We start from the raw sequence: 66,235 nt of genomic DNA, 5'->3' as shown, positions 1-66,235 counted from the left end.
ATGGTCCAGTAGTTTTGGAGAAAATAGGCTGTGACAGATGGACAGACAGACGCACGAGTGATCCTATAAGGGTTCCGTTTTTTCCTTTTGAGGTACGGAACCCTAAAAGTATACAAACTTGGTTTCTTTTGACATCAGTCGCTTTGGCCTCCAGCTTACCCTTTAATGATATTCAAACATCAAACATCTATTCAGCAAGTAGGCCACCAGGGACACTTTTACATCTCAAATTTTTACAATCAATAAAAATAACCAAAAATTACAAAATACATTTACAAATATGGAATCCATGAAATATTAGATAAGTACTTTGTAAGAGATGTATCCAGTCTCTACATGTCGAATAAAAAAAAACTATAATAAAAAACCGGCCAAGTGAGAGTCGGACTCGCGCACCAATACGTACGATTACGCTCAACAACGGCAAAAAAATCATGATTGTTGTATGGGAGCCCCACTTAAATATTTATTTTATTCTGTTTTTAGTATTTGTTGTTATAGCGGCAACAGAAATACATCATCTGCGAAAATTTCAGCTGTCTTAGCTATCACGGTTCATGAGATACATCCTGGTGACGTCTGTCAGACAGACAGACAGACAGCGGATTCTTAGTAATAGGGTCCCGTTTTTACCCTTTGGATACGGAACCCTAAAAAATATACAAACAGACAAATACTAAAATTGTTTAGAGCGGTCCTCTAGATAGTCAGAGACAAAAAACGATCATCAAATTATCCTTAGAGATGTAAAGGGTCTCCAAGACTTGAATTGTTATATTAGTAATTCATTGAATTGTTATATTGTTATTGCGTCTAGTGTCTAATTCGTATGTTGAACCTTGGAGATCTAGAGAAGAGAGAGATATATTAGTAATCATTTATATTATTTTCCTTTTAGCAATAAACATTTGTTTTTACAGACCCCACACAACATATCTACCAGTTTGACAGCGTAAAATCACAGGTTGCATATTGATATTGCATTTGGATTGAAGCCGGCTCGCCCGTGAAAAATGTTAAATAAAATGTTGAATGTTTGTTGTGGTTACAGGATTAAGTTAAATATTGATGAAATCACACGAATGAAATACGGCGCTATCAATATATTGATAAACACGGACTAGGAGTACATCGTTTTTCTATTTGTGTAAATGAAAATTGACAAGAACTTTTGACAGCTGAAATGGGCAATTTTTTATTTGAGTTTTTAATTTTCGTCGTATTTTGATAAAATTGGGTAAGTTTAAAGAATTCCTCATTCTGGCGGAATAAATACGAAATCGTTAAAACGTATGGTAGTTTCGTTATATAAAAATAAAAACGTATTTTTATAAATATGGGTATTTTGGGTTTTGGGCGTCGCGTCGCCCATTATCGATAAATGAAATACATTGCTACCGATTGAATCACTAAATGTTTCACCACACTACCGAGAGGAAAATATTTACTGTAAAACATAACAAATCAAAGTCAAATAAACGTTATTAAATATCTATGATTCAAAATCATCATGAGGAAACATCGCAAAATTTGCATCAGATTACTATCACTCTTTTGGATAAAATGCAACTTTCTCATCCGTTTTTAAAAGTGTAAAGAGAGCCTTTACGAGCTAGTGTAGTAAAAATATTTTCCTAACTGTAATAGATAATTTACGATCTCGCGAACATGATGTTACTACCCGGGCAGGTACTAACATTAAGGGTGAGCTTCCGCTAGCTGGCACGGGTGCTCGGAGCAGGCGTACGCGCGCGGGTAAGTACCACTGTAGGTAGAATCCGCCACACGCATCCGCTCACCCGCTCCGTGCACCCGCGCAAGCTAACCCTACACCCTAAAACAGTTTTAGCAACACGCGACAACCATAAGCCTAATAGCAGCAAGTTTGTAGGCTCGCAATTAGCACCCTAATAATCCCTGTAATGGCCTGAACATCTGTCAGTTCTTTGTGACGCGCGAAGTGACGCGAAATTGCGTTGTTTCGCAAAGAGACCGAGCACCCACACGAGCGCACGTATGTTGATACAAGTGATGGTGGTGTAAATGTTAAGTATAGGCGTTTTGTTTCCTTTATTTGATAACTTTATTAACCTCTTAACCATTTACCCCCTTATTGATAAAACTTTACGGGCCTAATTTAGTTAAATTATGTTTTATCCCTTTCTTACAAATACATAAGTCAAAATTACAGATTCGATTTATAGCTAATTCAGGCCAGTAACGCGTTTATGAATAACACCATTAGATTTTTTTATCGAACGTGCTCCTGTCGCCGCCGGTACGAAGGTGCACGAACTTTTGTCTTATTTATCAGACTGCGGCAAAATGAGCTGGATATACTAAGGCGGTTAAAAGATTAACAAAGAAAGGAAGGACACAAGTGGTGTACAATAGTTATACTCACTGTTTCTACATTAGTTTTTTATTCTAATGAACGTCCAAGTTTTCAAAAACTATTGGTTACAATCAGGATTTTTGGTCGTTTATCTGTTATTGCTTAGTATCCCACATATTTTCAGAGATGAATACTACAGGTTAGTAAATACACAGACGACCTCCATACAACGCCGCGTACCTCGTTATTCAAAAACATGAATAAATGATTCCAACTATGTACTTAATATTTTTGCATTGACCCGTGTGCTATAAATAAATGTAATCGTAATCGTAAAAAATTAAAACTGTTGCCTTACTGCTTTTCTTTAACTTTTAAAAGGAAAATTAAAGTTGTCTGTCCTTTGTCACATGAGGCGCAGAAATTTAATACATTACACATTACCAACTACTGTAGTATAGATACAATGTTTCCCTCCTACCAAAGGCGGCCCTTCATTTTTCATACCGATTCGTCGCGCGCGCGGGGTTTTTTAAAAATGCCGTGCTGTGTCTAAATTATATTATATTAAGAGGCCGGTGTCGATTTTAGTCGCAAAAATGTAAAATTGATAGATTTAGTCGGTGAAATTGTACACCTTTTGTTACCTAATTGAAATAACAAGTACTGGTTTCTATTAGCACGTCTTCTTATCTTAACTTTTATCAGATCAATTTTTTGAAAACAGACTGACTAAATTAGTAATGTTTGCTTTTCTGATGGAAGTTTAAGTAAACGCGCGTAAAGCACTGATTTTGTCGCTCTTATTTGTAAATTTCGTAAAGTTTGGATGGCTAAACATGGTAATTTTGTATTACACATATCCTGTACTCACGTTTATCAGACTACATTTTTATTATTATGACTTTGAAGTAGTGTAAATGAAAGTTAGACGAAATCAATTTTCTCCAGAAATTACTTCAAAACAAATGACAATTTCTCTGAAAATCGACTTAATTTCAACGTAATTTTGATACTTAAACAATCTACAACATTTGCTGAAACTATTCTTATACATCAATTTGTATAATTTACCACCATAAATTTTTGATGAATTTTTAAAAACTGCCCTTTCTTTTCATATGTTACCGGTGGCGCACGCTCGCGACCTCATTATTAAAAGGCAAGATGAGAACACGTGCTAATACCAATACTTGTTATTTATATATTACGTAACAAAACGTTTATAATTTCAACGACTAAATCTATCAATTTTAAATTTTTGCTCCAAGATCGACTACGGCCTCTTAATTAGTATCTGTTCTTTGTACGTTTATACTAAATCAATTATTTACTGCTCTAATACGCTTCGGCTTTAAACTTGAGGCATACGCCGTCAGTGCACGCTTCCATTACAGCGGAAGGCGCTCGCTGATGCGTCTGTATAATAAATCTTGAATGTAGTTGAAGTGGCAATTTGCTCCCTTCTCAAAAATCATACCATACCATCCTTTTAACCCCTTAATGAAAAAGCTTCAATGGATCCGCTTTCATAAATGAAAAATATATTTCTTTCATATACTTAATACAAGACTGGAGGCTGAAATTTTGTTTTGATTTTTTTGGAGCGCTGTTATTTGGGGTTGTTTTGTTTACTATTTGTTAAATTTTATTATGAAAAATATTAATTAAAAATAAGTCAAGTATTTTTTAATTATATTGTTTAATTAATCACACTGAAATAAAACAAAAATCCTTAATTGAAGATAAATTAATATTCACGTGGCGAAAATAATGACCTTCTCAAAACTTAAGAGCTTATTACACTATCCTAATTTATTTAAAGATTAACAAGAGGGACGCCGCTATACGTAAGAAACGATAGGATGTTCTTATCGCGTCTAACGTATAGCGGCGTCCCTCTTGTCAGTCACTAAATTAGGATAGTGTAATAAGCTTACTTGAATTTTCGACCTACGGAAGTTAAAGTTCGTGACATGGTCATAAGGAAACGAGGTGAACTTAGTACACATAGTCGTAAGCAACGCATTTAAAGTTTAGGTCTTAAATAGAAGTTACTTAAAGGTTAATTCCTACTCCTAAACCTAGGTAAGTATACGTGTTGTTAAACTGTGTTATTAGCTTAGGTCAACTCCTGTTTCGCGTAGGTATAGTTTCTAAGAATTCTCATATCCACGCTAGATATTTGAACATACTTTTCTAGTGCAAATCTTTTGTCGATTAGCATTAGAAATAGTGTTTTGTTTGCTGATTTCGATTTTTCTCCCTTTAGAATTTATATGAATACTCAATCGAGTTTAACATAAATCGCCACACTTGTGTCACATACACTTAAATGACAACTAGCAACGTTTAATAGCCCGATAAATGATGGTAGTTTTCGATTTTACCTACTTATATTTTCTGTGAAAATAGGTACATAGTAATCAAGTCTTGTACTCACTGATTACTTACATCCCAGGAACATGTTACCTGTAATTGAGATCGATTTGTAAATACAGTGGTTAATCTGTAAATGAGTCTGGATGCTCGCAAGAGCCATTGTATACATTCAAGTCTCGCTGTATAAGGACTAAAGACAGTAAACTTACTCCAAGTTATTGGCGTTAACAAGACGACTTTTTCTAAAGTAATTAGTGCTTCTCCCTAATAAGTACTTTTTAGTGCTTTTTGTGCAACTGTAGTAGCTGTAACAGTTTCACGATTAGTTTCACTAGACTTATATCAAAAGGTAATTACGGTGTATATCCCGGCCGATATAAGTCTAGTGTAGTAGATGTGTTTAAAATTTCATATGTGCAAGGGAGATTCAATATAAATTAATTACCTATACCTATATCTATTCATTCAAAAAAGCCGCGAAAATATGACTTAAAGGGTACGAACCCTATAAAAATTGAAATTAAATACAAGCTCATTTAAATATATTTATTTACTTTAATATTATGTGTTGTTTTAAACATAAAACAGACAAATTATTGGTAAAGTTGCTAATAATTAGCAACAACATACATGAGTGAGTAAAAACCATAATTTTAGAACTAGTTCGGTTCGTTTACGTTGAAAACGAACATTCCACGGCAATAACACTCTTATTTAGGATAGCTAGTTCCATAGTACTCGAAGTGTGTCCTGTCACTAATTCTTAGCGCCTGACTAATAATATTTCTTTGAAGATAGACTACTCTATATAAATCTGCTCTGTCACAGTGCAGGCCTTCCGAATTGCCTCGTAAACTCCAGTCCGTTTACGAACTGCCCAATTATTAGGGGTTTCACGTATCGTCTGTTTTATAATTTCCGGCAACGCGATACTTTATTGCCGTACAGTTTTAGGAACCACTTGCAACAATGTGTCATTTCTTTAAATGGATAAGCTACTTGATAAGCGTGGCCTAGTATGATTTTATGGTCTGCAAGAACTTAGTTAATGTACGCCTTATGAGCATTGACCTAAATACATGGCGTGGTCTGAGGTGTTAAAAGCCTATTTATTATTCTGTAAAAGAAATTGCAAACTGCCACGTTACCTGCTAATATGCTCCGAAATATGTATAACCATGCTATGCTATTTAATAATTATTATTATTTAAATTTAAAGCTGAATTCCTGTGGAGATAAATTCGGGTACCTGCAACAAACAGAAGCAGAAAATTTAGAAAAAATACTATTTAAGGTTAAGCAACTTTTTATCGTTGTGTCTAATAAAGCATTGAAAGGTACAAGTACCTACCTTTAAACTATTTTTAACTTTCTACGCTCATATTCACTAGTACGTACGTAAACACATAGACAAAGTAGACCATTTATGTTAATTGTTTACAATTAACATAAATAACCTCATTTTAAATGTATGTAAGCCCAGGCAATGTATTTCCATTTGCTTGGTGCTAATACTAATGCAGTATTTACTTAGTAATGCACATTAGTCAGTGATACCCCTACATTTTGGCGACTAAACAGTTCACATCCCATATTCGCTAGTGTTACTCTGTTTATTAAAATTACATACATACGAGCATAGCATAATTATATTAGCAGCGCTGATTATTTGCGCCTTTATGAAAGCCCATTTAGTTAGAGCGAAAGAGGCGTTGTCGCGTCGGCAGGCGTCGGCCGATGCGAGCCGAGCCGAATGATGACTTTTCGTTCTTATTGCGCAGACATAAAGGTTTTTTCTATCGTCTTTTGCCGATTTCGCGTCGATATATCTGGGAAGACCCTTAGGGTCGGTTATACCAAACCGCCTGTCAACGTCATAAGGTTCGCTAAATTTAATTATATAGGAAATTTCATAGTGACGTTAGTCAGTCCGCTATTGCGGTTCGTGAAACTCGCCCTTATAACGGTCGCTCTGTATTTTAAGCTTTGTTAATAATAGCTCAGAATCTCCGTAAGATGAGTTAATTCAATCTACTCCCACGCAGCACATGTGCCCAATGATCTTAAGGCCCTTATAGTGTCTATTAAGTTAATTTATCACTGGTCAGAGCGTGACGGTGAAAGCGTTGTGAATTTGATCGATCGCTTCGAGATGTGACCCTTAATAGAGACGCTACGCTATGCGCTTAAAGAACAGTATGTGCGTTTTAAAACGCACACAATAGTATACCTAGTTCCCTTTCAGTAGAATATATATTTGAATGAGTTTTTAAATGCAGATACAGCAAAGTTGATTAGTGCGGCAAGTGTGTTTGGGTGAACATACTCGTATTGTTTTAATGCTTTGAATTAAGTACATACTTAATTGATAAATACCAAATAAGTACTAACTAGGGAAAGAAAAAAAATATGCTGAGAAGAAGTGTATCAAGCCTTCTGAATAAGTACATAGTTTGTGAAAATATCATAAAATTCGCAAATATAGAAACTGAACTTAAATTCTCATTACACCCTTGAAAACATGCTTTGCATTTTTATTGAAGTAGGTATTATGTATGTCTTACATAACGGACACCTATGTCATGAATGATTGCAAGACACATAATAATTATATAACAATATATAATGAAATTGGTCATCTTGGACCAATAATGGACACGTAAAATAGGCAAATAAATTTTGAACTATGGTCACATAAAATGCAATACTTCACAATATTGTTAACAATTCGGGCCCACGAATAATATTATGTTTACTGATAACTGATACCTGTACCTACGAGCATGTTCCATACTGTAAGCCTACTTACACTTAGTGAGTGTGAAAAAACATCCAACTACTAAGTAATTCCATGTAAAAGTATTACTAAATAGGTGTATGATAAAAAAATGCTCGATACAATTACTTTAATTCAAGAACAGTTCTTATACTATTTTTAACAAAAGGAATCCTAACCTAAATAGGTACCAAGGTGACACAGAAAAGTACTTATTTTGAAACAAATAATGTAGGTATTGACTGAGTTTTAATCAAACAGTTTAAAATTAATACTGTCTCTATAACGTTCCTTCAAATAAGCTTTACGTCTACAAGAATAATTATTTAACGCTCCACAGTTCGCAATTCTAAAGTGCAGTGCAATCTTACCTTCAGTAGCACCTGCTTTCCCTCCAGTTGTTTAATTAACTAGGTAGGTATAATACAGGGATGGCGAACCAATGGTAAAGGGTAAAATAATGTGGACACGTAATTTTTTTACTCCATTAATCTTCAAGGCAACATCGTTATACGGCACAACGCGACCCCAAATTGCCACTTCATTTTAAATCAAAAGCACTTTTACCTATCAAGGTTTGCCACCCCTGGTATAACACATCCAATGAAATATTTATCAAGCGTTTGTCTTCGACTAGCTTAATTTTAAAGGCGAGTCAACACTACAGGAAAGAGGGCACCTGATTCGTAAATGAAATTCTAAGCTTCGAACCTCTTGTCTCTGTTACTCAATGAAATATCATTTGAGTGTAACAAGGACATGAAGAACAACATGTAGAACTTTCTTGTGAGGAGTCCGGATAGTTTATTTATGTCGCTTTCCATGATGTTAATTGTGTATTTGATGATTAGAAGCGTTTTGCTTTTGTTTGACAGGTATTATATAGTCGATTAGAATTAACTAGATCCAATTGGAGTTTAGGGGGCCAAACTTTTCTTCGAATACATACATACATTTCGGAGCGGGCAATGTTTGTCAATGGATGTTTATCACTATCACTTATCAGATGACAATTGAGTTGGACTTGTGCGAAAAGTGTTTTGAGCATGTAATTTTTAGGGTTCCGTACCCAAAGGGTAAAAACGGGATCCTATTACTAAGACTCCGCTGTCCGTCTGTCTGTCACCAGGCTGTATCTCATGAACCGTGATAGCTAGACAGTTGAAATTTTGACAGATGGTGTATTTCTGTTGCCGCTACAGCAACAAATACTAAAAAGTACGGAACCCTCGGTAGGCGAGTCCGATTCGCATTTGTCCGGTTTTTTGTGTACCTAATTGTTCAGTCAGCCTTTTGTACGCCCAGCTGCAAAAGTGTATGGTCACTTTATGAATAATTTGATGATTTCTATTCATAATGACATTATGAATAGAAATTGCATGGACACATTGTGTCCATGCAATTGTGCAACTCGCTGTATGTCAAGATTTTCTTTTTTACCATAAAAAATAATGGGGTTATTATAAAATACTTATGCCAAGACTCCTGGCAATCACAGTCAAAACTTATTCTTAACGAATATTACACATCAATAAATAAAATAAACAAATATATTATTTTCCCCTCACTAGCTCGGAAAGCCGTCTTTTATCCTTTAAAACAAGCGGGGAAAAACGCATTTTATCCACTAGTGGGGAAAGTAATTTGACCTTGGATGGAGCGTGTTTAAGTAACTTGACAGATAACAAAACGTAAAACGCTCATAATAATGGTTCGTTCGATATAAATTATCATTAAATAAATGGTTTAGGAATCTAATAAAAATACCAAATTTAGCTTTATTTAATAATTTTAAGTCATAAACCTTAAAATTCCATAAGAAACGTTAGATTTTTTATAATGATGTTAAATATAATTCTGAACGCACAAGTTCTTCTTCTTCTTCTTTTAAAATTATGGCTTCAGCCCAGTGGGACTATTTCGCCAGTATCAAGGTATTGAGAGGTTTACAAACGACAAAAATTGTACGGTTGTACAAGACAGTGTACGGTGATTTGTTAGCTCTTGTAAATCGATAGCTAGTCTTTATGGTCCGAGAGCTGGTGGAAATTTGGAGTAGGTCCTTGAGGCAAGCTGAAAATTTACTTGATGCTTCTCCTATCTTACCCTACCTCAGCACTACAAGTCTGGCTGCAGGGTAGCGGGTCTAAACCAACCTATAAATTTTTAAAGAATTTTTTTTTTGGTGCCCAAAAAAGGTTCTTGAGGCAATCTGTAATTTCTTAAAAATTGAATATCTAAATAGTCATAAAAAAATTATGCCAGACGATTTGGCCGGGTCTTTAACCTTGCCAAACGCGTGCAAAATATTTTTTTTTTTATTCAAAAAAGGTTCTTGAGGCAATCTGTAATTTTTACAGGTTAAAGTTAAGTATCTAAATAGTCATAAAAAAATAAGCCAGACGATTTGGTCGGGGCCTTCTACCTGCCAGACGATCTAGAAAGTTAAGTATGGCACTTACTCGCACGCAAAATTAAGTTTGTTATCCTGTATAAATGTATGCTAATACAAAGTTATTTTTGTAGTGCAGTAAATTAAAGGTAAAAGGTACAAATTAGGATGTACGATGTGATTGTGATTATGAATATTTGTATATTTATGATAATTATGTACACTGAGTATTAGTAGGGATATAGTAAATGTAATATGACCGAATTTATAAGAATGTATTGTAATTTTAATAAATACATGTACAATTTAAATACAGAATAGTAATGTGTTGTAATTATTATAATGTGTGAATTTGTTATTTTATTATTAATGCTTGAATAATACAAATAATAATACAAATATGATGATGATGGTGATTGTTTCATGTACTCATAGGTTATTCAGTGTGTGGGGTAAAAGGGGGCGAGAATTTTATTATTTTTGCGCTACTACGCACGGTTTAGAAGCTAGAGCCATATATATATATTTATTTTTCGTTGTTTTTAAATTTCATAATTTTTGCGCTACGACGCACGGTTTAGCAGTTACAGCCCTATAACGTTTTTTATTTTTTTTATTTTATCATTGTGTTTTTTATATCACTTATGGGTTCCTTGAAAGGGAACGAAAATTTGATTGTTTTTGTGCTACGACGCACGGTTTTGGAGATACAGCCCTATAAAGTTGTTTTTTTTTCTTTTTGGTAATTTTTTATATTAACTCCTAAAGCTTTCCTAAAGGGGAGGAAAATTTTGATTATTTTTGCGCTACGACGCACGGTTTAGCAGATACAGCCCTATAACGTTTTTTTGTTGTTTTTTATTATTATTGTGTTTTTTATTTATCACATGGGTTTTTTAAAGGGGAACGAAAATTTTATTTATTTTACGCTACGACGCACGGCTTAGGAGATACAGCCCTATAAAGATATTTCTTTTGTTTTTGTTTTTTTTTTCAAATATAAATTAAGGATCATATCTAGAGGGGAACGAAAATTTTATTATTTTTGGCGACGCATGGTTTAGGAGATACAGCCCTATGAAGATTTTTTTTTGTTTTTTTTTTTTTTAATATAAATTAAGGGTTACCTAGAGGGAAACGAAAATTTTATTATTTTTCGCTACGACGCATGGTTTAGGAGATACAGCCCTATAAATTTTTTTTTCTTTTTTTTTCTTTTTTGATTTTCATTGTGTTCTTTATTATATTTCTTTGGGGTTTTTTAAAGGGGAACGAAAATTTGATTTATTTTACGCTACGACGCACGGCTTAGGAGATACAGCCCTATAAAGATATTTCTTTTGTTTTTTTTTTTTTCAAATATAAATTAAGGTTCATATCTAGAGGGGAACGAAAATTTTATTATTTTTGGCGACGCATGGTTTAGAAGATACAGCCCTATGAAGATTTTTTTTTGTTTTTTTTTTTAAATATAAATTAAGGGTTACCTAGAGGGAAACGAAAATTTTATTATTTTTCGCTACGACGCATGGTTTAGGAGATACAGCCCTATATTTTTTTTTCTTTTTTTTTTCTTTTTTGATTTTCATTGTGTTCTTTATTATATTACTTTGGGGTTTTATAAAGGGGAACGAAAATTTTATTATTTTTGCGCTACGACGCATGGTTTAGTAGATACAGCCCTATAAACATTTTTTTGTCTTTTTGGTTTTTTTTTTTCAAATATAAATTAAGGGTTACCTAGAGGGGAACGAAAATTTTATTATTTTTGCGCTACGACGCATGCTTTAGCAGATACAGCCCTATAAAGATTTTGTTTTTTTTGCGTTTATTTTAAATATAAATTAAGGGTTGCTTACGCGGGAAAGAAAATTTGATTATTTTTGCGCTCCGACTAAAACAAATTTCAGCTGTTTAGCCCGTTCGCATGAACACAGATGCCATGTTTACATTAAAATAAAATAAAATACTCAATTTCGTATGAAATTCCTTTAAGCGAGGTTTAGACTAGCAATAACTTGCATGCAATTTTCATTACATTGCGGTATCTGATAAATATTTTGAATGCAGTTTACCTTAGTAGTCGGTAATGTAACGTAAATTGCATGCAAGTTCTTGCTAGTCTAAACCTCGCTTTACAGTTCTCTCGAGTTGCTCCGCCCGAAACGTGATACTTTGAAGGCTGTTTTGACGCACATGAGGACGATATTTCATTGCATGTCAAGAAAATTAAACGATTAAAAACGATTATCGTTCCAAAAACTTGTTATTTAACTGTACAGCGAATAAAATAATTTAAATAACTTATAGTGACGTCACAAAGTTTGTGACTCCCTCACAACATGTCACATTTTCTTGACCCCCTCCCCCCCTAAACGTGTGATGTAATTAATTTTATTTCATTTATTCATTTATTTCAATCAACTTAGGATCATAATACATTACATTATAACATTACATAAAATTATTATATTACAGTTAAGATTAAAATTAAAATTAAATTAGACTAAAATTATATTAAACCCCTAAAATAATTAATTAATTATTTAATAAATTATTTATTATTTAATTATATTATATGATATATGAAAGATGAAAAAAAAAATCATGAACACAGCCATGCACGCCATGTTTACATTAAAATAAAATAAAAATATTTCCCGGCCTAGGCCTTCGTCATAACTAATGAACTACCCATGTATCTACAATAGAGATACAGCTGGACATATTGTCGCTAATTTCATATGTACTATGCCCACACCCTATTCATACCCATAATTATCATAAATATATACTCACAATCACATCGTACATCCAAATTTGTACTTTTCTATCTTTAATTTTCTGCACTACAAAATTAACTTTGTATTAGCATACATTTATACAGGATAACAAACTTAATTTTGCGTGCGAGTAAGTGCCATACGTAACTTTCTAGATCGTCTGGCAGGTAGAAGGCCCCGACCAAATCGTCTGGCTTATTTTTTTTATGACTATTTAGATACTTAACTTTAACCTGTAAAAATTACAGATTGCCTCAAGAACCTTTTTTGAATTTTTTGAAAAAATATTTTGCACGCGTCTGGCAAGGTTAAAGACCCGGCCAAATCGTCTGGCATAATTTTTTTATGACTATTTAGATATTCAATTTTCACTTGTAGAAATTACAGATTGCCTCAAGAACCTTTTTTGGGCACCAAAAAAAAAATTCTTTAAAAATTTATAGGTTGGTTTAGACCCGCTACCCTGCAGCCAGACTTGTAGTGCTGAGGTAGGGTAAGATAGGAGAAGCATCAGGCAAATTTTCAGCTTGCCTCAAGGACCTACTCCAAATTTCCACCAGCTCTCCGTCTATTACAAGAAGCACGTGGACTACCGGCCGTTGACTCCAAGATGGAGGTTAAACGAAACGCACAAGTTGAGTCGATGCAATTTCAAAACGCATCGTTGACATTTCATACGTCAGAACAGAAATGTCAACATTGTCAACAAAATTTTTACTGTTCTTCTCAGCGACTCACGTAAAAATCAGAATTTCTAGTGTTTTCTGTTATAATATCGTAAAAAAATTAGTGATTCCAGTGATGAAGATGATCTAACGCCTGTGGATGTTGCACTTTCCTCGCTATAGTGAGGGGAAAAGTTTTGTGTTACACACGGGTGCAAATGTATTTTACTTCTCGTGTGTTGAAACACTCGTACGCTCAGGATTCTATTTTAGAACCACTCACTTCGCTCGTGGTTCAACTATAGAATCCTTTCGCTTGCTCGTGTTTCAATTCCACACTCGCGGGTAAAATACAACTTTGCACCCTTGTATAACAAATAACTATTGATATTTTTATTTTTAGTTTTAATTTTATAGCTAGGCCAGAAAAGCGCTAGGTCGAAGGAGAAGAGTTTTAATCGTGTGTCGATAGATGGCAGTAAATTTACTGTAACTACAAAATTTACTATGACAGTAGTAGTACCCCGCTATCATATATATTCTCTTTGATCATTATGAACTAAATCCTTAAAACAAATGTATGTTATGTATCTACAACGCTCGTTTTCTGTGATCGTCGAATGACAATAGAATTAGTGGAGGGTACCAAAGATTAAACCGCCTATTTTACACGCATAGCTCGTAACGCAGCATGTATAAATGCATCATCATGTCGAACTTAATTGTCATTTTGTGAGCGGCATACTGATATCCTCATTATGCGCGTACTGTTATAGGTTATAGCCTATTGTGATTTATTGTTCGTAATGTATGATTTTATTTACGATTGTATTCGTGTGAATTTTGATTGGAATGACTTAAAGTTAAAGTTATGTATGTGATTATGACGAAATGATGTGAGGAAACTTGCTGAGTGTTTAACTATACTCGTACTATATTTTGCGTTGATTTACTTGAATCAATATGTACTACAACTACCTGAACAGGTAAAATAAACGATAATGAAATAAACATAATACACAATAAACGTAATACAGTGTGATAAGGGAAAAGTGTGGACTGAGCGAAGATGTAGTGACAAAAATTGAGAAAGGTATGTTGAGATGGTTTGGACACGTGGAAAGAATGAGTGAAAGGAGGCTAACAAAGAGAGTGTATAAGGGAGAGGTAGAAACGGGAGTTGGAAGGGGCAGACCTCGGCGGACTTTCTCTGATCAGATCGGGGAAATCCTGAAGAAAGGCCAGGTCAAGAGCACCCTAAACCGGCGAGCGTGTATAAGGAATGTTATGAAAGTGAAGGAAGCGAATCAGGTATGTCAGGATCGTAGCAAGTGGAAATCCGTGGTCTCTGCCTTCCCCTCCGGGAAATAGGCGTGATTATATGTATGTATGTATGTATGTATGTATGTATGTATGTATGTATGTATGTATGTATGTATGTATGTATGTATGTATGTAATGAAATAAACGTAATATAACACTTCCTGTCTCAGCTGAGTCAGAACTATTAAAATAGTATTTTCATGTTAGTCTTCCTAGAGATATAATAGATAATTTAGAAGAAGGTAAGCCCCATAAAATTAAAATAATGTTAAAAAAGCACTGCCTGGATATTTAAGTTAAGCATAATTATAGCATACTATACGTGTTAAATAAATAGTAATAATATAAATGTAATAGAAATAAGACCATACTTAGCGTACAATCTGAGAGTGTAGATTAGGCTAAGTCTGAGAGTAGATTTTGTAATTTCTTTTTTTTTTAAATAAACAGTTAAAAAAAATTTTTTTATGCTCATTTATAAGTAGAGTACACTGTACAATAATTTCTATCATTATGGAAACATTTACATACCTACTGTATTTTGGCAGATAAATATTTCGATTCCTTTATTCTTAGTTCAAGAGGAGAGAGCATTCTCTAATAGCTATAGCAAAAACTATCGCTATTACGTTATCACAACTATGCGAATTTGCACGTCGCTCCGGTGTATGAGGGTAACAGCGTTATGTGCGTATATTGCGATATCTCGCTCGCACGCCGCACGTGCAAATTCGCATAGTTGTGATAAGTGCGTATATGTGTATAATAATAAGACTGTAGCATATATTTAAACGTGAAAAACAGATGTTATCTATTTATATTCTATTCTTCGCTACTACTGATGCTGCTGACTTGCGGGCATCTTTCTCTGTCACTCTAACTACGCCTTCATTGGAGTAAAAGGGAAAGATCGCCGCAATTTGCGAATTTCGGTTTTTGCGGTAGGCCCTCCGATCCGCACATACAAAATAACGTAATGCGGCGGTCCAATCACGATCGATAAATTATGTCATTACTTAGTTATATAGGTAAATATAGTCTTATTTTATTCGCCATATAGTGTATGTCTACTAAGTAAGTCAAGATTTAACCTTGTATCAAAAATAAATACATTTTAAATAATTTATACCTCCAGGCGAGACAAATTTAGCGTACCTACATTATTGAGATATAGATTGATGAAGCATTGAGTGCTTTTACTGGTACTATATTAATTACTTACAAGTTATTTGCTAGGTCCCTATAGGCATGCATCGCAAAGAGGTGTTTGCATATTAAATTACTTTTAGGCGGGGCTTCCAATGCAAAACAGAAACGCTGGTTTTAAGGGTTTTTAAAAAGATAAATTACATGCAACTAGATTTGACTGAAATGTTATATTAAATATCGCTTTAATTCTTAGACAATCGATTAAAAAAAAGCTTTCTTAAGCTTACACCTTTAAATTAGGTTATTAATAGGATCCTCGCTACGCTCAGGATTATATTATAGAATCCTTCGCTTCGTTTAGGATTCAATTGTACGCCCTCGCCGTAATGACATCATTTTGCTCCCTTGTGACACAATCTACTATTTAAGCTTACACCTTTAAATTAGGTTATTAATAGTATCTTGCAATTCCAAATTAAAGATAAAACAGAATAGAGAAATAATACACTAAAATAATTCGTTTTATATTAATGTTAACGTTTTATGTTTGTTTTAAAGTTTTCAGACAGCAAAATAAGAGAAAAGTTATTTTACGCGATTAAGTCCCGTCGTTGTGAATAATAATGAGTAAAAATCGTGAGTTTAAATCGGTGTAAATTAAGAGAAATTTATTGATTATCTCATTTCATTGTATATTACGAACCCATTGCAAATTTTCGTCACTTACTTCGACCAAAGATAGATATAACTCCGTAATAGATGGATACAGTCTAAGGAAAAAAAGTGCCTCGAAAATCAAGAAAATTTGATTCTCGATCAGAGGGCGCTACTAGCTTTGGCCAACTGTCGTATAGATGGCGTTGACGGTTTCGTTTGTTATTTAACAATTTTAACGCATATCAGTGACAGAACATGGGTCAAAATCATAAAAATAATTAATGCGAATAAAAAAAATCATTTATCTATATTTAAATACATTATATCGTATTTTTATAAATCTTCATTTTTAGTTTTAAAGTGTGTCGACAGATGGCAGTGAATTTACTGGGGTTACAAAATTTACTATGACAGTACCGCTCTAGTATAAGTTACTCTATGCTTCGACACACCTTCAACAACACCTTGGTCCCAAGCAATTTGGCGGGCAACTCCTTAAACGAAACGACTGGTATTTTAAAACACTTAACTCTAGTCTAATCTGAGATTCCATTCTGAAAAAAAAAAAAAAAAACAAAGCACGATAATTCAATGAGAACATATTTACAAATGCATAGGTTTTATATTAAAGTTTTTGATAGTATAATATTGTATGCAGTTAACAAATAGTTTAGGGTTCCGTACCCAAAGGGTAAAACGGGACCCTATTACTAAGACTCCGCTGTCTGTCCATCTGTCTGTCCCTCTGTCTGTCACCAGGCTGTATCTCATGAACCGTGATAGCTAGACAGTTGAAATTTTCACAGATGATGTATTTCTGTTGCCGCTATAACAACCAATACTAAAAAGTAGGGAACCCTCGGTGGACGAGTCCGACTCGCACATAGCGGGTTTTTTCTTATTTGTATTCCCATTAGCGCCAGAATTATTTATAAATTTCTCAGAATTTGATATTTTTGAGTATATTGTTCTTACTTGTTAATAACTATTTGTTTACTTAATTTCAAGAAAAAACTAGCCAGTTCTGTATTATTTTAAAAATATGTATGTGTGCTACGTGTAATATATGTTATTTAATATTTGATTTAATGGCTTAAAGCGCTCTCTATTTAGTTTAAGGCCGCAACGAAATTACTCCCGCTCCCCCCAATAAATGCGAGGTGGTTCTTAAGGCTCACGGTCTAAATCCACCCAAAAATACCCATAGATCGACAGTGCCAAGTGTCAATGCATAGTCATTGTTTACAGTTTACACATTGACTTATGTACAAAACGGGCCTTACGGGCACTAAGCATGGTGCTAGTTCAGCGGTATCACTCACGAATTCGAGCCAATCGTGGTCTTTTTTTTAATACCACGTCGGTGGCAAACAAGCATACGGCCCGCCTGATGGTAAGCAGTCACCGTAGCCTATGGACGCCTGCAATACCAGAGATATTACATGCGCGTTGCCGACCCTAGTCTAAGGGTCTCCCCAGATATATCGACGCGAAATCGGCAAAAGCCGATAGGAAAAAGGTATATGTCTGCGCAATAAGAACGAAAAAGTCGTCGTTCGGCTCGGCTCGCATCGGCCGGCGCCTACCGACGCGTCGACGGCTTTTTCGCTCTCATTGCGCAGACATAAAGCTTTTTCCTATCGTCTTTTGCCGATTGCGCGTTGATATATCTAGGGAGACCTTAACCCAACTAGTTTTACTTTTAACCAATCACGCGCGTGATGCGACTCATCAACCAATCGCGTTGTGGCGTTATTAGACTGCACGATTGGCTCAAACTCGTGTGAGTGACACCGCTATACTGGCACCATTATTTGTGGCCCGTGTTTACGAAGTAAAAATCAATGTGTCTACATATCTATTTCGTCACATTGTCTCACTGTACTGCGTCCCTAAATGCCGCGACTGTCGATGTTCCAATTGCACCGTAAACAGGACGCAACTTAGTCCATTACAGGAGCACATTTACATCCAAATGCGATTACCAAGACCATTATTCACCTAACAATAGCGCACAGTTTTGAATACCCAGCGTCAACACAAGAACATAGAAGCTTCCTATGCCGCGCCTTCTATTATTCAAGCGGATGTGCTCCTAATTATATTCTCCAGTATCGATGAGAAGGTATATTGATACTGTTTCAACACTCTGGCGGTTGACAGGCGCTTGGCATGCCATTATGACGTCGTTCAGCTGAGGTTTGCTTTGAATTAGTAACGCAACAAAAAGTTTTGTACGGTATTTGATAATACCAATTCATTAAATAAAGAATATATAATTATCATCAATCATCAATAATCAATCATTAACTTATTTTCTAGAAGAGAGATAAAATATAGCGTTAATATAAAAAAAAAAATATTTCCCAATTTCACACGGCAAAGTATTAAGATGAAATTTTAATAGCATTAAACCAAATGAAAAATATTTTTCAGTTGATTTAAACACTTTTTATACAAAAGTCAAAATAATAAGCGCTTATGCAGATCAATTACAACTGTTGGCCCGCTTATTAGCCACTTCTGACCACTGACTTTACTAAGAAGAAAGTTTGCAAACATGACCAGCTTTCCCTCAAACTACGGGATCAATACTTCCTTCAGCTGTCTAGGTCTAGCTAGTTAATACCATGAATTATACGAGAACGTAACGCAATCAACAGCTAGCTGCTGCTAGCTGTTAACAGGAAGTATTTGCTAGCTAAAATACAATATCTCGTTCAGTGCTAAGATAGAGTAATTTTGGTGAATTTATTAACCCAACCGGGCAATTTTCTCACTTGGATTCCTTTGTAAAAATTGATTACTTACACTATTTTCTAGGTCTAATGCGACTGTAGTTTAATCCGTAACTTTGAACCAACTTAGACCTTTTAATTTACCTTTTTTCGGTCTTCAGGAATGTTAGTCCTTCGATTTTCTCGTGGTTCATTCGAGTTTCTTGGTTTAATTTAAAGTTGTATATATCGATGGTAATATATATATTCTTCACTCTTTTAAACTAACGGAAACACGCGTTATGATTGTATCGCCTCCAGGAACGACATAAAAATTTTAAGAATCGCAATATATACCTAAGTATCTAGTAGCGAAATGCACTACCGAATTAGGCCAAATTTAAATGGAACCGACATCAGTTTGTATGAATAAGTTAAAATCGGCATCTAACAAGAACCTTACCTCGCATGCTAGACTTTTTTGACCAACTTAGTGCCAGCTGCACCATCCGCACTTGACAGACTGATCAACGGCACTCGGCGCGCCGCGGCGGTTTACTATGAAACTTTCCATACAATAAAATTTAGCGACGATGACAAACAGTTTGGTGCAACCGACCCTTAATTGTTCCAAATGCAACATTCCACCTATAAATCAAGACGCTCAATTTTGCTGTCCATGGCAAAACAAACCGCTCGAGGGTTAAAAAGCGGTGCTAGTGATCGGTTGCCCGGTCAATAATTTATTCACCAATTTAATAAATATTTATTTTGTGCCGGTGGCCGTTGACGGGTTACGTGGACGTGATAATTTCGGTCATATTTGCTTTTGGACAACGGTTTTCTCGAGTAAATACGGCAGCTTTGCAGATTTAGGATTCGTTTGCGTTTTAAAAATATATAATTCGGGTTGTGGTTAATACAAAAATGTAACTTCAACTTGGTTTAACAGTAAAAATTTTGATATTTTCCAGAATTATATAGTTCGGTATATTCAGTCAAAAATCAATTTTGTTGGGCGGCACCCGAATTTTATGTATTCTACAACTATACCTAATAGTTATGTACCAATGTCGGATCAATACTTACCTCTGGTGTGTAAATGTGTAAACAATCACGAAAACAAATAGGTAATTCATGAAATCATGACAATATCATCCTCATAGCAGCCGAACTGTACGGTTCCTGGTATAACATAAAATTCACCTATCAGGATTTACACTGTACATTTCTGTATGTGTTTTTTTTTCATAAACCACGAATGTATGTACACAAGTCGTTTCTAAGTATTCAGTACTCACAATGTGAGTACTGAATGTGAGTCTCACATTGTGATTTTACGATACTCTCTTGTATATAGGTGCCAATTATTTTTAAGTGACTTGACGTTTGAGACATTTGAGACCATTTTGAGACAATGTCCAACATATGTCCAAGGATATTGACATAGATGCGTTCCGTTCGAAAAAATTATTTTTTTCTTAATTGAAGAATTGTTATTAAAAATATATGAATGTTAAAAATGTAAAAAAAATATCTCTGTATTTATTTATGCATTTAATAAATCATTATTTTTTTAACTTGGTTGTTACACAAAATAACTTTATTCGGAATAAGTAACATTTTAATATGTAGAAATGTGTAATTCCTTATTCCGTTATTCATACAAAACAACAATGAAAAATAATTGTCTGTCAGTGTACGTGAAACATATTTTAAGTAAATTCAGTATTATTTATATAAAAGTGTTATTTTGTGTATGCTTTCTGTGGTTTATTACACATTAATCGCCGTTGTGAGCATGTAAGTTTAAAAATATATAACCTTTGTAAATGTTGTTAGGATTTTTATTTGGACTCATATCATAAAACTTCCCCGCACATGCAAAAATATATTTATGTATATTATATAATAAATTTGTATATGTATTTATATTGTTTATTTATGTAGTTTATAAAGGTATTATAGTATATAAATATTACTAGTTTGTATATTGGCGTTAGTATTAGAATTTATATTTAGAACATTTTTTTTTCGCATCGCACTGCACCCACCTTAACTAATTACTGTTTGGCCCAGTGGTTGACTGGTAGAGAATGCCTCAAGGCATTAAATCCGCCTTTTGTACTTGGTTTGTGCAATAAAGTTTAAAATAATAATATATAATAATAAAATTCACGCCCAGTTACACTCACACTCACTCACTCACACTCACTTATAGGAACACCAGTAGTCCGGCTCGCAGCGTTGTACCTCTGTTAAAATTGCACCTACGTGTGTGATCACGGGCGGTGGTGGTGACCTCACGCCCAGTGAATGCTTCATAAAGCGGTGTTTGTGTAGTATTTGTCAACAACACTTAGATTATAAATACTCACGCTGGTCCACCTATCCATCTATGCCCGGAAACATTTAATAAAGGAGTAGGTTAGTTTATTAACTGAACGCAATTAAGTTTAATTAAGGATGCTGTCAATTTGATGATCAATGACTAGTTAGTATCCGTTAGTAAATCCATGTGACGCCATGATGTAGTCAAACCAAATTGCACCAGTCAAACCGGGGTATGTTCACAGTGTAAAATGTATACAGTGGACCGACGACTTTGACGTGTACTGAGGTACCTAATACTAACAACGACGAATGTATGCAGCTCGGATGCCCTACCCTGTTTAGACGGCTTCGTCGAATGACTGTATTCTTTTATAGACTGTAGTATGGTTATGTACAGTCACCTCCAGTGATCAGTACCTGCAATAATAGTAACTATACTCGTACAGTGTCGTCAGTTTGGCCTTTGTTTGATCCATTGGTATTGGCCTTAAGAGCTACCGATATCATAGGCCCGTGTACCTATGTTCAGCGATAATTAATGATTTCGATGATATCCCTGTTTATTGCAATGGATCAAAACTATTTTACCAAAATATTGCTCCTTTGCAGTAATACAGTCAGTGCAAACTGCTTTCAAAATTTTTTTTGGCCGTTAATACGCTTTTCCGCTTAAGATGCGCTTTTGATGCTCCCTACAGAATTTTCCTTAGGTAATTATGTTTGACCCCATTGGCAGTTGCGACGCCTTAATTGTGCAATTAACCGGCTTATTGGGTCGATGTCACCGTCATATCGAGGGTTTGACTAAGGTTACTCAAGTTTTACTGGGAACTAAACCTACTCAAAATGTAATTAACGTACACATTGCGAACTTTCACACGGCGCAGTCAAAGGTCTTTAGCTATTAGAGGTGTTGTAGCTTATTTTACGTAATCCATCAAGTATTTACGTAATCGATCATTTTTATTTTATAGATGTGTATGTGTACCTAGATCAATAATCATTTAAATGAATACATATATAAGTACTAAGTGTTGAAAGCCTTTTTAGGGTTCCGTAGCCAAATGGCAAAAAACGGAACCCTTATAGATTCGACATGTCTGTCTGTGTGTCTGTCCGTCCGTATATCACAGCCACTTTTCTCTGAAACTATAAGAACTATACTGTTGAAACTTGGTAAGTAGATGTATTCTGTGAACCGCATTAAGATTTTCACACAAAAATAGAAAAAAAAACAATTTTGGGGGTTCTCCATACTTGGAACTGAAACTTAAAATTTGTTTTCATCAAACCCATACGTGTGGGGTATCTATGGATAGGTCTTCAAAAATGATAATGAGGTTTCTAATATCATTTTTTTTAACTGAATAGTTTGCGCGAGAGACACTTCCAAAGTGGTAAAATGTGTCCCCCGCCTGTAACTTCTAAAATAAGAGAATGATAAAACTGAAAAAAATATATGCTGTACATTACCAAACTTCCACCGAAAATTGGTTTGAACGAGATCTAGTAAGTAGTTTTTTTAATAAGTCATAAATCGTAAACCGCAATTTACCTTTCACTCACGTTTCACATAAAAAATACATTGTTAAAATTATGTAATGTACGGAACCCTCGGTGCGCGAGTCCGACTCGCACTTGGCCGGTTTTTAATATTTTGTGATTGATCGCTTAGGACAATATAACAAACAATATAGGTAGTTACATAGCCGTATTTATGAGGTGAAGTGAGTTGCATTGCGTAGGTACCTAAGATAATAATAATAAGTAGCAGAAAATAAAGTCATCTACAGTGAGCGATTTTACTATTATTAATATAATCTGTCATTGAAATATACATAATTCCTGCAATTAATATGAAGTAAAGAACACTTGTACCTAAGTTTAATACTCGTTCACCCCGATTAGGCTGTAGATCAATTAATAAAAATAGATTTTCGTACATCCACTGTAAACTATTTTTATAGTGTTAGGTGATAAAAGGTTTATTTTAGTTTAGGTACGCCATTTCACTAAGAACTTTACCAAAGTATTATTTTTATTCATTCTGTACCCCTAGTGTAGATTTCATTCGATAGCGCGACGTGACGTACGCGACATAATAGACATAACGCAAACGCAAACGCACGTCAGGCTAAATGAAGGGATCCAATTGTAACTCGCTCCTCTGATTTTAATTCCAACACTGTCCTTGTCTGTTCTTACCAACGCTTAAAAGAAGGTAGGTACACCATTCGGGCATTACCCATATGACATGTGTGACTTCGAAGATAAAGTATCCATGTTCAGAGATCATACTTATTCTGGTTTGCTTCAGGCGAGCAGCGAAGCTCGTCAAGCCTTAGTAATAATAACCCCAAGATTTCATTCTAATCAGTTGCCAAGCATGAGTGAGTCGACGTTTTCAACACCACTTTAAGTACCTTCCGTTATTACGTATAGTTGTGATGGATCTGTAGGTCTTCTTATTTATACTAGTTAGAACTTGAGAGACAATAGGAATACGAGGCTTGCGCTAAGCAAAGGTCGTACGGGATTAGCTGGACACACAAACGCGACTGTATTGACATTTGAAATCTAATTCATCCAACCGACGTTCTACTGCGCTTAGCATTCCGCATGTTCTTTACCTATATAAGACTATTTCAAAAGTGTGTTTTAGTGCAGAGCAACAAGGTACAAATTTGAATGAGTTTTCATATGGGTGTGCTTAGTACGACAGCGTTGGATTCGCGTTGGATTCTGCAAATGAATCCGAGAGTTCTGTGCTGAGTAGTAAAAGCAAGGTGCAATTACAATGATTCAGTCACTGACAGCGTGGCTACTTTAATTAGAAATGAATAATGTTTTGTAACATAGTATACCGCGTCCGGAACACTACGCTGCGCTCCAAAACCCGCATTGCTGATGTTGGCAAAAAAACCGCCAGGCTTAAATGGGACTGGGCCGGCAACGTCTATCGCATGCATCCGGATACGTGGGCTTACATAGCCACCAAGTGGATGCCGGTAAAAAAGCGTGGGCGGGGTAGGCCTAGGAGAAGATGACAAGACGACTTTGAAACCTTCCTTTACAACTGGCCGGAGGAAGCCCAAATCGGGAGTTATGGAGAACCAGAAGAGAGGCCTTTGCCCAGTAGGAGAACACTTAAATAGGCTAAGAAAAAAAACACACACTACATTCGGCAATGTGTTTTAATTATAGTTTTATAGACGTAATAAAAGATTATAGCAACGTCCAGCTGTAAGCGCAAAATCTCAGTTTATATTACCTATATTATACATTTTGCAGGTTTAATAAGGACTCATTACTTAGGTTACTTGGTATAAACGCAATAATTGATGATGCTTTTCAACTTATTTTAAAAAGAGGCGAATGGAAATAATGATGTATTCAATGAGACAAAGGGGTATAGAGAATAAGAGTTTTAAAATAATTATGTGTGATTTCTGATTTTCTTTGTTCAATTATTTGTTTCATTCGCCTTGCTCTTAATTTTACATTACCTATTCGGTTTGTCATTAGATCTTAAAAAGCATTAAAAGAGTATTTTATATATTAATTTGTAATTTATCATTTAAATTAAGTGAGCGTTTCACCTAGCATGAACAAAAAGTGAGACATCGTTATGTATGAAATGATGACAAACACTGTATCAACATAGACAATTTATTTCCAGTAGTTATAATACGGTATCTTCCGCTGGCTAAATAGTGTTTAAAAAGTTTACACCTAAAACAAAAGTAAAAGCGAAGCAATTTTTTTTTACTAATTAGACAACTAGTAGGTACAACAGGAAAAGTGAAGACTTTTTTGTCAGAAGTCGTTATGAAACATTAAATACATTTGGTAACACAATTCATTTGTTAAAATATAAAATAGTTAAGGCAGGCACAGTTTTATGGGCTTATTCTAATTTTAATTATACCATTTAAACTTGATCTGGATTAGATTACCTATGGATCGGATTTGTCAGTGTCAAAAGTGACGTTTTTGGTTGACGAAATGACACTTTTGACACTGACAGATCCGATCTATATCTAATCCAGATCGACTTCATATCCTATAATTCAAATTACAATACGCCTGTTTGTCGGTTGTATTTTCCAATAGTTTTAGGAATTTCTAAGCATTTCAAATGTCCATGGAACATATCAAAAATACCCCAAGAACAGGTGAAATGATTATTTATACTATTTATGAAACGCCCTGAAATTGCTGATTGTACCTATAGTTACTGTTCTGTGTACAATACTGTCCTTAATAAATTAATTATGTGCGTCACGCGCCGTAATCAGTATTAATGACAAAAATTGAGAAGGATGAGTTTTATTATTTCCGGGAGAAATATATCATCATTTGAGATTCCGACATTCTGAGAGACCTTAGGAGTATTCATTTCAAAGATTCAACTCTGTGTTCAGTAACTTTATGATTTTGTTATTCTTATTGTACCCAGAGTTATTAGGATTTTATGATTTTTAACAGACTTCATGATTTCAAAAGGAGGTTCTCAATTCGGTTGTTTTTTTTTAAATGTTTGTTACACCATATCTCCGTCATTTCTGGACCGATTTGGAAAACTAGTTTTTGTATTGTCCAGATTGGTCCCGTTTTTGTCAAAACGCAGTTCTGATGATGGGATCCATGAGGAATCGAGAGAACTCCTCAAATGTTAAAGGCACTACTATTGATGCTAACTATATCCACACGAGATGCCCAGACACTTGCCATTTTATCATGTTCCAATTGTGTGTTTGCACCTTGACTCGTGGCTTCGAGCTTGAACTAGTAACACACTACGTGTTGCGTCGGGTCGGGTGACACCAAATGCAACACTCCGATCGATCTGGCACGTAAGAACGGGTAACCGAACTGAACTCTCATTTGCTATCATTAGGTTTGAATCGATACCATGATCTGCGATTACCTATATACTTAATAACTTTTCAATAACAATTTCGTTAAGTTTATGCCGTGTGTTTGACTGTGTGCGCGCGCCGTCGCGTTGTAAATTATAACAATACCATTGGATCATTTCTTTGCTTATAACGTAAAATAAAGAAATTGGTCCATAACGCTAGGCACCGTTTATTCACTTACGGTTGCCATATAAATTCAAATCACCAACTCATTCCCCATTCGGCATGAATAAAAACATTACGGAGCTATATTTTAAAAGAGCTTTCACGTGCCCCTCACGCATTCGTAAATTTAAAATTCGATTGCTTCGAATAACTGCTGCCTAATTTTCACCTGCATTTAAAAACGCCGAATTTCGAGCAGAATTCAAATTAACGGGCAATTTAATTTTAGAGAATCGATAGGACAACGGAAGTATCGGGAGCACAGAGGTAGCATTCAAATTTCTTGCCGAGCGTGGGCGAGATTATTGCTCTGTCGAATGTCGAATATACCTTAGCACACTTTCATGTGACAATTATATGGATACCATATTGCAAATTGGTACGCTTAGGAAGTCGATATGCCCGCGTTTGGACAATTAATGATAAAATGAAGCCAAGGTAAGTAAGGGGTCAAAACATAACGATTGCATTACCTGGATCCTATTTGATTGGATGTTTCATTTTCGAACATTCAAACATGTCGGAACACGTGAAAATGGAATGAAATCAGTGTGGCTACCACCAGTTTGGCACTGACATGAACGCTATCGAGAACGTAACTTACTTTCTATGCATCTTCCTCATACTCGCATATTAGTGCGAGCGAGATGTTTAGAAAGTAAATTACGTAGACATTAGCATATATGTCAGTTTTGACACTGTCAGTGACTCACGGGCACAGGTTAAATCTGTCAGAAATACCAAAAGTTTTTTTTAATTGCCGAAGTAGTATAAAGTTTTCCTTGAAACTATTTATTTGGGTTTGTCAAAACAGTTGTGATTTCTACGAGTAAGAATAAAACCCATCTATCTATGTTTTGTGGCTAATACAATCAAAGGGTGAAATATTCTAGAGCAGTAATAAAGTAGGTAACAATTTAACAATTGCTACTCGTAGGTACTATACCACGCGTATTTATTCAGAGGTCAAGTTACACAAGCCACCAGCTTCAGCTTTTGATATAGAATGTTCTGTGAATTCTGCAGTTCCAACGTCGAATGTTCAAATTGTGATATAAAAAGACTAAACAAAATTGGTCCGCTAAGCCCGACACCAATTGGTGGTTCGTAATGATCTGTGGATGGAAACGGATAATCACCATGTATACGTTGATTGATGTAGTTTTAGCTCGCCCTGTATTTCTTTGGTATGGGCCGGTTTTCAATTAGTCGGTTAACGGAATTCGATGATTGATTTTTTTAGTTTTCTAGTTAGATAATTTTTATTTAGCGGGAGGTGACTTGCTATTTTATTATACACCATTTACATGGTACTGCTTATCTCAGATCTATATAAATAAATAAAAATACAGGTTTTTGGGTGTAATTTAATTTAAATTTAATATAGATAACATGTACAAATAATAATTATTATTATTTTAATGTAATAGGTTGATACCTAAATAAGTAACATTTTTTTTTGTATAATATATTAAGTGCCTAACTTTGGAATTATTCCATTTGGTAGAGACATAGAAAAAAACTATTTGAGACCTCGGGTGACCCTAGGGCTGGCTCATTCCAAGGCCAAAGTATAGGCATAGCCATCCAACGGGGTAATGTAGCCAGCCTCATGGGCACCCTTCCGCAGGGGACAGACTTGGGGGAGTTGGGGGACCTTTCATAGGAGGGTATTTTTTTCTAAATTAGTTAATTTTTAAGTAGTTTTATTTTAATGTTAGTTTAGTTTTATCTTGTTTAGTTTATAGGTAGTTTTAATGTTTTCCATTCAAAACTTTTTTTGGGTGGAGTTACTTCACTAACTAGGATTGACTGTGGCTATGATAAAATTTCCATTATTTTAATTAACTATACATAGTTAATACCTAAGTATATATTACCTAAAACCGGCCATGTGAGTATCGGGTCACGCATATATAGAGAGTTTCGAACCTTCATACGATACAGAAATCTTTCCGGCACATAAGTTTTTTAAAAAGGAAAAGAAGTTTCTTGGAAAAAAAACTCGTTAATGGGTCAACTTAGCATGTGCAAAATGACGTTTTAGGAAAGTATGTGTTAAGCTTTATTTTCTTGGTCAGTTTATTAAATGTCATCCTTTAAAAAAACACTTACAGTACACGATAGAACCTTATTTTTCAAGACATATAAGTACCTTAAAAATATTTGTCACTTTTAGTAGCATGATGTATGGAATCTTCTAAACTTAGCAACGACTCACCAAATACACTTAAATATGTTCCACAGTTTATTCAAATACACCTTATATTTTTAGGGTTCCGCACCCAAAGGGTAAAAACGGGACCCTATTACTAAGACTCCTCTGACCCCGTCTGTCTGTCACCAGGCTGTATCTCATCAACCGTGATAGCTAGACAGTTGAAATTTTCACAGATGATGTATTTCTGTTGACGCTATAACAACAAATACTAAAACGACAAATACGGAATCCTTAGTAGGCGAGTCCGACTCGCACTTGTCCTGTTTGTTTTTTGAAATAAAATGCTGTAATATACGGATAGACGGACAGAAGGACGGACGGAAAGACGGACATGATGAAACTTTAAGGGTTTCATTATTCCCATTTTGGCCATCGAACCCTAAGAAGGACTATACAAGTAATTATACATATTTTATTCGCAAACCCCAGCTTTGTCAAGATTCAAGAATATTGCCGATTTAAAATAGTTACAGTTCTACATAATTGCAGGAACGGCTCGAGTAATAAACTGATTATCGATATTACGAAAGCAATTTTACGATCTTACAATTTCCGAACTACCATTCCCTCGAACGAAAAATGCTGGCAGGTTTATTTTATGGCCATGCTTATTTAGGCTTTAGTCTACTTTTAATCGACGCTATTTTTGGGTTTACTACAAGTTTTCACTTCCAAAGACTTCGGTGACAAAAGATGGGAAATAATGTTCTAAGTTAGTGACAGAATGAGGTTAAAAGCCAAAGATTATAAATGGTTACAAGTTTCAGTAACCTAAAAAAGTCTCTAGTCTATGGTTTACATTTATTTGGATTTGACATGTAATAACTTTTGAAAAATAAGTCACAGCAAATACATATACAGGTTGTCCATTGGACACAACCGAAATATACATATGTATTAGGGTATTTAGAACCAGTATACAAAGTAAAGTATCATAACAACCGGTGTAGAGAAATCAATATTGTGTGAATTGTTACTGTAGTGTCCTGTAAATAATACTCAATGAATAACAATTCTACAGTCAGTCATTTATTTTATTAAAAAAACATTGAATACATATTCTGAATTTTAATGAAATAACAATATATGTTTCTTTGAAATAATAATGGATGAAACAGAATTAATTGTAACAAAAATGTAGGATTCGATTATTCTATTAATAATTTTCTGTAAAACAAAATTCGGCATAAAATTTGGCGGTAAAATAAGGGTACACCAATGCTAATAATAGGTTGATTAAGAGTTATTGTTTTACAGTTAAAAATGTTGCCACGCCATAGTAGGGTCCATGTATGTATAGTTCGTAGATTTCAAACAGTCCCCTTTCGGCTTATCCTTTGTCTATTGTTAAATGAAACCGCACGTCACGTGCTACTTACTAGCATAAAAAAATGGTATGGCCGTTTTAACCGGTTATTCAATTACCACTCTATGGAGATTGCAATAAGTTATACTTTCTAATAAAATGACCAACACCTTGTAATGATTATGATTATGATTAATTATAATAAAATAAGCTATAGTGGAACTTTTCTGTAGGTACACATGGTTCCCATCAATTTATTCATTTTAGATAAAAGCATGCTTGTAATACCATGGTTGCAATGAAAGATTATGATTATGATTAATTATAATAAAATAAGCTATAGTGGAACTTTTCTGTAGGTACACATGGTTCCCATCAATTTATTCATTTTAGATAACAGCATGCATCTAATAGACGAGTCGAGATCTATTAGGAGCAACAAATTAGGTATCGCACTTAAACTATCGTGAGACATATTTCAAAATATTTATCAGTACGGTTTTTACTCACTATTATTTTTAGTCGCTTTTGGCGACATGTTTCGGATTCTTTGGGAATCCATCCTCAGGCACGAGTGTCCGCGGCGGTTGTTCGTCGTGCACTGCCCGCGCCGCCCGCCTCGTCGCTCGTTGCGCACGCGCTGATGGGGCGGGGGCGGGGGGCGCGGGGCAGTCCGCAGATGGAGTCGGCAAGTGTGTTGTGACGATCGCGGGGACATAGTGAGTGCAGTGTGCTTGACTTCGTTCGATACAGCCGCCCTACCAGACCTTCACTTGACGACTCCATCTGCGGACTGCCCCGCGCCCCCAACAACAACAACAACAACCGCCGCGGACACTCGTGCCTGAGGATGGATTCCCAAAGAATCCGAAACATGTCGCCAAAAGCGACTAAAAATAATAGTGAGTAAAAACCGTACTGATAAATATTTTGAATTAGGTATCTAATGATAATAATATTATTGACCCGACGATCACTTTTTTCTGCTGAAATTATTTTTTTATAGTTAACATTTTACAATTAGCTGATTATTTTCATACAATTTTAAATGTTTTGGGTTAATAAATCGGTTTTTATCAAAAAGTACAAAAGAAATGAAGGAATGACGATTATCTTGATTCAATCTGTTTTTTAATCAAACGAGAGCCAACGGATAGGGGAATAAAATAAACACAAATCGGGCACCTCACCGCATTCCAAAAAACCGCGCCAGTATCACCAAACACCAGGTAAATTCTAATTCGCGTGAATAAAGATCGTAAACCGAAAGTAGCCATGAAGACCCGATTAAGTCGCGTCTACGATGCTAAGATGTTATCTTTTGATTAAGGCGCTTGTAATAATAGAGGGTGCTTGTTTATGGAAGTCCTGCTATTACCTACGGCTTCTTCATGCTTTATTTCTGTACGTGATCCTGGCTATTGGTTACGATCGATGATAGGGGAAATTGAGCTGCTGCTCTATTCTCGCGTCGCAGAAAAAGAATATAAATTTAATATATTAATTAATTAGTAGGTACTATTCAAAAAGTAAATTCATATAAATATCCGAACGAGAGCCGAAATTGGACAGATTATGGAAAACTAGTCTAATTATTAACAAGCAGAAACGTCTGCGATCGATGCTATTAAGCTTAGAATAAATTTAAAAGTGGAAAAATTACTGCCTTGGGTGAGACTTGAACTCACGGCCTCGCACGGCGGGACTGGAGTATCGATCCAGAGGCCGTGAGTTCAAGTCTCACCCAAGGCAGTAATTTTTCCACTTTTAAATTTATTCTAAGTCTTAAATTGTTTGACATGATGCCAACGGCCGCTTTCTATCACCGCACCGCTCGCCATCGGCAGGGCGTTCATCCTCACACCCTAGCACCTAAATGGTCGCGTACTGTGCGGACGCTTCGGCTGTGGAATGAGCTCCCTGCCGAGGTTTTCCCGAGGGGCTACAGTATGGGGTTCTTCAAAAAAGGAGTGTACAGGATTTTAAAGGGTCGGCAACGCGCATGTAATATCTCTGGTGTTGCAGGCGTCCATAGGCTACGGTGACTGCTTACCATCAGGCGGGCCGTATGTTTGTTTGCCACCGTCGTGGTATAAAAAAAAAGCAGGTTCATGGTTCATGACAGCCGGTCAACATGAATTAATTTTAGAAAAATGAAAGAGGTTATCGGTTAAGTTTTTACTAACTACCTACAAGAAGTTTTTTTGTAAACGATGCATTGCTCTCATGTAAACAACTATAAATAAATGTAACAATAGATTCATGGCTTCAACAATGAATTACATTGTTTCTCTCAGAATTGTAGCATTTTCGATTATAGTAATTTAATGGATATTATCCGTTGGTACCTAATAAGATGAAAATGTTATATATAAGTAGGTGTGAGATTGTTCACGATGACCAATCCCTACTATGTGGCTACCACCAGTTTGGCATTGACATAAACGCCAGCGTGAACGTGGCTTACTTTCTATGCATCTTGCTCGTACTCGCATATTAGTGAGAGCGAGATGTATAGAAAGTAAATTACGTAGACACTGGCGTATATGTCAGTGTTGACACTATCAGTGACTCATGGTACGGGCACACTTATATTATAAATCCGAAAATAACTATAGGTAGTCTGTCTGCCTGTCTGTTACCTCTCGTAAACTAAACCGCTGAAAATTGGTATGGAGATGAAATTTGGCATGGAAATAGTTTGAGGACCGAGAATAGACATAGGATAGTTTTTATCCTTTAAAGAGATTAGTTCGCCTTTGTACTGCCTATCCTGTGCCATATTGTGTCTTTGTGTGTTCTGTACAATAAAAAGTTAATACACACATACATACATACGGTAGATATATCTTATATCTAAATGAAATAATATTTCGCCAATCATTTTATTTCTACATTGGTATTTCAATAGAAATTTCAGTTTTGGGTTTTTCGAAGTAAGTAGGCAATGGTAACGAAATTAAGATAATACATTTGCACCCAGAATACCGACATTCGAGATTATTCTACAGAAACTGAAGAACACTTGTCTTGCACTTGCAGTTTTGTAACAAATGAGGGCTAACGCGTATGAATTCGCCGCTAGGGGCGCTAGTGTAGATGGTGGTCTTTTTCATAGTTCGAAATGTCAAATGTCACAACTTGTCACTTCAATGACTGACAGCTGTTCTTTAGTCTTATGGACCACCATCAACAGAGGCGCCAACTGGTGAGCAAAAACACGATAGCCCTCATTATTTGAAAATAAATACTAGATTATCTGTTGTTTTAAAACAATACTTAACTGTCAGTTTAGTACATATTTGTGGACCAAACCATGGCAACATGCGAGACTACGAATACACTAGTAGAGCTTACTTGTAGGACGCCTTGTCTTGATGTAGTTCACCGCCTATTGCGTAGATGGCGCTAGTGGTTGCAAATGTCCAATGCATGTAAAGTGTGTTTGGAAAGCTCTCTTGAAAGCTTTGCTAACTTTTACTCGTAGGCTTTGACTTTATGTTCATAGGAGCTTAACTTTTGGAAGTAGATTTTTATATAACTTAATTTAATTTCCATTCCATAAATTACACATATTGGGTATTATAACGGGTATTTTTTTCTAGCGAATAGAACTTTACTGTGAAGCGTTATTGAAGTTTTTACCGATTCCCAAAAAGGAGGTTCATTATTTGAAATCTTGACGCCTTTATTTTTTTAATTAACTATCGTTTATCATGCTTCATGTACAGTGATAGTTGCCCCCCCCCCCCCCCAGTTAAATCTGCAGCTGACTATACATTATCGGCTCCGTACAAACTTACCTTCGATCTCCTCGGTAATGTGTGATTTACATACCGTGACATCCTTAACTCATTAAAGTTCAGTCGGCCGCCCAACTCCGGCCCTAGGGAATCATAAACACTACGAAATTGGTAATTACGCGTCACGTGTCATCGGCTAGGGTCGCGATGTGGAACATTTACCCTGTTAAGAACAAAATGACGTAAGTGGCAAATGTGACCTTATTGAAGCGTTCAGGTGTCGTAAGTTAGGACTGAAAATTAAAGGGTTCGAATTTCGAAATTTGAAGTTGAGTGAAAAAAATATAGATATAATACGTAATTATGTTTTGTTGCGTAAACAATTAAGTCGTAATACGAAGGTTGGTCCGAAAGTTGTTAGCTGCTCGGGCTCTACTCATGAGATTTATAATGTATATTATTATTTATACCATTGTGAGAGATCACAATAGTATATTAAATTATATTAACACTAAGAACGTTTTCACATTGCCCGATCCGATATCGGATGTTGGAAGGAAGTAATATGTAAGACATATGGGTTTTTCTGTATTTATTTTCTGTATACATTTACTAAATCATTATTACTAAAAACGATACATAACGCAAAAAAGACGGACTCTCCAGCAGCTGTTTTTCTTATATAAGCGCCTTCCGACATCCGATATCGGAAGAGCCCTTCCGATTATTTTAGCCAACATGTCGGAGCCCCCCCGTCAGCTGTCGGACCGATAATATTTGTTTGTGTGCGTATGTGTAGGCATAAATGCTTGTTGTAGTGTGCATGACCGCTAAAGACGGCGCGCGGCGTTCAGATTAAAAAATACAGTTAAGTTCACAAGTTCGTTGAAGTACAGAGGTAATTTAAATATTTGTTTTAACAACTTCGATTAAATACTTATGTATTCGCGATTTCATTTCATTACTTACTTAATTAAGTGCCTATCACGTTAACAGCCTCTATTATTCAACTGCTCAGACAACATCAATTAGTAAGAGATAAATACTAACTGGGTAAATAAAGTTTCGGTTACCATTTAATTTTGCTGCTTTCCATATTTGATGAAGCGTCTATCTTAATCTTACTAAATCGAAAACAAGGTAAAGTTAAATGAGTCTCGACACGTGATTTCTTCACTTTAATCATTTTAACACGATCAAGCGTCCTCCCAAGGCGCTATCAGTGTTTGAAATTGACTGTTAATCGTTCAACTTTGACGTTTAGCCAAAGATAGATTAAAATTTATTGATCCCTGGGCCCCTTTTGCCCAGAGCAGTGATTGTGAGGGTTAACACTTCTTGATACGAAGTTTGTTCAGTCGTTAATGACATAATGAGTCGAAACAAAATTTACTTTGGTTACTAAATTCCCGTGACATTAAGACTCCCGTCGGAGATATTACATACTTACGACTTGTGAAAACATGAGTGACACGTTTATATAGATCAAAGATAGATATAACTCCGTAATAGATGGATACATTCTAAGGAAAAAACGTGCCTCGAGAATCAAGAAAATTTGATTCTCGTTCAGAGGGCGCTACTAGCTTTGGCCTACTGTCGTATAGATGGCGTTAACGGTTTCGTTTGTTATTTAACAATTTTAACGCATATCAGTGAAAGAACATGGGTCAAAATCATAAAAATAATTAATGCAAATAAAAAAAACATTTATCCATATTTAAATACTTTTTATCGTATTTTTATAAATCTTCATTTTTAGTTTTAAATTGTGTCGACAGATGGCAGTGAATTTACTGGGGTTACAAAATTTACTATGACAGTACCGCTCTAGTATAAGTTACTCTATGATATAGATATATGTTTACTATGTACACGTACATATTGTACACATGTGTATTTTGGTTGCAGATATTAGGTTATAGGGAGGATATAGGTTCCGAGGATTAGAGGTAAAACATAATAGTTACGAGTATTATTAATAAATGTTTGTTAAAAACGAATTTCGTAAATAACAAACTGGTTTTATAAGCTTTTACTTATATCGCTATGTAAATTTATTAATTTTTATATGTGATTGAAGTCTTTTAAACTCAATTTTTCAAATATACATCTTAGGATCTGATTCAGAGCCTAAACAATTGTAATTACGGTAAAAATAAAATAAAAATCTTCCATAAAGCTAAGCTGGTGATGCAGTCCTCTAAAGGATGCCATAGAAACTCTTATATAATCAACCATAAACATCGTGTGAGGACTTTAGGAGTAAATAATAAATGTGTAAAAAAGTTGTAATAGAAAACGCATAAACGCGTACCTAAATTAAAAGTATTAAATATAAAAAATCAAAATATTAATATTTTGATTTTATATCCAATAATTACCTATGTTAGTTAATATCGATCGATGAACATTCTGCCTTGTATGTATAGGTATTACTTTAGTACTTAGTCATAATCATACTGCTGGACACGACCGTTTCGCGTTTTAATGATCGCAATTTGTGAGAACTTCCCCATTGTTTCTGAAACCATAATAATAAAAAGGGTCACTCCAAACTTTTATAACAATTATTTATGAACGAAAAACTGGGACAAAGTAAGCCTATTCGTTGGCGGCATCCAAATGCCAAGTAAAATTAGTAATTTGGCCGATTTTGTGGCCCCCGAACGGCGATCGGTGGTAACATAAAGTTTCCAAATTTTAATAATGTTGTTTCGGTTAATTTATGTCGGTGTCCACATTTCCAGAGCAGGATTAATTAATTCATTACGAAAGTTGAGTAACAAGGTGGGTCGTTCAATTTTAATTGAATGGGTTTTGTCGTAAATATTTATTTATAGCCCTCATTATAGTTAAATTATATTTCAGCGAACGCGAATCGCAAGTTGCGGTGTTCGTTTAATAATGCTGAGGTAAAATTACGTTCAATTCTGTTAAGATTTCGAGTGGCTCCTGAAGTTATGAGTGGAAAACTTCTAAGGGTAAATTAAGTGAATGGAGCGGTGAGGTATTATATTGAAAGGGTTTATTTTCCTCGCCCCAAATAGGGGCTGTAAATATGATGATTTTAGTAACTTGCGCTGTGGCAATAAACTTTACAGGTATTTTTCGGAATAAGAGATCAGAACAAATTGCCCGCTAATGCCCAGAGGTATCGTAAAGATTCGAACATAGTTTCCTAGGCGGCTTGTTGAAAACATGTTGCTCTCAAGGGTGCACAACCTCTCGAACTGGAGTAGACACTTCAGGCGTGTAATAATAATTATATAGACAAGGGTAACATAATAGTGAAATTATATCTTGTGATATTCTCACTTCTGACAGGAAGAAACATGGCTTAAAAAAATATTATTTTTAGCTTTTCTTTGATATACCTACCTGACGTAAACCCTTACACCGCGGCGGTCCGTTTCCAGAATATTTACGAGTAGTATCTTTCTAGTACTTTTTACTTTAGAATTGTTTTTTTTTTTGGTTTACTAATTTGATTTCGTATTTTGGTGTCATAACAATATCAAAACTAATCATCATTTATATTAAAGTATTTGCAACAATGTCCTGATGGAGAGATATAAAGAAACCGGGTGAGAACGAGAGATAATGCATTTACATGCGTCCCGCGACTCGATGTTATAGCCGTCTCTGTCGATGCAGTGGTAAAGGTTACCGACGTTCTGGTTTTGGCGGTAGCTGCCGTTGCCTTGGCAGAAATTTGACGAGTACGACACAAAAAAAAATAGATTGAGACAGTTTTGTTTATGCGTAACTGGCACATTGGTCAGCAGGCCACGCGTCCAGCAGCTCGATGTAATAGCCATCCCTGTCGACGCAATAATAGACATCGCCAACGTTTTGATTAGGGCGGTAGTTGCCGTTGCCTTGGCAGACATCCGTGACGGTCATGCCGAGTTCGGGGAAATACATCATTGTGTCACGAGCGCAGTCTGTGGAATAAAGAAGCACATTTTATTTCGCATCACTACTTGACGTATTGTTAACATTCCACCAGGTGAAAATCATTTAGTTTGATTTCAACATTCTAAAAAACAAATTATTGGACCAAAAGCGTTCAGTTAATCGTTGATGGCATATAATATTATTACACGGTCAGAATTATTCTTCCTCGAATTATCACAAATAGTATTAAATAGTTATTAATATTCTCGGATAACGTAACATTCAATCTTATCCAAGTTCGTTATTTAAATAGATTGTTCTGTCAATTCCGTTTTTGGAAGTTGTTCAAAATGGCGGAGCTACGCGTTTCACAAACGCGTAGATCAAAGAGCCACTAATTGTAAATTGGTTTGAAGGGAAGGAAATATGAAATATGTAAGTAAAAACTCCATATATTTTATTTTCTAACAGATTCAAAATTTGTTTGTGTATTCACAACAAGAACATTTATATACAAATCCCTGGCACCCCACATAATGGTAATACGTCTCCACGTCGTCAGTACATTAGTTCCGCGTAGAATCTGCACGTAGGTATATCAGTTCGGCATTACGGTCTATTGAGAGCGCGGGGAGAATTCTCCATATAACAAACGAGAAAACGGCTCCCTTGTTAGGTTTCTTCGATGTAGGTAATCAAAGTAGAACGCGCTTTAGAGAAGTAGGTACCTAATAATCATGGTAATATATTTTAGAAAATACACCGCCTACATAGTTTTATTATTTTATAGGTTTTATCTACATAAGACTGTAATCCAGAATTGAAATTGGGAGACTACTTTTCTGTTTTAAATTAAAATTTTGTAAATACAAAAGCTGCGTTTCATGGTAAAAATTAAATTTATTTCTCGTCATTATAAAATACAGATTCGCAGCGTAATCACGTGAGTTCCAATTTTAGTTTTATTAATATATAATCCTCGAACTCGACTTTCATTACTGTTGCTTTAAAGATATTATCCTTTATTTATGCATACAACGAAATTAAATAATCAGTGATTAAGGAGAGTACAGAGTAATACGGAACCATGAAATGTTCAGGAAAAACATTCATATTTGTTATTAAACAATGAATTGAGAAATAATATTATTTTAGTCAACTTAATAATAAAATGTCTTCTATAAAATAATTTAATAATTTCCAGACCTCATAACCAGTCTAGACTGTAAGTATTTTGAAACGTTCCACTTGCTTGTTTTGATTGGCTTACCAGTGGGTCTAAGACGTTCGTTCTTTTATGTTTGTCATGAATTCATGATGGACGTCACTTTCTAACATGTATTGACGCAAGATACGATATTCAATAAAAGCGCAAACATCTTATCTGTACAGGGAGCTTAGCAAAAATGACAATTACATCGACAAACGCAAAAGAAAAGAAAAAAAAATAGCCGGGATGATAGATGCTACGAAAATCCACGTGACTATTTCCATACAATTAATTAAATTTAGATTAGCGTTTTCCATTAACGATTGTCGTCTTGGCTAGGCCTGGTATATTCATGGACGTACTATAATAATATCAACATATATATAATTACATATCTAAAAATATCAAATGTAAGTGTAATATGTTTATTTATAATCACTTTACAAGGTCACAACTTCATTTCTGATCACATAATTATCATGAAACTTTGTACTTGTTATTCAAGTGGAGGTCTTTTTATTATACAAACATTTAAAAATGTAACTATACTTGTAATACATATCATACATATAAGTAGCTACATGCATAAAATACCCCTAGTCTAGCATCCACATGAAAGAAATACTTACTGCAATTCATTCCAGCCATTTCACTCGACATGGCCTGCCAGGCGCCTAAAATTTCTCCCTCCTTATTTGTGCAATAGGCACTGTAATGGAAAGTAGAAATAACAGTGAATTTTCTAGAATTGTTGTACATTTTGGTCTGAGCTAACTGGGAGTTTATAGTCATTGAGTCCAGTACTAATGGTTTACAGGCAATTGTCGTTTTAAAAAATATAATTTAAGACACTTTTACACTATAGGTATTCGTAATACCTCATTATAATCTTTAAGAAGGGACTATAAATCCTTCTAAAGTATAGTTTTTAATTTATCACACAAATGTTTTGGTGTGAGTTTAATTGAATCATTTAGAAAAACAAAGTTAGACAATTGACACCTATTAAAAAAAAAGTGTAATGTACCAATTTAAAATAAATTTAGGTGTGTGGTAAGTCATCTTTTAAAAATACCGGGTCTTTCTTTTAATATAGGCTATATCACATATTGTGTTCTTACAGTGCGCAGTGTACACTATCGCACATTTTTAAAAAGACATCCTTTGTCTTATCAGTGCTCAAAAACTTCTTGAAGAAAAGAAATGCAAAGAAACTCACACGCCGTTCTGGATCTGATAAGGCCCGTAGCTTCCGTCGTAATCGCAGAACGTATTGGGGTTTCCTAGGAAGTTGGTCCCGTGCTCAGATTGCTCTTGGTTGATCATGCCTAATGCGTACACGAGGCTTTCGCAGCGGCGGAGGTACTGCTCTCCCATCATTGCGGCGCTATCTGCGACCAAAATGATTAGTCGAGTGTATTACAATATGTTTGTATTGTGAGAAATTAATAAGGGACTTATTTTTCTGCAAGCTCGTTTTAGGATGGTTTTTAAAGTAATATAACCATATGTATTTAATTGTCTTTATACATGGTTTTAATAGCTGAAATGTAAATGGTTGCCGAAAATAAAATTTGATATGTTAGTATCTCGCGAGAAGTGCGATTTTTGCAGAGTAACACTACACATTTTTTTTGTAATCGGCTTATACCTATAGTTATGTTACAACATGAAAGCACCTTGACATTCTTCTTCAGTATCGGAAAGTGAATAGTTACATTTTACATAAGTTATCTAAATATCTATTCCTATATTTTTACTTACAACACGATAACATCTTCATATTCTCCTCCGGCACCGGCGGTACTGTTGGCTGTCCAGTGCTAGCTTCAACACACCAGCAGAATCCATCATCACACTGCAACGGCTCATAGTTGCCAATCGAAGTACAGTGAAGAGTCACGTCACTTCTGCCTTGAGCTTCTAGCTCCGCTCTTCTTCTACTACAGGCTGTGAAAATATTGATATACAAAAGGCTATAGACTCCTGTAGATATTAATTCATAGATAGACATAAAGTAACTAATACATTTGAAAAAAATAATAATGAAAAAATAGTAAAAACGGGCACGAGATACGCTTCATGCATAGCTATAGGTATCTAAATAGGTTTAAAACCGCTTGTCAATGTTTGACTGCATATAAATTCAATTTGTGTACACAGGTAATTTGTTCATATACACTTACTTTTTACGTATTTGAGCTACATACATTGGTACATACTTCTCTTCCAATGGCCCTTATTGTCAGTTAACGAATCTAATCCTACTTGAGTGAGAATAACAAATGTTTCATACTCACCGCAAGTCATTTCACTGGCCTCGCTCCTCCACATCTGTCCAAATATCCTGTTGCCATCTTCGTCGCTACAGAAACATCTGCGCATCAAGAAAAATGCAAATTAAATGAAGCACAATTTGCCAGCCAAGTGGATTCAGCGGAATCTGAATTCGTATTCCCTATTGGTTGCGCAATTGCCTTCTAGACGAGCTCCCTACTGCACCAGAGTGTCGTGATCTCAAGATATTTAATAACTAGAGCGCACACTTATGCTGGTCTTAATGAGCCTTCGATTCAGGAAGAGATTGTAATGTCATCCTTAAATCTCGTGATTGAACGAGACGTGTTTGGAACGATTTGTGGGACGAATGTGAAATTATGTACAACGCCCTTCCTGTAGCCTGCAGCTACTCCGATATTCCATTTGTTAATAAAACCGAATATGCGAGATATTTGATGCGACTTGATGCTGCTCATGTCGCCATCGTTATACATTTATGTACCTATGTTGTTTGTTATACTTATTATATTCCTTTTCGTTTCACTCTTGCTAGTGTAGTCGAAGTCATAACTTCAGTGGTTGAAGGTGGATATAGTTTGGGTTAATAGGATATCCCATTATTACCTAACTAATTACTAAATTTCCATAGTTTAAGATTAGGCAAGAACTTCGCACTCCGCAAAAACAAGGAGCAGCTTGTCCAAAAGATATCCGTGGCCATTCAGCGAGGTAATTAAATGCCGCCAGTATTTTTGTCACATTTGGTCCGGGGGATAATCAGAGTGGGGGTAATATTGTATTTGTTAAGTCATTTAGTTTTACTCTTTCGTAGGTTTATTTTAATTTATAAGTAATTTGTATGTTTGATTGTTACTCTAGTTTTGAGCAGCAGCTTGAGGATACCTAATTAGGTACCAATTAACACTTCTAATACGGCCAAGCTTTTACTTTGCGGTTGACTGATTGGCGCTGCTATATCGAATCTCTGATAAAAGAAGACAGATAGAAAATATACATTGATCATTTTTAATAAAACATATTATATAAAAACAGTTTTTATCTTGTTATTACTTATTTCGTTTGCAGTTTCTAAGCAATTTTAATAAAAGCGAACGATGAATTTATTTCACTTGATTAAACGTCACAGAATTATACCTAGAGAATGAAATAATAAAGCAAAATAACAAATGTTTTCCCGTACATTGAAAAAATTTGAGATGAACAGAGTTCGTAACGTAATGAAAAATTCTCAGAGAAATAAGAATAAGATCACAAGTATGTCCGTATTTCAGAAACATTAAGATTCTGTCTTCGGTTACCGCGATAGTTACTCATGAAATAAAACTATGAAAACGGATTATATCGCGTATATTGAATTTATTAGGAGTCACCCGTTGACCACGAACGCTGTAAAGAGTTCGAAACGTTGGGATGTATTATACATTCAATATACGCGATATAATCCGTTTTCATAGTTTTATTTCATTAAGATTCTGGTTAATACACAGGCGTCATTAATGTGCGTCAGATTTGGCGAATGCGTTACTTGTATTGTACCACATTCGCAAAACCCTCGCATGTAGCTACCCATGTAGCTACTGCAACATGTACAGTCCCCATCAGATATATCGGAGCGGCCGAGGTGCTCACAAATATCTGAACACGCCTCTATTGTTTCCACCGCGGAGCGCAGACGCGGACGGTTGTGCCTTGCTTCCGCGCCAATATATTCATTATACTAAATTGTGATTGGTTAAAAAAAATCTTGTCTTTGTCTTTCATGTAAATATCCTGTTTTATTTATAATAAGTAAATAAAGACACCTTTTTTAAATGAAATAAATAGTACAACATACCTACACATTATTATTCACTACAAAGGGAATAAATCGCGTAAATTAAGTTTTTAATTTTCAAAAATGTGTCCTTATTTACTAGTTATAAATAAAACAGGATATTTACATATTTTAAATACTGGGTTTTTGTGTGATAGACACAAGAAAATTCAATAACCTCGATGATATTCAGGTTTTCATAGGAAGGTATTTTAATTTCGTTTATTTGCGGTCGAAGAATTTTGAAGCTAGCTTAAAGATGACTCACGTTAGACCGAGCCGTGTCCGGGCCGGTCGTTTACTTTTCTATGACATGACAGGTGATGCTTTCCATAGAAAACGAAGTGCCGGAAGCTCCGGCCCGGACACGGCCCGGTCTAACGTGAGTCATCCTTGAAGTCATCATCACACAACAGACAATCATTACATTTTCACAAGATGGGAATCATTGGCTACCTTTCTAATTCTTCTGATAATTTTAATTATAAAAATTTACAAGCATATATATGTTATGAATAAGGTGTTTACCTTCCCGTGAACATGTCACCCTTGCACTGCACTGGACCGTATCGTCCATCCTCTAAACACGATGAAGGCTCTTTACAGCCGTCCTCCTCTCCTGTAACATTATATCGCAATAGGTACAGTCACCTGCAATAATAATATTATGTTATTGGCACCGTGCGAAGTACATGGTGGGGGTAAGTAAAACGATCACAGCGCATAAGGTGGTAAAAATTGACAACTAACGGATTAGCGTCTTTAACATTTTCATACAAATAAAACTATGAAAACGGATTATATCCTGTATATTGAATTTATAATACATCCCGACGTTTCGAACTCTTTACAGCGTTCGTGGTCAACGGGTGACGTTTTCATAGTTTTATTTCATGAGTAACTATCGCGGTAACCGAAGACAATATTATTTTCATACAAGTTATATGGGTCGAAATGGAACTTTAATTTACGATTAATCCTGAGATATTCATTTAAATTGTATGGTGTAAGGGACCATTGTCATCTGTATGAAATGCTTAATATAACTAATGTATTTAATTTGATAATTATTAATACTGTATCCGTGTAAATAGCTTTGCAAATACCACATACTATGAAATTTAATCTTTTTGTAGAAGATAATAATGGGTATAGTAAGTGATCCATAAAGGATAGACATACACCATCGCGGACTTTTTTGTAGAGCAATGAAAAAGAGATCTTTCCACCATACATTGTTTTGTTATATCTTAAACGGGTTGGGCAGCGTTTTCGATTAAAGCTCTTAGCCAGCGTATTTTTTTTTTGACTTTATTACCAAATATCGTCATATTTCAGCCAATTTACACAAAACCTTAACAAATTATACGCCTTAACCTACCTCAAGAATCACTCTATTCATAGGTGAAAACCGATCCGTTCAGTAGTTTTCACTGAAATTATTACGATTTACATACTTCTCGCTTAATAGTTTTGACAAAATACAAGCCTATAGTTGCAACCGCTGTGTGGCGCTGTCATAGTGCACGGTCCCAATACAACAAAGACCGCAAAAATATCTGATACGATCTTATTTGTAGAGCCATAAGAACGTGTCACATATTTTTGCGGCCGTCGAAGAGTAACATGTTATTTGCAGGTGACTGTACTACAGGACAATTCGAACGTGAACTTGACATCAAAATGTTATTTGAATCATATCAGCTTTTCGCTCATCCATTTCTCTCGGACTTGTTCGTACTTGTATTAGTGCGAGCGAGACGCCCGCGCAAATTACAGCTATCTGATAAGGGGAATAACCGGTCGTCGTGAAGACCTTCAGATATGTCTTTGTCCAGCAGCAGAACAATAATTATGTGATCATAACGAAGACGAAAATCATTTGCGTCTTTTTTGTGATCACATAATTATTATCGTTTAATAAAATCCACATTGTCGTGTTTAAGTACAATTTTAATGAATATGCGTGAAGCATACAAAAAAACATACAAAAATTATTAACACGTCATATTTTGTCCAGTGATAAGTGAAACATTTGTCAATAATTATCTAATTTCCTTACCAGTGCTCGTTTGACACACCGGGCAGCACCCAAATATATGCGAGCCATCTGGCTCGAAAGTTTCACCTGGCCCACACTGACTCGCCGCGGTTGCATCCGTCACACAGATACTGGCACTTTCACACTTCGTCGTCACTTCCCTAAGCGAGAAACAAGAGAACACAAACAAAAGTCCGTATAGAAGCATTTGTGACAAACGCTGGTGCCCGATATGATTCCGTTAAAACTAAACAATTCAGTGATTGCATAGTTATCAATGAGATAATTAAGATATTGGAAACTGATAAGTCATTTATAAGATAAGATTTTTAAACGCATCATTTTGTACTGATAATTTTATATACAGTAAATGAGCATAATAGATTTCCGTAAATCTATTATTATATTATTTATTATAGTAAAATCGTATTACCCATTTCGCATACCTATCTTGTACTTTATCTTTATAGTAGCTGCTACCCATTGCAAATGTAATGAATGAACAATGAAATGTAAAAACCTTGTGATTTTAATAGTAACATTACATTTTAAGGCCCCGTGGGTTCTGGTTCTCCCACGGTTTTCCTCTCACTCTCACTGAGGGTAAGCGTGAGCGAGATGGCTGTGCGTGCCCGGGATCGCGGATGTTTTTTTTAAAGTAATCAATGAGTTCGACCTAAAATGAAATTGCGCAGTTTTAGAAACAACATATTTTTAGCTTTTGTGCAAAATTTGTACAAATTTTTAAGATGCGTTTTACATTCATTTTAGGTTCGTGATTTTTTTCTATCGAGAAAAAGTCAAGAAATCAGGTTTCGGCACAGAATAACTAAAATTACTACCGTACAGAAAATTCACTCGTTCACAAAAGCCAGATTTAGGTATAAAATTATACCTACACTCGCCGCATGCAAACAAAATTGAAACTTATAACCGCGCACGAACCGTGAATCTTCTTTGCGCGCCGCAGTTTTATGACCGAGCTGAGAGTGTCGGCACGGGGTTGTCAGTTTTTGTACCTATACCTACTGATTTATTATTTTTAAGATAAATATGTAGGAATTACAAACGTTGATTCTGTAAACATACAATTTTTTGCCGGAGATAGTATGTCTGATTCTCACGGAAGTAGGTATGCCACAGAAGTAATTATTCCTTTGAAAATATGTCGGTCAATATAGTCCGGAATTTAAAAAAAAAAAGTTTTTTCTGCTTCCTTGTTCTTCCGTTTATTCAGACATCCGTAAACAGAACATTATCTTTTATACAGATTAGATCGCGATTTAGGTTTCGAAGCCATTGCGTATTTACAATTTTGCGCGAGCGCCACGTGACACGACTATCGTGCGAGCCGAGCGGCAGCCCACTGCCATACTCCTTCCCGGGCGGTGCGCCGGCCAAATATACCTAAACTGCGCAGTGACACCCCCCTGGTTTCGGATCGATGAAGTTTCTAGAAAAAGGCCTCAAGAATGCTTATTAAATTTTTGGCAACCGTATTGAGTTCTAAAAAAGCGCTACGATTTTTAGGGTTCCGTACCCAAAGGGTAAAAACGGGACCCTATTACTAAGACTCCGCTGTCCGTCTGTCCGTCTGTCTGTCTGTCACCAGACTGTATCTCACGAACCGTGATAGCTAGACAGTTGAAATTTTCACAGATGATGTATTTCTGTTGCCGCTGTAACAACAAATACTAAAACAGAATAATATAAATATTTAAATGGGGCTCCCATACAACAAACGTGATTTTTTTGCTGTTTTTCCGTAATGGTACAGAACCCTTCGTGCGCGAGTCCGACTCGCACTTGGCCGGTTTTATTTAACTGAACTGAACCTACTGTGTACCTTAAGAGTCTCCGGCAAGCTCGGCCGAATTTCACCTTCCCATACAAACAAAGTTTCGTTTTCATTTTAAAACTACGTTTTGGATTGTAATGAAACTTTGCACATATAATGACATGAGGTATATCTAGGTCTGAAATTAGTTTATATAGCTCCAGTTTATAAAACAAACGAAATAGAGCAAAAACACGTTTTGTATAGAAAACGTAAATTCGCTATATATTTAACTGTGGTATCTGAAGCTACATAAACTAATTTCAGACATAGATATACCTTATGTTATTGTAAGTACAAAGTTTCAGAGCAAACTAGCTATTCGTTTTAAAATGAGAGCGGAACTACGTTTGTATGGAGAACCGAGCTTGCCGGAGACTCTTAATCAAAAATAGACTACCAATTTACAAGCAAAGTCTTCCGCCACTGAGTCGTAATAGCCCTTGATTTTTTGACCTATGATCGAGTCCAAAAACACTTATTGTATCACCTCAGCATTAAAATAAATATAGCTCAAAATGAATTAGCTGTTAACAATAATAACGGTTCTTAATACGTGTTTAAAGTTCGAACCAGAAAGCAAAAAGTATTATATTATCCTGTTATCTGTTGTTTAATTGCTACAGTAGACATAATTAACAGTTATTTACGATACAAGTGCGAAAAATAGGAAACTCGAAGGAAAATATTCGCACGTGTATAGTATAAAGTTCTACAATACATATGGCGCTTAAAATTTTCGATGTAGTTACGTAATGTGCTTATAGCACAGGGTATCGTAATAGAGCAGCACCAGATGTACTGTAAAACTTATTAACCATTGCGATAATATTATTTTTGGTTAAGGTTCCACCTAGTTCGACATAAGTCCACGCATCAACCGAAAAAACTAAAAACTCCTGAATGTAGCTTTATAACTTGGCTTACAATGCCCGCCTAAAATTATTAAGTAGGTACTCCTCGTGATATTGATTAACACTGCTCAATCCATAAATTGCATTATTATTTCGCTGGCAATGATTAGTTGGGGCACTTGTTAGTATATTTGCCAAACGGGGCATTATGACGGCACAGCGAGCCAAATGACGTCATACTTTACGTAATGAATACTAGTTGCGTAAATTGAATGCAATATTGTAGTCAATATTTAAAATGGTAGTGATCAATAGCTAACATTCTCTCTCAACAAACACTAGGAGGCTTCTGAATCCGGTATCTGATTCAGGTTATGATATTGATCTGGATTTCTTCTATGCCAAAGACTTTTCTTCAACCAGAAACATCACTTTTGTCACTGGGAGATCATATTACTGATTTTTTTATGAAATTCAAATCAAATTCATAATCTGTTATTAATAGTAGAATAAGCCTCCGGATATTAATCGCCTTAATTCCTATTCAGACGTTTGAAGTTTAAACTCCTTTTTTACGCGTATAAAAAGTTTCAAACAATTCTCCCTAAGTCATAAATAAAAATGAGATGCGGTATGCGGTAACTTTCTTTCCAAATACAACATCGATGTTGAGGATTTTATTTTCAGAAAGTCGCTTTTATTGATTTACCGACTTGAAAATGGATAAGTATCTGCTCCGAAAGATGACAAATTGCTCAAGTTAAAAAAAGTTTAAATTGGTTTAATTCGAAACTAGCTCCTTTTACATAATTACATTCACACGCCGTCAGCGCTAAGTCCGTGTATCGACGACATAGCGAAGTTCGTGCGTACCTCCCGTGAACTAACGAGAAAACTTTTCTAATAAAATCTTCGTATTGAATATTAACATGTTCTTTATAGGCCATAAAAAGCGTTTGCGGTGTAACGGGCATAGTAATCGCCAAAGGAAACTGTTACGTTCGTGTACATTAAGTTATTGATGGGTTTTGTGAGTTTTATTTGATTAGTTTTGAACTATCTTAGTTAATTTTTGATGAAGGGATCGTGTCAAAAGTTTTTGTGTATTTTAACTTGTACTTTATATAAGTTTTCACATACTTATTATACAGGGGGGATAAAAATAAGTGCATTCTCGTTGCCAGGGAGGTTTTAAGATTATACTGAGTACCTTTTTCCATGGAACCAACCACGAAATCGCGAAAAAAATGTACCCTCCCATAGAAAATGGACCAACCATATGATTGAAATAGCCAAAAATTTTTCACGACTTCGGGGTTGGTCCCATAGTAAAAGTTGCTCAGTATAATTTTCAAACCTCCCTGGCAACGAGAATGCACTTTATTTTTTAGCCACCGTACATATGTAGGTATTTTTTTGTGATTCAAGTGTTTTACAAATCATTCTATAGGCAAAAAAATAAATAAAGCCGATTGGCTTTTACGTACTTAAAAGTGAATCACATAATGTTTGATATGTATTACAACTTTCAACACAATAACAAAAATCTGTATCACTGGTTCAATTCAAAACTTTGCGAATTTCCGGCAAATTGAGAATATTAGACAATAGGAAGATTGCATTTTTGAATGTGCCGTTTCGGAATTGCCTTACCAATGTTTGTGTTGTTTGAAGTTAATTCGGATTCGTTCTGCATTTCAACTTGCGGTTAGAGTAGTTTCATTTTACATGGAAACAGTGTTAATGGTTCTTTTGTTGGCATTTCAGTAGAGTTTTAAGCTGAAATTGACAAGATATCTACAAAGCTACATATATTATATCAAAGATAGATATAACTCCGTAATAGATGGATACAGTCTAAGGAAAAAACGTGCCTTGAAAATCAAGAAAATTTTATTCTCGTTCAGAGGGCGCTACTAGTTTTGGCCTACAGTCGTATAGATGGCGTTGACGGTTTCGTTTGTTATTTAACAATTTTAACGCATATCAGTGAAAGAACATGGGCCAAAATCATAAAAATAATTAATGCAAATAAAAAAAAACATTTATCTATATTTAAATACATCATACGTATTTTTATAAATCTTCATTTTTAGTTTTAAAGTGTGTCGACAGATGGCTGTGAATTTACTGGGGTTACAAAATTTACTATGACAGTACCGCTCTAGTATAAGTTACTTTATGATTATATCAAAACCTAGAAAATATTTAAATTTAAAAAAAGAAGTTTCAATTCAAATAAAAAAATCTACCTGATGAGAACTACTGCGAATTTAATTTATCGATAAATAAATGAGTACTAAACACTAGTGTATCGCGAGGGCAGCAGGTGGGAAGTTCTAAACCCGACCACTTATTCCGGCAGATCGATATCGAGGAAGGAAGAACGTAAAGGGTTTTTTAGAACTTATGGAGATATCATTTTATATTGTTTGCTAATGATCTGTAACTTATGGGTAAAGGAAAATATGATGAGAAAATCACTCTCATCACAATAAGGTTTAGTTTCCTCTTTAGGTTGGAAAGGTCAGGTTTAATAGTGCCATTTGTAGTAGTAGTAGTAGTAGGAGTAGTAGTAGTAGTAGTAGTAGTAGTAGTAGTAGTAGTAGTAGTAGTAGTAGTAGTAGTAGTAGTAGTAGTAGTAGTAGTAGTAGTAGTAAACACTTTATTGCACAAAACAAGTACATAACACAGACACAACACAGACATACACAATTTGTATGTGCGACAACTGTATGAATTTGCCAAGCGGACCCCGGGCACCCTTTAAATGTATACTGAAGAAAAGTTTCAAGTTAAAGTAGATTATTATGACAACAAGATTTTATTGTGACGGTTCGTATTAATATTTATATTTGCTGTCTTGAGCTTGCAGTATTTCAATCTATTACCTACAAGAAACGATTAAGATTTTTTCCACAACTATTTTTAGAACAAGTCAAGGCCAGAAGCGCTGAAGTTGTAATATCCGGCCAAGTACTAAAGAATATTGCAAGTGAAGACTTTTAAATCGGTTTTCCGTGGTCTTATTTTTATCTGATTCCAGAAAAAAAGGAGAATATTCTTTAAATTCGATCGGTAAGCGGTCACTAGCATAAACTTAATGTAATATTGTCTTCGGTTACCGCGATAGTTACTCATGAAATAAAACTATAACGCTGTAAAGGGTTTGGGATGTATTATAAATTCAATATACGCGATATAATCCTTTTCCATAGTTTTATTTCATGAAAAACTTAATGTACCTAACGAAAAGTGTGATTCTGTTAATGTGTAATGCCGACCTGCATTATTTTAATATATATAAAAAAGGGAGGTTGCCACATAGTACTTAATGTATATATTATTACTATGGTTTCTAAAATGTGTCTATCAGTATGTATGTAGTATGTGTATTAAGTGGCTTAAATACAACTATTTAAGCCACTTTAAATATTCTAAAGGAGTGGGAGTCCAAGAGACTTGTTTCTTTCAACATATAATTGTCATTTTACGGTAATAATAGTAGGCAAATTCAATTTGATTCTAATTATTTTACTGATGATACAATCATTAATAATTCAAGTTGACTTCCCTTATACGACCAATCAAATGATTGTAACATTGTTTTATTAGCGTATATTGTAATTTAATGTCATATTATGGTTCAGTTCAACGTAATAAACGTAAGTACCTACACAGAACCCTAAGTTAAGCAAATACAATAATGTAATTAATTATGAAGTGAAATGGATGTAATTATACAAACGCATTGGCGTATGAAGAGATTGGAGGCAGTTCGATTCCAGCCTCGGGCCCTGGGTGCCTAGCCAAGATGCCAATCGTTCACTCTGTAGCAAACATACTTATATAACGTATAATATATACATAAATAAAGACAAAACATATAGAGCTTGTACATATATTATGAATCTTTCATTCTGCTAGCAAATAAAGCACGTAAAGATTTTTAAAACAATAACGGAAATTTGATACAATACCCTCTACGCGCCCACTACATCTACCAATCCCATCAGCAATATCTCTCAAACAGCCAACCCGACACGTTATCAGAAAAACCCATTCAAAGATCCTCGGACTCACCGTCACGTTCGATTCGACTAGAATTAATCAAGATCGAATTGCAAAATTCGAACCATTCATTCATTGGGCATGCGTAAATCGGGATTAAAATATATCGGTCCACAAATTGGGGTTGAATTCAATAGGCGGATGGGGTAATCCATCTTTGTAATTGGTTTTGTGGCTGGGGTTGCCTGCATCGACTAGTGAGTATTTGACACATTTAATTCGGTAATTACACATGCTCAATTATGTCATGGTACCGGAGCTAATTAGGATTTGGTTTGAAAGTGTGAACTGGGCTTCTAGGAATCGTGGGAATTTACAAAATATGGGTTATCAATGTTTTTACGTCATGTTTTGCACTACGACGGTCGGTCCAGGCGTCTTTTTAAATATCGTTCAATACTCCCTACGTTTTGGCCTTCCATTTGATTTGTATAAACGAACGTATTCTTGAGCTGAATTTTCTGCGTCCTTTTATACTTGTAAGGGATTTTTAATCCCTACTACCCCGAAACTTAAATTAAATGCAAAAGTAACTGCGTCTATCTGTCTGTCTTACCGCTGAGCCGATTTAGATGAAATTTGTTGGTATGGAGATTGTTTGAAGCCCGGAAAAGGACATAATTTTTATCAATCATCATCACCATTCCACGCAGACGAAGTTGCGAGCAGAAGCTATACTACTGAAATAAAATTAAAAGTGTTAGTAAAACCACAGAATAAATAATAGTACTACCGTACAGAAAGGAAACTTCCTACAAAACCGAAGCTTGACAGCGGTTCAGGGTCGAATCATGCTGTCCCTTTTTAATACATGGCACTATCCCTTTCGGCTATTTAGGGTTGTCAAAATTCAAGTCATTATCTTATCTGTGGTCATGCACGCAAAGGGACGTCAAGTTGTGCTCACCCTCATAATTGTTCGGAGCAATGTTGAGCCGAAAACGGAGCCGAGTTTGCCCGAAGCGAGGAGTTTCGCACCCCTGGTAAAACGCAGAAGGCCTCTGAATTTCGAACACTCGATTTCGAAGTCAATATTGAACTATTTGTTTCAATATCCTTGGAAACTTCCATGGCCAAGTAGATTAAAACTAATTAGTGTTATCCCCCTAAATGTGATAAGTGTGATAACCGCAAAAAACAAATGTTTGACATACGATTCATTGATCCTCGTCATGATTACGGATAGTCATGACTGAAATGGTCATGAGTCCGTGTCCGTACTCATGACTCGTGGGAAGTTGCTGCGGAACGCCAGCGCCATCTGTGGCGCTGTATGGAGTCTAGGAGAGGAGGCACGAGAATGGCGAGAGGTCATTCTACTTCCAGCAGTGGAACAGTGCGCTAGTCTCTTAGGAACTGTACCGCGGTTTGTTAGAACTACCTAGTTGATGTTGATTTGTGATTAAAATTAAGTACACTTAAACTGTGAAGTTAATACATCGAGATACTGCGCCCTCCGATTTTGGCCATCCAGCCGTCATATATTATGCGCACCTAATTTCATATTGCTACCTAAGCTTTGTAACTTTGTTGTAACTTTCCTTTTTCTTATTAATTGCTGTTTTGGGACCGTAAATTTATTTTAATCAATGACGTTTCTAATATTGAGTGTCTTAGAAGTTATTAATTACGAATATACCATCCTTCGGACACGGGCAGTGTTATTGAAAAATAATTGAATGCCTTTGAAGTATAATTACCTAAAATCGTCCTTCATTCCCTTCAAACACATTCCTAATCCATAGCTAGACAATCATAACAAATTTTGTTTTTGTTGTTTAATCTAGTAATTGTTTGGAATAATTTATTTACTTAGGACTTTGTTCACGTTAATTTCTAAGGAATTAGGGCAGTTTCAAGTACGTGATCAGGCGAAAGTTTTAATCTAATTATGTATTGTTGAATATGTATGAGACGCAGTTGGTCGTCTATTTGGTAAAGTTAATTGAATTTCACATTTATTCATCATAAAAATAAAATAGACTATTCGGCATTTACTTCGATATTTACAAAAGATATTTACCCAGGGGCGCCTTTACCCGTGGGACGTCACATATCTTTACTATTTCATATCTAGTGAATCTCTAATTCATTTCCCGAATCGCGCCGTGAATCTACAAAACTTTACTTGTATAGAATTGTAAGCGTGACCCGTTTGTATGGAAAATTCTATATTGCTATCGTCCCAAGAACCCTGAGAAAAATGTAACATTTTTACTAATGTAAACTTCATCACATATTTTAATAAAAGTTTATTTTTAATAGGGCAGTGAGTTGAGGATGACTCACGTTAGACCGGGCCGTGACCGGGCCGGAGCTTCCGGCGCTTCGTTTTCTATGGAAAGCATCACGTGATCACCTGTCATGTCATAGAAAAGTAAGCGCTGAAGCTCCGGCCCGGACACGGCCCGGTCTAACGTGAGTCATCCTTTAGTTGTTCTTGCAACACACATTTATTAACTCCATTACTTAACCTCAAAAAGCTGTCACACCTCCAACAACGATTACGAAATATTTTTAATACGTTTGAGTAGGTAATTTTATTATGAATTCTCATAAATGTGGTGTCATTCCTTTTGACGTCATATAAATGAGTTGTCCGTGACTTGCTACTCGGTGATGGATTTTTAAATGTTAGCGACATGGTAATGGGAAAGGGTAATTTATGAAAGGAAAATGCGGCTTCAAGTGCTTTGAATATAGAACGTGCGGCGCCAATTTTAGGTCAAAAGAAAGATGAATATGTGGTGAGATAAGAACTTCACTTATCCGTTGACTTAAGATAATATTACTTTTATTATTACAGCTTTTTACAAACCTAATAGAATAGAATAGAATAGAATAGAAATCATTTATTCAGACAACACATCAATACAACACATATATAGCAAATACAATAATACCAATAACTATGTCATGAACTAATAATTGTTTAATCATCGTTTTCTTGAGTGGAGACCACGTAACTTATTTGGTAAGCGTGTGTCCTATCCCCTCAGAAAATTGAAATGGTATAAAATTGTATATGATTAATAAATAAAAAATAAAAAAAACATGATTTATTTACAGTACCTATACAGGAAAAAAAATTAAACATTTTCGCTTATTAACTCTTGTTTGCTAATGGAACTTAATTACTGGCTTTTTCCAGATAGAGTCTGTTCGGAAAGAGAATTCGTGAAATGTTTTGGGCCCCATACAATACATACAGTCCACGAAGAGATGACTCTTCCCGCACAGACTCTACATTTTCTTTCAGTAACGAGTAATATGGAATTCCTGCTATTTTCTTTACGTAAAACTGTAAAACCCCGTAGGCAAAATGCTTACCCAGAAAAATAATGGGATTTCATAAAGCATGAAGTCAGCCAGTTTAAAATTTGCTCGCAGTCGCGCCGAACTTTGTCAAAGTCTTGCCTTAACTTAATTTACTCTTCTCGACTGGGATATTTCTCATTTCATGTCAAAGCCGATTATACTTACTTTAAATCATCCGTTTGAAGGATTCTGTACACCGATTTAGGTACCTAAATTTTAAAAAGATCGATAAGCATTTGAATATAAGTCACTACAGTTTTACTTAATTCTCAACAGCTACCTGCTTACAGTCAGTGCCAAATAGACGGTGACGGCGAAAGTGGCCAAATATATCGGTTTACATCCGAATCTCCAGTTACAAAGATGTGTTACGATATGTTTGGCCACTTTGGCCGTCGCTATCTATTTGATACTGACTGTATTTGCAGTACGAACCAAATAAACTACATTTTTAGATAATCTGTTGTATTATGGATCTGTTTTCTGAACTAAGTACATACCGTATTCTAGTAGTTGGACAATCGGGCTACAAAAGTTTGAGAACTTCGTCATTGGACCGACGGATAACTTCGTCCGACCAATCGGGTAATCCCGAAGGACCAAGTACCTGAGGGTAAAACTAAACGACACATCACAAACGTTTAATCGATATTTAAACTATTTCCATCTAAACGCAAGTGGTTCAAAGGAAAACTTATTCTTGTTTAGGACGTGAATTTGAGAATTAGGTCAACAGGTATAAATCTCAACACAAGCATGATTTAGCATAATTTAATCAATACGTAAACTATTCCCATCTAAACGAGCTTTACTTAACGAACGACTCCTTCGTAACTAAGGGTGTATAATCCCGGCCTGCACCCGACTTAATATAGGGACAGGCCATTGTATGAGGTGTTACGTACTTGCCCTTCGCACAAGATTACATGCCTGCCAGGATTAACGTTAATTTTGGAAATTCCATCTTAAGTTTGGCCTTTGTAAATCATCTTAATTTTAATTTTGACTAATATTACGAGCTTTAAATATGGTAAATAAGTTATTGATGTTCCTATTAAAATACATGTCCTCAAAAAAATTATGTTAATGTTTTGTTCAAATATATTATGCCATTGGTTTATCTTATTTTTAAATACAATAACACAGTTTCTATAAAGTTTAAGAGTTTGTGTAAATGAATAAAATAGGTTATAATTTCAAAGTTCAGATTCAAAACCTGGATTTGTCACCACTTCCTAATGTTTGGCAACTAGAGTTTGCGTGAGCGGGGTTTTTAATAGCAACGCGTACATATAACAGGCTTACGCCTTCGCTTTACTGCTTATGGGTGGGAAACTGTTCGACTAAATTGCACGTTTATCTCATTAAAGAAGATATATCAGCACTAAGTATGCAAAAGGCAAGGGGCGTGGACTCAATTTGGACCCACGCGTAAATAGGACCCTATTAAGTGCCGGGTCCAAACTCGAACGTCACGATTTTAGGGCCCCGAGTAAAATTCTAGTACTAGGATAACAGAAGCAATGTAACAGTGTAACTTTATCAGATTTATGAAAAATATTCATTAAATTGTTTAAAAGAACGTGTTGGATTTCGCTCCACGCCTCACCTAATTTTCCAAATTTCAAAATTCCAAAACGTGTTGCGCAGTATCGAGGAATCTACGAGTAGTTCCTGTTCTAGGTGGGGCCTGTCCCATTCCCGTAGGTAACCAATTATTTAGGTAGAACTTACAGTATGTTTTAAATACACACGACTGAATAAAAACACTAATAAAATACTGTGCCACACTGTCAATTGAAAAATAAATTTCAAGGGCTGCTGAATAAAATTCAAGTTATCAATGTACCTAAATTAACAGCAGTTCCCATTTTCAAACTAAAATAGATAATGACTATAATTAGGAATGGTCCATGGCTAATTAAATTGATGGTACCAGTAACATTTTATTGCCATTCACAGTTCAATTGCCGCTGAAGTAGCAATATTCCCTACAACGAACTAAGTAAATAAATCGATGTCCTTAGACTGCTCAAGTACGGTTTAATTTCAATTGAAATGAGAATTTTCTTAATCGCAATCCGCATCTTGGCGCTTGAATTAGAATCTCTATTCCGAATGTTATCGACTGCGCATTTTATGTAAATATATATTATAAATACTACTATTATTTTTTTAATTTTCTTTTAATTAATTTGCCATATATTGCTATAAAGTTGATTAGCCATGATAAATAATGTTAACTGGATTTCATATGGGTCTTTATTGCCTTGTTAAAAAAATTGTCTAAATACAGGTACCTACATATAAAAAAAATAAGACAAGGAGGCCGATTCCAATTTACAAATTTATGTAAATTCGATATTATCTTGACAGCACTCGCCAGTATTTTTTACTGATAGGCCACTAAACCCCTTCTATTTAAATTTAAATGCTCTTTTACAACTAATTAGTTTTTTTTATGATTCACACCAAACATTAAAACGCCACGTATTACTAAATTCACGTCAGTACAAGCTAACTTCACGCATATAAAAAAAATAAGACAAGGAGGCCGATTCCAATTTACACATTTATGTAAATTCGATATTATCTTGACAGCACTCGCCAGTATTTTTTACTGATGGGCCACTAAACCCCTTCTATTTAAATTTAAATGCTCTTTTACAACTAATTAGTTTTTTTTATGATTCACACCAAACATTAAAACGCCACGTATTACTAAATTCACGTCAGTACAAGCTAACTTCACGCATATAAAAAAAATAAGACAAGGAGGCCGATTCCAATTTACACATTTATGTAAATTCGATATTATCTTGACAGCACTCGCCAGTATTTTTTACTGATAGGCCACTAAACCCCTTCTATTGAAATTTAAATGCTCTTTTACAACTAATTAGTTTTTTTTATGATTCACACCAAACATTGAAACGCCACGTATTACTAAATTCACGTCAGTACAAGCTAACTTCACGCATATAAAAAAAATAAGACAAGGAGGCCGATTCCAATTTACAAATTTATGTAAATTCGATATTATCTTGACAGCACTCGCCAGTATTTTTTACTGATAGGCCACTAAACCCCTTCTATTTAAATTTAAATGCTCTTTTACAACTAATTAGTTTTTTTTATGATTCACACCAAACATTAAAACGCCACGTATTACTAAATTCACGTCAGTACAAGCTAACTTCACGCATATAAAAAAAATAAGACAAGGAGGCCGATTCCAATTTACACATTTATGTAAATTCGATATTATCTTGACAGCACTCGCCAGTATTTTTTACTGATAGGCCACTAAACCCCTTCTATTGAAATTTAAATGCTCTTTTACAACTAATTAGTTTTTTTTATGATTCACACCAAACATTGAAACGCCACGTATTACTAAATTCACGTCAGTACAAGCTAACTTCACGCTTATCTAATTTACACAAAATACAAACAATAGTTGCCCAATTAAGTTCAATTTATATTAACCCCGATCGTATTAATTTAAATGTTACTAGCCACTTACCACTTACCGTAACACGCAAACTAGCGAAGAAGATTGATTATCAAAGACTGAAATACAATGAAGTTATATATTTATACTTGTATTTAGGGAATTATCAAGGTCGCTTCCACTAAAGTCTCGGCCATATTAGATACATACATAATAGTAGTGTGCAATAAGTGCAAGTACTTGCAACAAATTGGTTTTCACCAGACCAACCAAGGGGAGTTTTATTGGTTTTGTAGTTTCTGTGTTGACAATGAATTGGCTTTTGAGGATGGTTGGGATATGGTATTTTTGATTGAATTCTTAAAAGGCTTGAATGAGAATAAAGCCTTACTTGGGTGTCAGTATGACAAGTTTATCTGTTTTATATTTTGTTCGTCCCGAATTTTCCGTCAAAATCACCAACATAAAATAAAAGCACCATTTTTCTAACAGCCAGTATTTAGACTTTCATTTTCTTCGCAAAATAGCTGAGACCTATCCTTGACGATATTAAATTCCAAGTCTGAAAAAACCTTGAGTACCACAATTGAAGGCAATTTATTAAATCACCCTTGCCTTCGCAACTGTCTCAGCTGCACAAAACACGATGACAAATGTTAGATAGAGACAACAGCTGTTTAAAACTTGACACCATTATGCCCGACGCCCAATGTTTTCTTGTCGTCGCCGCCCGAGCCAGTCGTCGCACCCAATTTGCTTATGTAAATACGCAGCTTCCGTTCTGACCTGAATAATTCATTGCCCACCGTGAACGTTTGACTCACCCCAGTTTTGAAAATCAACAGAAAACGGAAAGACGACTACGCAAATACAAAGTAGTCGAAATTACAAAACTTTCTGACTCCATGCGGTCACATCGACTCGTGTCGTCTCGATGGCGATTCGGTTTTGTTTTTCTTCTAAAGTTTTCAAATCACTTAAGTCAGTTGGGGGAACATTATATTACATTGGGTGTCATTTAATCGATCTGCAAAATATTCCTATTTTTTTTTTTTTTTTTTTTTATTAGCCAATTTTGGTGTCCCACTGCTGGGCAAAGGCCTCCCCTCGTTTTCTCCACTCGACCCTGTCATCGCCATTTTCCCACCATTTGGGGTAGAATGCGTCCAAGTCGTCCCGCCATCTCCTTTTTGGTCTGCCTGAACCCCGGCCTGCACCGTCTATGGTGCTCCGTGGGTCCCACTCAGTAACCATTTTGGCCCATCTTTCCGGGTGCATGCGACAGACATGTCCCGCCCAGTCCCACTTAAGCTTAGCGGTCTTGACGCCTACATCTGCAACTCTAGTTCTGGAGCGTAGTTCTATTTTAATAAACAAAAATATATATTTGGTCAGCCTAAATAGATACTTGGTCAGCAACTTAAGGTTAGCAATTATTTCTAAACCAGTTCAAAAATTATGTCATACTGAGCTGCTCTAAATTGATTTGGTTGGCAAATTAATTATTTGAGCGGCAGTATGCGATCCGCAATTAATTAAATTTTGTTATAATCAGTGGGTAAGGGTATTTTAAAAGCAGACTTGAAACAAACTCACAGTTGGCTCCTTCGTTGTAGGGTATAAGACTCTCTCGCACCCACGCACAACAATGCGTACAACTCATGTGAGGCTAACATGGGACACGTCTCATGCTGAATTTTTCTCATGTTTTACAGAAGTAGACTATTTGACTGTCATTGTTTATTACGGTATATTAGGTATAGGTAATTTTATGGCTATCAAGCCGGACCTGTGATCGAAGGCTCTAACTGTGCCAAATTGTGCATTAATGTATCGTCGTAACTCGTAACCTTATAACATGGTTATTTGAACAGCATTTGTGTTATACTAATGTTAAAAGCCTGTCGATGGCTATAGTTCCAAGCGTAAATTATAATGCCTTGTTATATTAAGGAACTTAGTATTTTCACATGTATGTTACAGAGCTTCGTAAGCAAGAGTTTGTGCTGTTTTTTTCATGTGCTACATCTGAGGACAGCTATGCTCACGCATGAGACGTGTTCTATGTTAGCCTCTCACGAGTTGTACGCATTGTTATGCGTGCGTGCGAGAGAGTCTTATACCCTACAACGAAGGAACCAACTGTGAGTATGTTCTCAAGACTTTGCTTTTAAAACAACGCAAAACATTATTGTTACGTTTAGCAGTCAGTATGAAGGCCTGTTTCGTTACTACAAGAACTATCCATATCCATACTAATATTATAAATGCGAAAGTCTGTCTGTCTGTCTGTGTGTTGCCTCTTCACGCTTAAACCGCTGAATCGATTTAGATGAAATTTGGCATAGAGATAGGTTGAGTCCCTGAGAAGGACATAGGATAGTTTTTATCCCGAAAATCATCCCTTAAGAAAGTAAAAAGCGGGGTGGAATTGAGATAGTTAATGAAGTGTCTGCTAATTTGTGTGCAAAATATGCTCAAATTGAATAATTGCTATGAAAATTTTTCCAGGCGCTATGCTTGCTTTAGCTGCTGTTAGTAAGTCCGCGCTGACGAAGTCGCGGGCAAAAGCTAGTTGTAAAATAAAAAAAATAATGAATAGTGAATAAAGCGTGCGTGCGAGAGAGTCTTATACCCTACAACGAAGGAACCAACTGTGAGTATGTTCTCAAGACTTTGCTTTTAAAACAACGCAAAACATTATTGTTACGTTTAGCAGTCAGTATGAAGGCCTGTTTCGTTACTACAAGAACTATCCATATCCATACTAATATTATAAATGCGAAAGTCTGTCTGTCTGTCTGTGTGTTGCCTCTTCACGCTTAAACCGCTGAATCGATTTAGATGAAATTTGGCATAGAGATAGGTTGAGTCCCTGAGAAGGACATAGGATAGTTTTTATCCCGAAAATCATCCCTTAAGAAAGTAAAAAGCGGGGTGGAATTGAGATAGTTAATGAAGTGTCTGCTAATTTGTGTGCAAAATATGCTCAAATTGAATAATTGCTATGAAAATTTTTCCAGGCGCTATGCTTGCTTTAGCTGCTGTTAGTAAGTCCGCGCTGACGAAGTCGCGGGCAAAAGCTAGTTGTAAAATAAAAAAATAATGAATAGTGAATAAATATTTTACCTTACGCCCATGTGACGGTAGCGAAACGGCCAAGCCACATGTTTTGACTAAGGTGTAGAGTTTGGGAAGTTAGGGCTTGTAGTTAGAAGCTTGGCTCTACAAGAGATCTGATAACTTTTTCACAGTGCGAGCCTTATGGTTTCGTCTTGGCAACATTTTACATGAAAATGAATGAATGCATGTTTTTGGTGGGATAAGTATTACTGTATAATGTTAGACCGATTGACTGTGGGGCGGTTTGTAAAGATGTTGCGCGGTAATTTTCTAGTAGAAGGTAGCTAGCTGACTTTTGGGAATAATACTGGTTTACCTAATAATTGCCTACATTTTTACTTAACATAATAAAAAACAGTTTATACAGCCAAGCCTTAAACCAGTCAGTAGTTGTCCATAATATTAACTAATATTACCAACCTTCTCAGTTAAGGGGCCTGTATATGACGTTTTCGATTTAGACCTCACTTTGTGCAAATGATTTGTTCGATAAATGTTTAATAATTGCATTAAATGACAAATTAATTTGTTCACAAAGAAGCCATGTACCGACTCTTTACACCATTTTATTTTTTATTTGCTGTTATTCTCTACAAATTGACACTAAAGGTATCAAAAAATCTAAATAATATATGGAGTTCCGTTTGAACAAGACATAATATAATTTTGAGTTTCACAGTAATTGAATTGTTGCGTGATTTTGGAAGCTAGATAACCAAGCAAGCAAATTATTGTCGATTTATATTTTTACACACAAATACAACACAGAAATTCAATCTTAAATGTTAACTTTCGTACTATTTCCATAAATTGACGACGCCATTTAAAATTCTTCTTCTTTGACTTAGATGCTCGTTGGGGCTTGACGAGAGCAGACGTATAGCTGGACGTATGAAAATAACACCTGCTTTTATACAATTATCATCGTCTTCTTTCTCGCGTTTTCCCGGCATTTTGCCACGGCTAATGGGGTCCGCTTGGCAACTAATCCCAAGAATTGGCGTAGGCACTAGTTTTTACGAAAGCGACTGCTATCTGACCTTCCAACTCAGAGGGAAAACTAGGCCTTGTTGGAATTAGTCCGGTTTCCTCACGATGTTTACCTTCACCGAAAAGCGACTGGTAAATATTAAATAATATTTCGTACATAAGTTCCGAAAAACTCATTGGTATGAGCCGGGGTTTGAACCCGCGGCCTCCGGATTGCAAGTCGCACGCTCTTACTCTCTTTGCTTTTATACTATATTGACATTAAATCATATACGCATACGACAAAGTATACGCTATACCAGAGTCGACTATGACTATGACTACCCATAACAGGTATTCAACAAAAAAATACGAATCCAGTTGACTTCTCATTTAGTTCCCAATTGGAAAAGCGCATTTTATTTAGAAGCACAATTTAGTAACGATGCTTATTGGACCCGTCTGGGGATATTACTGAGGCGATGGGTAGGATTTTATTTTCCTCTAGCTCCCTGATGCTGGCATAGCAATTTCCCCTAAGGGCTTTCTCTACGTGAGGCCAATATTCAAAACGAACGATGTTGTGAATCTGTTTTGGCGCCATTTTAAACGTCCGTTTTCGTAAAGTTGGCAACAAACATTCATTTCAAATTTAGTTTCATTTCAATTGGGAGCTGTTTTCTGGCAGTTTAGTTTAATGCGCTTCCTTAGTGGATATTTAGACTCGGGAATGTTGGCGTTTTAGTACAATATCATACACTACAATCCCTACTTTAATAAATGCGAAAGTAACTCTGTCTGCCTGTTATCTCTTAACGCTTAATACCGCTGAACCGATTGAGATGAAATTTGGTATGGTGATAGAAGGTATGTACTAGATACTACTGTACTAAAACCCGAAAATTAAATCAACTTCTACACCATACCCAGCCCTTATTGGGTAGACCTAGGCGTGTATGGGTAAACCCCGAATTTTCGGACTTTACCCAAAAGGCTTAGGTTATAATAATAAGTTTAATAAACCTTCTAACATTACTTGTATGTGATGAGTGCAATATTATACTTATATAACAATGAAAAATGTTAAGATTGTATTCCTTTTGTAGTTATAAGCCAATATTCAATTATTCACCACTACCTACTGGGTAAGAATAATTATAATGTAAACTGCTACACCCTAGTAGGGTCCATGTTTGTACTTAATTAGACTTTTAACATCTTTGTAAAATACCATGGTTGCATTTAATAAATTATATGATATGATATGATAACATATACATAATATATATACCTACGGATAAATGATTTTTTTCTTTTTATATGATTTTGACCCATGTTCTTTCACTGATATGCTAAAATTGTTAAAAATCAAACGGTGTTGTCAACGCCATCTAGCCGACCATAGGCCAAAGGTGTGGCGCCATCTATCCGAGAATGACTTTTTCTTGATTTCCGAGGCATGTTTTTCCTTAGACTATTCATCTTATACGGAGTTACGTATGTCTTTGTTTAGTACCAAGTTTACACGTAAAAGATATAGAAAAAAATACAATCACTAAAAATCCTAATAACTGAGTAATTAACTACAAATTAATTAGAGGTTTAATTTTATAAACCGTTAGGTATAAATCTTCTTGTAATCCTGGCCATCACACGTATGCCACGCACGACAAACGACCCGATTCGAACTTCAATATACGTCAAATATTACGTCCAGATACGATATGGATTAGATATATCAGTGTCTAAAGTGACGTTTTTGTTTGTACGTGTTTGTAAGTAATTCGTACCAAGAATTGCGCCCCACGCCCCACTACTCCTTTGTATGTCGGATCACAGTCTATAAAACAGTAGTCATTCGACGAAGCCGTCTAGACAGGGCAATCGTGCGGGTTGCGAGGGGCGAGGGGTGGGTCGCGCGCACCCGAGCTGCATACATCGCCATTGTTAGTAGCTCGGTACTACATACAAGGCTACCGTGTCGTATTAATTGATACATATTATTTTGGGCAGTTGTGTAAAAGTCTGTGACAACGACAACCCTACTGTGTTCTTTTGTGGGGTCGGCATTTACGCAAACATCAAAGGCGTCGCTCTACTGTTACTTTATACACTGTGGTCGGGTCATTCATGCTTGTTCATAATTGTATTCTTGTGAAATCCGTACGAAAACAACGCAATGTGAGACTGGCCTAACCCTAAACATATAAAAATCGGGTGTTAATTTAAAATTTTCTTTTTATATATTTTTCATCTTATTTGTTTGTTACTACTTTGATGTCAGTTTTATTTCGTATGATGGGGACCTTTGGACCCAGCATGGCTCAGAACGGGTTTTAGTTTCTATTTTTTTGTATTTCTTGTATTATAAAATAAGATTCTGATATTTAACTAATTGCCTAGTTTTAAATATTAAATATTTAACATAATTACTATACTTATGTATTTCGTATTGAAATGTAAATTATATTTTTCTTTCTTAGTTTTGGCCTTTAAATATTATCAGTGTGCGGCAAGGATCCTCGATGATCAGTGAGGATCGTTTTAAATTTGTTTTAGAATAAGTATAAGTGTATGAATTTAATATTAAAACAAACTAAAAACGTTATACAAATTTGCTCAAATTAAGCTGATATATATAAGTAATTATAATGATATTTCGAGCAACACAAGCAATAATTCTACCAAACTGAATCAATGTATGATGACGAATATCAAAACAGGCTGTGTCGCAACAAAACGGGCCTTGACTAGCAAACAGCGTTTAAAAATGGGGAGAATTCGTGTTAGCCACGAACTGAACTACGTAAGGATAGAAAACATTTACTTCTTAGTTTCGTATGCTGATAGGGGATGGAAATCTCTCCGATTCTATTATGCCATTTTTGTACCTTGAGACTTGTCTGTACCCGCTGTATGATGGGAGGCTTCGAAATGGATAAATCTCTTGTGTAGAGTGAATTTCAAAAGGGAAACTAATGTTAGTAGGTGACATTTTTGAAACGATACATGATGTATGGACGCAAATTTACCACTTTCTATTATCAAAGTTTACTATAAGCATCAAATCTTGAATCACAAAAAAAAATCATAATCCCCACTCTAGGAACAACAAATGTATTTGTGATTTCTGGAAGGTTGCTCTCATAACGAAATTTGCTGACAGTAATGAGTACAATAGCGTATATAAATATAATATACCTATTGTATCACCAAAAAAACTTCACTTTTGAATACTAATTTAGTATTGGAAGCTTTTTTTATTTTAATTAGTCCAATTGAGGAATAAAATAGTTTATTTTGGTGTTTAGTTTAAGAGCTAGTAATATAAGGCTGTTTTGTGTGTTTATTTGCCTCTTCTGCTTTATATATATGTATGTAAAATGATTATGTAATTACAGTTCTATATACATGAGCAAAAATGTTTACATATCTTGTCTTCATCTGCATTAAACTTGAGTACAGAGTGCATAA

General features: G+C 35.4%; 1 protein-coding gene across 1 annotated transcript; it reads right to left on the bottom strand.

The window, feature by feature from the left end:
• Positions 1 to 37,608: 37,608 nt before the first annotated feature.
• LOC134745563 (thyroglobulin-like) lies at positions 37,609 to 43,717 on the bottom strand (the record flags this gene model as incomplete). The annotated part of the gene is made up of 6 exons (XM_063679637.1): positions 37,609 to 37,817; positions 39,610 to 39,689; positions 40,200 to 40,371; positions 40,745 to 40,930; positions 41,281 to 41,357; positions 43,623 to 43,717. Coding segments are annotated over 6 exons (798 nt in total), but the record flags the coding sequence as incomplete, so codon positions are not given.
• Positions 43,718 to 66,235: the final 22,518 nt, after the last annotated feature.

Source organism: Cydia strobilella, chromosome 11 (genome assembly GCF_947568885.1).
Source record: "Cydia strobilella chromosome 11, ilCydStro3.1, whole genome shotgun sequence".
Lineage (NCBI taxonomy): Eukaryota > Metazoa > Arthropoda > Insecta > Lepidoptera > Tortricidae > Cydia > Cydia strobilella.
The sequence above is the reverse complement of the archived record's forward strand: the minus strand, read 5'-3'. Positions and strand labels throughout refer to the sequence as shown.